We start from the raw sequence: 63,501 nt of genomic DNA on the forward strand, positions 1-63,501 counted from the left end.
CACCAAAACACCGTGTTCACCTTCCACAACATGTGGGTCACTGGCAACCACATGTGGAGAGGAGAGGACTATTAGCTGGGTCAGTGAAGTGTACATTTCCAAAATGACGCCCTCCTTATCGTCCATCTTCTGCCTTATGTGCCTTTTCTGGGTGTTTGGTTGAGTCAGTCGGTTGCCATAGACACCTCCCCTTTCTTAAATCAGCAGTGGTTGAAGTGAAGCATGGGCTGGGAGGGCCATTAGTAGGTTGAGTAAAGTGAGTTCAGAGGAAGTAAACAACTCTGCTGTGAGCTGCCTCGGGGCAAATGCTCAATAATTTTAGTTCACTTTACATTTTTCTGCTTCTGCGGTGTTGGAATGACTCAAACAAGGAACACTAATGGCTTTAGATTATTCAGTGTAATCTCCTAAACTTAAGACTATATTCACTTTAACGCACACATAACATTACCACCACCCCAAAACACACGTCCCTCACCTTGAACACCTCTGAGAAGAACCCTGCACCAATCTTCTCGCAGATGAAGTCATCTATGCGGGCCAGGCTGGACACGGCGCTGCGCAGAGCCCGGTAGGAGGACGGTCTGATCCGGTTGGGTCCGTGGATGCTGTGGATGGGCGGCTCTGCTCCCTCCTGCTCCGGCTCGACCCTCTCCATCTCCATCTCCATCTCCATCTCGGACAACCCGGGTGGAGGGGGAGGAGGAGGAGAAGGAGGCGGGGGAGGACGTGGGACTTGTGCGTAGTTTAAAATCCAGCCCGACTACTGTTTACATTTCCCATGTCCGCTACATGGCCTCAGCGCAGCTCGGGCTTTTCAGGGAGACACAATTGCAAGGAGTCGGCGATGAAAAGCGAATTTCAGAGCTGTGGTTATTTTTTAAAAAAGGCCTCTAAAACACCGACACGCTGTCAGGTCCGGATATGCTTGTGTTTTATTTCTAAGAAACTACGCAGCTACGCCGGCGCATCCTGCAGAGTCGGGTGCGCAGTTGTGTCTCACTCGCTCCTGTCACGGAGAGGAAGAGGAGGCTGTTTCCTCTGCCTCGGCTCGAACTGCGCAGGCTGCTGCTGCTACTGCTGGCTTGGCAGCGGCGTTTCTTCTCGGTTGCCTCCGCTCCGCTCCTTCCTCCTGCAGTAGGGGGAAAAAGGCCGGGGCTCCCCTCCTGGTTCTCCACCAATTGGATCCTGGGTTTCCAGTGTGCACAGAGCTGCCTCTCTGGTGCAGCAGCCTATTGCAACTGGAGTGGGAGGGAGGAGGGAGGGAAGGGGAGAGTGAACAGCAGGGGCGTCAATTCATTAAATAATAAAAAGGTAAAGTCTGTACGTCATTTGCCCCCAAAACTTCCAGCTTATCTAGTTGGTGCAACTGCAGATAATTATTATTATTGGGTCAGTTGCAAAAACTATCTTACACGCACAGCTTAAAGGGAGCACTCTGGTCTTGAATGCTCCCCCAATGCGATTTTGGACGCCAAATCAATTTCTAACAGTTTGGCTTGCTTGGTGTTTGCGCTCCATTATAATGATTAAAAGAAAGATCAGAGTCGGAGTCGCTTGCGGTGTGACGAGCGCAACTACTGACAACAAAAATGTCATTACGCAAAATAATAAAGCCGAGCACGGAGTTTACTCTGGCACACAGCGCTGTTTGTCTGGTTATCTGCTCCCCCGTGATAGCAGCCGTGGAGGCAGCGAGATATCACCGCTCATTGTGTTTTTTTTTTTTGCCTGCACTTTGCACACACGGCCGCTCTCTGACACTGATCCAATCACACGCACAGTAATCAACTGCGATCTCATGATCGCTTGCATGGGTCAATGGGAAGCAGGGCTCCCGCCTCGTACACGCGCAAACAAGCAAACAGCGCGCCCCAGTCTGCAGGACACGTTTGATGCTCCGTAGGAAGCGTGTGCCGTGACACATCTCACCACAGGCTTGACTGCGGGCTATAAATTATAAATGTAAAACTGAGCTGAGTTTATGGGCTCGTCTGTCACTTAAGTCCCTCCGGACATACAAACGCACATGCAGCCTAAATATCATTAGAGTCTTGACGGTGTAATTCAGAGAAAACGCTGACGCACAACGCAACTGCGCCGTGGACGAGTGCAGGGACGCATGCCTGCACGGCTGGGACTTACCTGGCCTCCGCTGGAAAACCAAATCCTCCTCGTGCGGTGGCCTGTGAGCCCCAAGCCAAGATCAGGTCTGGTGTCCGGTTGCCGAGGCCTTTATTTTACTAATTAATCATCTTAGCTCGCCACCTCCCGCCTTCAGACTGCCTCAGAGGTTTCGTTTTACCTCCCCGACGCTTCTCTGCGCCCTTCTGCCTCTCGCTGCCTGTCGGGTTTGGTTGCATGAAGGAAGCAGAGCAGTGACTTTTGCTGTGCTTTACTGGAGGCGGCGAGTCTGGGCGGGTCCACAAGTGATCGCCGCAAAAATGCACCTGTGGGGGCGCTTCTCACCTATGGGTGCATGCGCCACTCTGTCCAAACTGTCAAGGTTGTTACAGCCCTGCTGCATCTGCGCCTGTGCACTCTGCCGAATACAGGGCTCAGTGTTGTACCAAAATAAGACTCTCAAGGGTTTGTGTCACAGAAGAATCACTGTGATGTGATGGAGAACCATTTGGAGAGGTTCTCTTACCGCGTCATGCTCACGTGGTTCTGCCCAAAACCTTTAGGGGCTGTAAAGAATGAATAAGAAGTTAAGATCATGAGCAATATCAAAGACTAGTCTCTCATTTCCAGTATTCCTTGTTCATTGATTCATATTTCATTTTCTATGTAATTCATTTTTGTTTGTTTGTATATTTTGAAGAAATCAGAGGATAATATAAATCAGTGCTCTAATCAAAGTAACCCTTAAAGGTCCCCAATAATTCAGTTGTTAGAATATGGAATATACTATGGATTAGTATTGTGTCTTACAAATAAATATGTGGTTAAAATAATATTTATCAGATGACTTTGAAGACTGTAAGTCCTCACAGGCAGAGGAGTCACAGTATTTGATCCTGACTGTCTCTTTATAAGTTCCTCTAATTCAAATGAGGTGGCTTTACTCATTAAAGGGGCTGCAAACTTCCCTAGTATTAGTATGCAATGGCCTTTTTAAAAAGACTCACTACTGGAAATGCTATAACTTGAATCAAATCTAACCAAAATCTTCAGCAAACAAATATGTTCATATGGATGTAACAGTTGAGGAGAAAGTGGATTTTTTTCCAATATGGCCCCTTTAAAAGACCCATTTTTTCTTTGTGCGTTGGTGCATAAGCAGATACTGTACACCATTTCACCCAGTGTCTCAGACATGGCTATAAATACTCTTTACGGTTGATTGTGAACATTGCACGGGGGCGCCCGAAGGTGCTGCGAGCCAGATAACTATGATAAAGTGTTTTGTACAGTGTCGCGCCTTCTCACACCACACAGCCACATACCCTAAATGATGACACACTGTGAGCACATTTAGCCCCGGGTACATTTCTGCGTGGTCTTCTCCCGGCTCCAGGTTTATCCCTCACACAGCGAACAGACCCACAGTCTCCCACTGCATTATTTATCAGTCAGTTTATTGGCTCCGTCCTCAACACAGTCATGGAGCGAGGGGAACAATGCCGAAGTCACACCACTGTCATAGATAATAATAAGTGCCATTCATTATTTAGGGCTGTTGATCACTTATTCATCTCACTTAAAAGTTGCATTTGTTTTGAGCCCAAGTCGAGCCTGGATGGGCATGTGTGCGAGGATTATGTGTAAGCATTCATGCATGTGTGGGTGTGTATGTGTTTGTGTGTGTGACAGGGGGATTATGTTGACCCCTCCTGACCTTTCCGGGTTGATTCGGGGTTACTCTGTCACCTTGCAGGGCCATAATCTCCACCAGAGATTTTCCCTGATGACTTCCTCTTGTCTTTATAGACTAGCCACTCAGCTAACTAAACTATCAGCGGCCAAAAGCAAACAGCTGGAGTAAACCAAGCGTTAACTCACCGAGATCAGAACAGTTCAGAGACCCAAATCAATGGGTGACATTTGAAGTCATTAGACCTGCATTTGATAAGCCTTAGCTTGATTTTAACCATATAGATCCTAGCACATGATTATCCTATATCCAAAATCTAGTATCACTTTAGAGTGATTTTTGTTGATCTGACATGCTGCTTCTAAAAATATGAGTAAGGTCAATTGTGAGCCAACTTCTGGTAAAATCCCAAGCGTGTGGACAAGGAAATTGTTTTAATACAGCTGGTTTCAAGGCTCGCATTCAGATTCCCTGCTGAAAAGTTTTTAACAACACCTGATAGGAAGGGAATCAATAGCACATCTCGGCTGCATCTGACAGCTGAGCTCCATTCAGACAGAGGCAAGTCAGATCAGTCCCCACAGACACTAGATCCTTTTTCTTATTGCCATTTCATTCCCAAGCAAAACTAAATCTTTCAGTCTCGGGAATATTGTCCAACCCTTGCTCTCCTTACTGTTGTTTGCAGGTAAATGTTGGTGATCAAGGAAGTGAGGCTTATTCTACTGTTGAATCAATAACACACGGCCAGGCAGATCAATTATTATACACTTCACTGTAAAAAGTCAAATAAAGGCGTCCTCTGCATCTAAAATTCAAATTTTCACCTATAGATCTAGATCTGGACCGTGCAAAATCCATATCCTGCGCCTGCTGTGTCTCCCATCTGACCGTCCTGGACCCTCGTTAGTGTTTTTGTGTAGGTGCTAACGATCACACACTCCCCCCGCTCGGCTGCCAGGCAGGGGGGCCAGGGGCCTCTAATTGGTTTTTGGAGCGCACCAGCTGTTTCGCTGCCTGCACGTCCCCAAAGGAGATGGAGGAGGGGGACCGGGGGCCTTCCTCCGCTCCCCGTCCTGGATGAAAGAGTGCTGCCAAACGGAGCGCTGGAGGTGGAGCTGCTGCTGGTGGGGGAAGCCACATACACATATACAATAAAGAGATGCTGCATGTGGTCAAACAGATACAGCCACTGATACACAGCAGCTTATATTTAACAAAAGTCCAGTGTATCAGTTTGGCCAGTACTGTCTGTGAACTAACTTCAGTTTTCCTGCTTATGTGTGTATCTTTCAACATGTGCTTTTACACTTTTGCATGTGTCTTACTTATTTGCATCATTTAGTCTAACATTGCTTCTGGCTGTGTATTTTCAAGCCTTTCCATGAAGCTTTCTAATCAGTGTCTTATACTTTAACATCATCCTGCTATGGGACAGATGAAAGGATAGAGGAAAATTTCTCATAAGCTAAATCAGGCATATTTACATTGAGTTGAAATCTTAAAATGTTAGGTCTTTTATTAAGTACTGGATACTGGAAACTGCTGATATGGAGGTGATTCCCTAACCACTACTACATAACAACAGCCTATAATACCTGAAAAAAAAATGCTTTGTTGTACATTTATTTGTTCATTCAAATGTTTGATTATAATTTTTACGAACTGTTTCTCCTGCAAAAGTTGTCCACATATTCCACAGCTTTTTAAAAAATATCATAAAAAGTACAATTATGATTTTTTAATTGATTCTTTAATATTTCATGCATGAAAGAGTTAAATGCAGTAATACATGCCGGAATTTCCCCAAACTTTGAAACTTTGAATACCTGCCATACGGACCTGCTAAACAACCTAAAAGAATATTATCAGTTTTGGTTTCCAGCAAATGGGGATTTCACGGTCAAATGATGACGTTTTATATGAAGAAGAATCAAACTTCAGTTGGAAAGACTGAAATGCTGCAGTTTCTGGCATGAAAATGGTCAGATGAGGTCAGATTAGGAAATTAATATTGACACAAAATAACAAACACATACACTGATAGATACAGGTAGGCATGGAAACAGACAGAAACACACATGTGGGTAGAGAGAGACAAAGAGATAGACACACACACACACACACACACACACACACACACACCTGGCCTTGCCCAAGGGACAGACATATGAGCAGGTTCTGGTCTCCAGGGGAGGATGAAGGTGCAGGAAAAGTGGATCAGAGGGAAAAGCCGCTCCGTCCAAAGGGAATAGAAAAATAAATTACTGTCCACTTAGAGATCACTTGAACCAGAAGGGCTGTACGGGTGTGAGCTCATTAGAGAAATTAAATGCCGGTATAATAATTTAATCCATCTGGTTGTGACTGAATACTCGAGGCTGTTACCCAGAGGGGCTGAGGCTTCTGCCCAAATTTTGAAGGCCTGCAAAAGTGTTGCTAATATGATGGAGTCTCTGTGGCTGTGAAATGTGAGCGTCAAAATAATGAGCTATAGGTTCCTATCCCATGACAGGAGGGAAAAAAGACAGAAATCAATATATAAGTGCCCAAAGCCATCCTCTGTTGTGTGCGCATGTCCTTCTGTTCACACATGCATGAGAGAGCTGCCTTGTGTGAGTATGTGTGTGTGTGTGTGTGTGTGTGTGTGTGTGTGTGACTGACTGACTGACTGACCCCATATCATTTTACCCTGAAGGCGTACATTCACAAAGGCATTAAAGTTCCCATAAAACATGACAGAGCACACGGTGCACTGACACTAACACTGCACTGCCAACAAACAGCTTTCAAAATAATGGACCTGTGTGTGCAGTTAACAACAAGAGCCTGTCCTTTATGCACATTAGCAGACAGCAACAACTTTCCTGCAGTCTGACACGGCGATACAAACACTCCAACTGCCTGTTTTCACAGCTTCTCACTCCTGTCTCTACATGCCCAGCAGTTCTTTTAGTCTTTGTGTGTGTGAGTGTGTGTGTGTGGGGAGGTTTCACCTTACAGGTAAGGAATGATCTGTTTTTCTCCCCTTGGTTGGGATTGGGATATGTTTGCTTCATGTTTGGATGCTGATCCGTCTTTGGTGTGGGCGTAGCCATCTGGGAGTTTTTGGGTCAGCTCTTTTTTTTTTTCCCGATTCAGTGCAGTTAATTTTTAATTTAAATCTGTTAATGAGCAGTAGGTCAGCCTTCCTGTTCTAAAGATTTTCCATTATTTGACTTGTGTTGAGAGTCAACTCAGGAAGCTGACGTTTTTTTTTTTGTTTTTTTTTTTTCTAAGTGAACTTTAGTTCCCTTTATGCCAAATCTGGGCGTGAAATTATGTCCTTTAGGAAATGAATGGATCAATAAAGAGCTTAGTTGTGTGTTGCTGCCATTTTTTGCATCTCACTCATTTCCCATTTCTTGTATTCACACATTGGAGCATTAATATGTCATTTTCCACTAATGCAATAAATGTGCTCTGTAGTTTCAGTCCCTAAACTGGTTCAACTAAATAATAAATCAAAAATAAAGCAAACAAATTATAATTTCAATTTAATCAGATATAAGCCTCAAAACAAACATAGCCCTGTCCAGTATAACCTGCTCACCTCCATTACAGCTGCATTTTCTCCATTTTTTTTAATTTTATTTATTTATTTTTTTGTCACAGACATGTCCACCACGGCTGTTTAGACCAGAATCCAGAGGGCCATCTGCAACACAGAGGCAGTGCAACTCAATAGCAGCAGCAAGACGAGGCGGCACGAACAAGCAGACGTATGGATTCTCCACTAACCCACTGACCTGCATTGCAGAGGCAGTTTTTTTCTCTCTCTCTCTCTCTACGTGATCTGTATGTCCGATTAGACATTAAAGCGGCTGTGTCTCAGCTGCTGCGATGCTGCCACCTAGTGTTGACAGGGAGGTACTTCACCATGCTGAAAACGTGTGGATGTAGTCATCTGTCTTTCATGAGAAAATCACATATTTTTTTCTTAAACACACCGCTTGCAACTGTGTTATTATTTCATTCAAGTAAACATATGGACTGATTTAGTAAGCATAGCATAGCAGACATAGGTTGATTTTATTTCTGTATTTATTGTTGTGATATTTTTCAGGATTAATGCACATATTTAGACATGATGCACATCATGCACATACTTTTTTTTTTTTTTAAATAACAAATATGATTAATGCACAAGTAGTTTTGGTGCACATAGTTATACATAATGCACATGTTTGTTTGTTTGTTTGTTTGTTTGTTTATTTATTTATTTATTATTATTAGTAGTAGTAGTAAAACAAAATTCTATGGATTTTTTTATGTCTGATAATTTAATTCTTCTCTCTGTTTCCCTTCAGGGATCAATAAAGTATTTTTGATATACATTTTACAATATCACCATACATAATGTTATAGGCTATAGACGTGGATTCTTACTACTTCCTCAATATACTTTTATATCAATGTAAATTTTTTGTATCTTATTTATTTCATTTTAATATTATTCCCTATAACAGTATACGTCATTAAAATGAGGTAGACTACAGGATGTTGGCTGTCGCATTTAATAGATGATAGCATTATCATTTTTGCAGCCTGTCAGTGTAATAATCGGTATGAACAGCCGTGGTACAAATTTGTTTGACATAGTATTTCAGACAAATAGTCCTCTCTCTCTGTGGCACGGTTGCTGCGCGGAGGGATTAGTGTGCTGTAAGGTGCACAATAGAGCTATTCACCCAGGTTCATAGGTTATATTGTAAACTCTACCTTGGCTGAACCGCACTTGACGACTGTCAAGCTCACCAGAATGTAGATACAAGATCCGGTCATTTTCAAAATAAATCCCGCAATGACGAGCATAATTATGAAGATTGGACGGGAGGTGCGTGTGTGACTTTGACGTTTCAACTAAATATGATGCTTCCTTTAAGTGTTTTAATACGATTTCACTACCTTCTAAATAGGTGTGCAACAGTACACAAAAATGGTTTGGTACATACCCCGGGTTATGACCTTTTGTAAACATCACTACTTTATAAATAATAGATATTGTTTAAAAAACGGCCAACACATTCAATACTGTGACAAACTACTACTAATAGTAAATTATCAAATTAATAATAAGGTCTCAAGTAATTTAAACGAAATGTGTTTGTACATATATTGTGGTGTCATTTTATTTTTAAGTCCAGGCAGTGTGACTTCCGGTGCTGTTGCTAACGCTGGCTGGCTTGACGGGCGGTATGTAAGGAGGTCGTCCAGCCGTTGCATGCCGGGTGGTGTGTTGCGTTGACGACAGCAGGAGCTCCGACACCAGCGACAGGAGAGGAGCCGCTGACCTTCCGTGGTATCGCTGTGAGAAATGGCGCTGAGCCGGCTCGAAAAGGCACAGACATGGCTCTGGAAGGCCGTCATGGGCTTGCTCTACGGGCTTTTCCGGCTTCTGTCTCCGCGGAGCCCCGCCGTCTCCAGGAGGCTGCCGGCGGTTAGCAACCCGCTGCTGGCCGTGTCGGCGATGCAGCTCGCCCAGAAGATCCGCCGGAGAGAGGTGTGTCCCCCTCCCCGGTCTGCTCCTCTGTGTGTGTCTGCTTCCGCTAACCACAATTATTCTTCATTTTCAGTCAGTTGAATGTTTATATGTTGTGTTTTTTAGACTACCCTGTCGTCACTTTAAGCTGTCTAGCTACATAAGCCATTTTCACCTTTGGTCCAGCCTCCGGGGATTTTGGCCCTGTTTGTATTTATACGTTATCGAGCCACCTGTGGAGTGACAGCCTTCATCTCTCTCCCTCTCTCTCTCTCTCTCTCTCTCTCTCTCTCTCTCTCTCTCTCTCTCTCTCTCTCACACACACACACACACTCACTCTCTCTCTCACACACACACATTTCTATATGTTTATCTGTAACTTGGACTACATGTACCCTGGCACTGCGTCAACTTTTCATATAAAAATAGCACAGGGCAGTTGATTGTGTAGCTCAGTTGTACCTAGACTGAATGAGTGGACTGGGTCACCCTGGCTGAAGGAGCTTGCTAAGCCACCTAAATACATCCAGCATCTAGACACCTAGTTACTGTCCCATGACACACTTGCCTTACAGGCTTTTCTTCTATGGTATAGCCTAAATTATCTAAGGAATTCCCTCCTCCTAATTTGAAGCAGCAAGCGTTGCAGACTGACTTCCATTGTGAAGGAAACTGCAAAATAGCCAGTGTGCCCTGAAATCCTGAGATTCGTCTTCTTGACAACATCATGTTAGGGCTTGCAATGCGTGCGTCCTGTATTAGATATCTTATGTGTGTTTATGTAAAGCCCTTGCTGGTTTGTCACTGCCTTTCGTGCACTTTTTTGTTGGTTTTAGTGTGGCAAGAGCTGGAATAAATGTTTGATTTCGTGCAAGCTGCATCCAGTCTCTTTCATTTTTTGTGATTATATCCTGTACCCCTTGAAGCCCTTCTTGCAGTGTTTATTTATGTATTCATTCATTCATTCATTCATTCATTCATTGTTGACTTGCTGGAGCATGTGGAGCAAAATGCGTCCACTTTAGATTCATAGACAAGTAGAATTAGTCTTCTACAATTCTACAAAATGGAGCAAAGTATATTTTTGGTCCAGCACTGTGGGAGTTGACTGCCCTCACATCCCGTATCATTAAAGAAGCTCAACATTGTGATATATCTAGGAGAATGATCTGCCATTGCTTTTTGCATTTGCTTTCATGCATATTGTAAGAATGCATTCACTATAATTATAAAATAGCGATCACACCAACACACATGGACTAAGTGCTGTGTCTGTGCAGGTGTCCAGTGTGGAGGTGGTGCAGGCCTATATTGACCGGATCCAGGAGGTCAACCCTTTAATCAACGCCATGGTAAAAGACAGGCAAGTCCTCGCTGGTCGGTTCGATTTTGTTGAACTCTTTTGTGTGTATCAGTCTCTCAGAGTTTAATTCTGCCTCTTTTCTAGGTGCCAGGACAGACTGCTGTTGAATATTTTATTGTTCAGAGCAGGGGCTTTTTATTTCGCACAGCTATTACTTGTTCATTAACCTGTGGACACCCATTACAAGTGATTTTTGCCCCATATAGATACTCTGATATATTTGCTTGTGTGAAGTATCAAATTGGGTAATTTATAGTAAAATGTAGTGGAATAATAGTATTATAGCTCTTCCTCATATGCTGAGGACCCACCGGTTGCCCCCCAGGGACTCTGGGGGTCCAAGGCCCCACTGTGAAAACCACAGGTTTATAGAGATCATTTTGCAGCTTGAAGGTCACAGGTTCGATCCTCATACCAGCCCTGAGCGCTGATGAAGTGTCCTTGAGCAAGACGGTGAACCCTCCCTGCTCAAGTTACTTTGGAATAGAGTATCAACTAAATCCATAAAATATAAAGCTTAATACCTGTTCAGCTATCTGTTTTCTCTCTTAGTTTTTGTTAAACATGTTTTTTATTCTGCTATTGTTTTCCTTTTCTATTCACCTTTTCTCAAAATGTAGTTGCGCCATAAATTACTGCATTTTCTACAGTTTTTGACAACAAATGGTCACATTAAAAACTGCTCATCTGGACTTTATAAGACTTTATATGCACGTTTAGGATGCTTAACAGCTGTATTGATATTGGATGATTTCATGTAAATGCTGTAAAAGTAACCACTATTGAAGCAAAACCTGACACGAATAGACATTGCACTCAAATGCATGGCACTAGTGATAATGAGGTCTGTGTTTGGGGTTTCAGGTTGTATGAAAAGTGAATTGAAGGGCAGCGGGCTTTACAGACCAGCAGAACCACTTTGTTTTCCGCAATTATCAGGCTGTAGGCTATAATAAATGTTTGGAGCATCTCCAGACCATAAAATGCACCTATAATGTACGGCTTCTGACAAGTAGTAGTTGTTACATTGGTTGATTATAGTGATTAACAATGAATGACATTTACTGTGGCATGTTTGTTGTGCTGCAGTTCCTTTTTAGGATTTCCAGAACTGATTGACTCAATAGATTGCGCTCATATTCTCAAACATGAGGCTTTGAAACCTTTTCACTGTTGAACCCCGTATCAGTAAAAGGTGTCTGTGTCTCAGTGACAGGCAGCGACAAGCCGCGCTTATACCTGCGGTTTTCCTCTCGCAGTTCCCCAGTGTTAACCTGCTGTGTTTCAGTGTTATAATATCTTGTATGGCTTATATTTATTCTAAGGTTAGGTAATGACTAGGACTTCATGTACAATGCGTATCATGCCACATTGGTAACTGTTTATGTCTGAGCACATCACAATACTCTACAGAACTGACTGAAAAATATATAAATAGAGCATACTGCGCAACAAGACTAATCAAATACACAGTGTATATGATAAATCAGGTGACACACTGACTCAAAACAGAGTAATTTAATTCACTCTCCTAAAATGTAGATGCTGTAAAATCATATGAGAGTGAAGTGCCAGTGAATCAAAACTGTTCTAAGAAAAATAGCACAATGCTGAGCTTTATCGACTTTATTTTCACAGCTTTAATGTATTCATGGTCACTTATTTATTATGCTCCCATACTGCCCACGTGTAAAGTCTGCTAAACACTCTGTTGGCAGCATGGCGTCTGATCAGGTTTGCAAAGGCATTTTTTAGGCACTGTTGACAATATGATAACCCTGTGTCTTACTTATTAGTGAAGGTGTAATATTTCTCCTCTGTAAAGACTGACTTAAGATGGAGTAATTTCTTGCATAACAAGTGGTACAATATCCTGTTCTGTCTAAACAAAAGTTTAGAGTCTTAGTGATCTAGCAGGTTTTTCTAACTTGGTAAAACCGTATTGATTCTTCCTGATACTGGCATCTTTTGGCAGGCTGGTGAGATATTAAACCATATTGTGAGCCATCAAAACTCTGTCTGAGCTGAACATGTTTTTCTGTCTTGCCTTGTGAGCGTCGCAGCTAAAATAAGAGATCACCAACAGGCCATCATTTGTGCTGGGAGAAATGGATTACATATAATTAAATGAAGTCATATGTGATGGTTCATGCTTGTTTTCACCTCACTGTGCATCGAACCCTCGGATAATGTAGCGTAACGCTGCTGCTGTTTGAGTCTGGTAGAACAGAGAGTGACTATATTCACATTATCTCAATGATAATATGTATTTCACACAGGAAACTTTGATCAACACTGCAACACATTAAAGGTGCATTCTGCGTAATTGCTGAGGGCGGATCGATGTGAGGACCCTTCAGATTCCTGCCTGTTTACCTTAAAGAAATACTTCAGCACTGTGGGCAAAATACCCTTTTTACTACTTACCCAGACTGAGACAAAATGTTAGCTCCATCAAAGTGCAAAAATAAACCTTACAGCAACTGCAAAGCTGTCTTATGTACACTGTGTATTATTACACAATGTACATGTTGACCAACCACTTCTTTATCTTAACCACCTTTCTCCTCTCTCTGCTCCTCTCTCACCTTTATCCTGCTGACCTTTACCGTCCTCACTCTCTCTCTCCCTCTCTCTCCAGGTTTGCTGCTGCTCTCCAGGAGGCGGCCCAGGTTGATAAGCTGATTGAAGAGGAGACAGGGGGGGAGGAGGTCCTGGAAGACCGGCTGCCCTTACTGGGCGTCCCGCTCTCTGTGAAGGAGTCCTTTGCCCTGCAAGGTAACAGTCTGCACACTAAACCTGCAACAAGGATTCACTTTCCATCTTTTCATATAAGCACCGACTCTGACCACCTCACATGAAGTTCTGCATGTCTACCAAGTGTTCAATACTATTCTTTTTGTAGTTTTTGCCATTTTGCTTTATTATGATAGTGACTTTAGAGAGAGAGGGAAGGCAGGGGAGAGCGAGGGGATGACATACATCAAACGGCTCAGGCTCTTTGAACCCAGGTCGCTGTCTACCATGTGACCTACTGGGATGTCCCAAGTATTTAATACTATTCAACAGAATTCATGAGCGCGCCACAGTGCTGTTAATGGTTTTACAAAAGGTTATTATGAAAGCTGTTGTATCTTTTTATCTCTAGTGTTTATGAGTCACTGTTTAGTGGAGACGTTTGAACTTCTTCTTGGTTTCGTCACATCCCAAGATGACCTCTTCACTTATCACAGTGTATCCAACAGCACCACAGACATAAGCCCCACAGTTTCAACAGAAATACAGCGTCGGCTGCACACTCAAGATTCACAGATTACTTTCAGCAAAGATCCCAACTACTGAAACATTTGACAATCATTTGTTTGTTCATGGTAAATGGGCAAACAAACTATTAAAACATTAAGTGAAATCTTTTGGGTATATTTCAGCAAATAATCATTTTGTTCTTGTACATGTACAATCATGTACAATTGTAAGAAATAAGTAGGCTGATAGACGTATATCAAAACAAATCGTTTCTTTCTGATCTCCATTAATTTAAATAATAACAAAAAGTGCATAGGACTAATGCACAATGAAAACACATAAGTTTAATCAAATAAAAATATTACCCAGTTTTACAGGGTCGTACAATTTTCATACTGGGGCTTTAACTCACCCTTACATAAATGATAAGTAAGCAGCACTATATAATTATTTTAAAAATATATCAGGGGCACCAAACACATTGCCCTTCTGTTTCCTCGCCCTTCAAGCCTTTTAGATACACAACCTGCAAACTCAACACTAGTGCTCACAGTACTTATGTGTTTACCTCAAACTCCACTGGGAATAAACGGACACAAAAGCACAACGTGTAGACATCAGGTGACGTTAATGGACCACAGATTTCTTTGAGTATCCTTAAGGTCCTGTCCTGCAGGTTTTTGTTACTACTTGACAGTGCAGGTACACCTGATCTGTCCGAACCTGCCATGAGGTGCAGCTCTCTGCCTCTCTATTAGGGAGGAACAAAAACTCACAACACAAAAAAAACCCAAGGACTGGAATTGAATACCTTGGCTCTGTTTACTTTGCAGATGTGTCTTCAAAATGCCTGTCTTTGTATAACATTCCCATGAGAAATTACAGGTTGGGCATATACTGTTTTTTTAATCTTAAGGATGAACAATACTCCAGTTATGACTAAAAACAACAGTACTTTATATCAGTGCACCATATGCACCTACCTTAAGCAGCATCTTTATGAGAAAATATAAAGATCATGTGTAACTGCATTTTTTCCATTGCTGAGAAGTTGGCATAGATTTATTTACAGTGTGTTTTGCATTGTTCACGGCAGTGAGCAACAGCTAGAGGATTTTATTGTTTTTGTTGTTTTATTGCCTAAAAATACCACAAAACTCAAACATCACCTTTTCAAAGTTATAATAGCAGAAAAAGGGATATGTGCCTGTAATGTGACATCATTTCTCTGTTCAACCCCTCTCTCTGCCAGGTATGCCCAACTCTACGGGCGTCATCTCCAGGCGTGGAGTATTAGCCACGGTGGACGCTCCACCAGTGGCCCTGTTGAAAAGAGCAGGGGCCATCCCGCTGGGGGTCACCAACACCAGTGAGCTGTGTATGTGGAGCGAGTCCCACAACCACCTGTACGGCATCACCAACAACCCCTACGACCTGGAGCGGATACCTGGAGGCAGCTCAGGTCAGCAGCTTTTGGTTAAGCACCTAAGTGGTTGGTTGGATATTTGGTTAGATAGTTAGCCAGGGAAGTTGGGGCATGAGACTGTCATGGTATATAAGTGTGGACTCAATTCATTCAGCTCAGCTTACCTTAACACTGCAACCTGTCATTCACTGGGGAACTGGCCTGGTTTATCCTGCTTCTCAGCTTGCACCACAGTCTCCCTCTCTCTCTCTCTCTCCCTCTCTCTCTCTTTCTCTACTGTGAGGCACTTTTTAGAAAGCTGTTCCAAGGGCTTTATAAATAAATTTGACTTGTTGGTAATTACTGTACAGGCTGTTGCACACTGTCTACAGATGACCAAGAGCCAACAAGTTACCAAACTTTTCCTTTTCACCTCCAGCAGCTGAACAACAGCAAAAAAAAAAAAAAAGTTGTTTTTTTTCTTTTCTTCTTTTTTTTCTTTCTTTCTTCGTGTAAGGGTGAATTTGCCTTTGAGCCCTGTTGCCAAGTCAGTTTGTTAACATGAAAATGCGCACTTAATGTACACTAATGTACACTTATTCCTCGGTACCATAAAAAAAAAACATATTTATTTGGCTATGTACAAAAAAAGGTGAATGAAAGCTGGTTGTAAAAGAAGAAGAGATGGTCAGATGGTCAGAATAGGGTTTTTAACCAAGCCTCTTCAGTTCAGCTGCACCTCATGTAACCTTTGCCCTCTCATGTGAGCACAAATGGGGCATTAAACACAGCATTAGGCACATATATAAATCATAATCATTAATGACAGTCATTCAAGAAACAAATCATAATATCGTAATATAAAAAAATGCAAGATATATCTTAATTTACTATGTTGAATTAAAATTGCAAAAATTAAAATTAAAACATTCCAGACCCTATTTTTTGTATAACAAATAATTACAAGATTATACATCAATAGCCATTAAGTTAATCATTCATACGTCATTATACACACAAAGCACAAAACATACAGGTTTCTCATATCTTCGAACCATCATCAATTAATATAAAACCAATTATAATGTAGTTTTAGAGGCTTAGAATTCAGGCTAAAGTCCATTTACTTTTAAGGCATCAAAAAAAGAGGACACATGATGTATTAAAGTCCATGATAGCAAAAACTTTGAGGTCAAAATTTCAAACATTTAACACTACAACAGTTTGTTTGAGATCCGAGTTCTTCATCCAGGAGCTCTTGTGGAATGAACAAACCTGCAGCAGGGGTTCAGGCAGCATTTTGTTCAAACTAAACCGTAAGTCAGTTTCCTGTTTCAATGAGGCGGTCAGGATGTTTCCCACAGCTCTCCAATAAAGCCCAACCTGCCAAGCTTCAAGTGAAGCTTTCTGTATTGTTTCAGTAGTAGACATTATTCAGAGTTTAGAGTTTGTTCTCACAGATGTCACCAAGAGCCAGGGAAACCTAGCCACAAATCCCATTTGTTTTTCTGCTGCTTTTCTCTCTGCCTGCCTCTCTGTGGCCCAGGTGGAGAGGGCAGTATTCTGGCAGCAGCAGGCTCAGTGATCGGCATCGGCTCAGACATCGGTGGCAGCATCCGGATGCCCTGTTTCTTCAATGGAATATTTGGCCATAAAACCACCCCAGGTAAGAGAAACCACCTGATGTATGTATTTAGTTTAAATGTATGCAAACCTGTACCTTCAGTGTGTGAGTCTTGACGTGTGCAGGCCTGTGCTGCTGTACTGTATATGTGGAGTGAACACATGCATTTAAGCCTCAGTGTACAACTTGTTCAAACCTGTTGCTCCACATATTAATGGACTGCATTATTATTAAAAACAGCCGTTATGCTCAGCAGTGCCTGTCGTGTTTAAAGAACATACTGTATATGTGCTGTATTGTTACTAGGGTGTGTTTGTTTGTGTAGGTGTGGTGTCAAATGAGAACCAGTACCCTCCATCCTCTGGGAGGCATGAGGACTACCTCAGCGCTGGTCCCATGTGCCGCTATGCTGAGGACCTGCTGCCCATGCTCAGTATCATGGCTGGACCCAACGCTCACATGTAAGACACATCTGTCAGAAACCTTTATTTATTTTGGGAAGGTTTATAGAGCCTGTACACTGTTTTTTTCATCACTGCCCAGCTGCCCTCCTGTCCTGAACTATTTTTTTTTCTGCAGTAGTAGGTAGCTAGGTTGTGTGGAGCAAGTGGTCTTTTGTGGAATATTTAAATACAGAGTAAATATAATGATCCAAATGAGGCACTTAAAAATAAATGCTGGCATTGTCCCAAAACTTTAAAACATTAACCACTGAGCATGGTGAATATTTGATTCCTGAGCAAATATAACTTGGCAAATAACCTGTACCACGTAGTGAACACTTTTATTGAACCTGTTGGACAGTTAATTATGATAAAATGTACAGACACGTGTGTGTGTGTGTATATGTGCATACGCAGGTTGTCTTTAAGCACGAAAGTGGACCTTAAGAAGTTGCGGTTCTTCAGCATCCCCCATGATGGTGGCTCTCGTTTTACATCCCCTGTCAACAAACAGCTCCTTCAGATTCAGAGGAAGGTTGGTGGGCCAGATTTCATTCAAACAGTTTCTAAGTGTGACCAATCAGATGAGCTGTGTAAGGCAGCTTTGTGTTGGTTCATGTTCTAAAACCATAGCAAACATCGTCTGTGTCGTCTGATATGCTGTGTGTCACCAGACTCCATTCAAAAAGTCTGGCAATTTAGTTTCCTTATTGGTAAATGATACACATTGTAAAACATCAACATGACTTTCATTCAGATTTCAGTAAATATCTTATTGTAAGTTTTCAGTTTATATTCCATTCATTCAAAAAATGAGAAATGTTTTTGTGACTTTAAAGTTATAGTAGTGTGGGACATCCTGGAAGCTCACCTGTTAGAGAGTCCTTAGCACAGTGACCTGGGTTTGAATCTGACCTCAGGCCCTTTGCCGCATGTCATCCCCTCTGTCTCCCCTGCCTTCCCTGTCACTCTCTCCACTCTCACTATCAAGTAAAGCAGACGTGCCACCAAAAGTAATCCTCAAAAAAATGATGGAAGTGCACTAATATTTTCTGAGTGTAAATTCAGATAAGTCCTCAATATTTGCTTGGGGGGCGAGTAAAGTGGAACTTCAATAGTATGAAAACATTATTTCAGCCAAATACATAAGACTCTTTTTCAGCTGTTGTTTTATTCAAGTGTGTTTGGAGAACACATATTGACACACACACACACACACACACACACACACACACACACACACACACACACACACACACAGAAACCTTGGTGAAGGGGATGCTCATATTTTCCAGGTAGTGGAGCGGCTGGAAGCTGACCTAGGGGTGAAGGTCCAAGAGGTTCATCTCCCTGGGCTGCGGTACAGCTTCCAGATCTGGGACACCTACATGACTCTCCCTGACAAGGAAGGCAAGGTGGGTCTACTGAGCTCACTGTTAGATTCATATTTGAGGCGTTTGGGTAACAGAGTGATTTATGATGAGCAAGCAGGCAGTGTCTCAGTCTTGTTCCTCAAAGATACTGCAACAGAATCTGTGGATGTTGACTCAGATTTCTCACCGCCAAAGGAGAGATTCTGTTTTCGCTTATTCATCACCACAGGGAGGTTGGAGATAAGGGTGAGCTACAGAGCCACACCCATTCAGTGGTTTGCTCAGGGCGGATACTTGCCGAAATAGATGCATGGATGATTTTTCTTACCACTGGACCCTCTTGCTTCTTTTTCTCATATAAGGAACAGGCCAGCCTCCATCATTAAATTATATTTTTCCAGGTATCAGGATGAGGTTTAAACAGGGAAGAGTCCAGTATCTAATCTGATACTGCTAAGACTCTGACAAATGAAGGAACACTGGCAGGAGCCGAGTCTTAGTTACAGCACACGCTGTAGTTTGTTGCCCAGGAAATTCTGTGCTAATCCCTTCAGCTGCCAAGGCACAGCCTTCCACATCTGAGGTGTGTGTGGACCCTTTGCCATGCCTCCATGTTTGAGGCCCTATACTGCCAAACACACAGGCTGTCAGGGTGCTTGAAAATCCTCATGTTTCTGGGCTTGGGATAAATGACATGAGCCTTTGAAAGTTATTCAAAAGAATGGACTGCCTTGAAAGTGCTTGTATTGAAATACAGCTTTAAGCGTCATTAACCTCCTCGACCCTGCCAGTCTCATGTCGCTGCTGTGTGGCCGAGTTTTGTTCGAACCCAAAGAGCTTTGACTCAAATTCTAGTGGAGATCCCAAGGTTTCCAAAGATACCAAATATATCCTGCTGAATTTTAGGGAAATGTTTATAAAAGTGTAAAATAAGACATCTAGACATCCATTTTTTTATTGCATGTAATGGTGTAGCCATAAAACAGTAGGATTTTGAGTTTGAATATTTCATTCAATATAGCATGATGTGGCCTCAGTGAAGCCACGGGTACACAGTATGTACACTCAGTGGCCACTTTATTAGGTCCACCTGTACAGTCTAATACAACCCAATGCAACTGTTCTGCCATATAGTTTTTCCTTTTCTGCTGCCTATAATGCTCAGGTTTTCTTTTTGTCACAGTAATAGAGGTGTTCATTCACTTCTATGTTTGGCACTGAGCTCATAGTCAGTGGTGCTGTTGGACTGGACTGCATTTTATTGAGGTGTTTCTACTATTCTGTCCCCCCTCATGTATAGAAATAGGGAGGACAAAAAATTAGAAACACTTCAACATAATGTAATCCAGTACAAGACCTCTGCAAACTACAACCTCAGTAATAAACACAGAATTAACTTTACACATTCTCCACAATGTCAACGCAAACTGAACATTATAAACTTTGTTAAAAGGTAGAATTTATGGCAGGGCTGCTGCATTGAACTGCATTAGATTGCGTGTGGACCTTTGCCACTGAGTGTATGTGTCATTGTTGTACAGTATGGAAAAAAAACTCTAGCTTTGAAGTCACTTGAGTAGAAGTTTAAGGGAAAAATTTTTTAAGTTTAATATGCCTCAGCTAAGGCTTCTCTCAGTCTGGGACTTGACATCCTGAGGAAAACCCTGTGATGCAGATTGTTTTTTAAATGAACAATTTAGTGGTTGTTGACTTCACAAGATCAAGTAAGAAAAAAAATCAGGTCCTTGTGATGTAATTTTGACCAGTGTCACATCTTACTCTTACCCTTCAAAAATGCCATTTAGAAACCTTAAATTTGACCAAACCATTAGTTTACCTTGAAAGTCATTTTAAGAAAGTGTTTGAATTTGGTGTCGAAGTGAGTGTGTGTGAGCTGGGTGGACAAACTGGACCTGCTCAGTTTTTCAGTCACCACAGGGTGATAGTGTATCATCCCCATAACAGGGTCAAGGCAGGTAAAGAACAGCAAGACAGCAATGGGGGGAAAAAAAGGTACAGCTGGCACTCTGAGGCCACAGATTAGGACTTAGTGATGTGGACAGCTGCTCACACAGCAGGCTCTCACTCCACTGGGTGGATTTTACACATCAAAACCTCTTCCATCATAGCGAGAGCACGTGTTCCTAAATTTGTGTAGTCTTTTGGTATTTCCACAACTTTCAACAAAAGATCAGAAGGAATTGCTTCATTGTTGTTCTGCAATACTTAACTACAACTAGAGAGCCGCCTCCACCTAAAAGAAAGCCTTGTGTTGAAACAGGCTGCTCACATTACAGCGGGCATGCAAACGCAGCCTTATGTTACAAGCATGATAATAAGTTTACTACAGTGCAAAGGAACTGTAAAACACTCAGGTGGCAGCAGAAAACTGTTGTCACACATTGAACTGTGTGTCCCGTCCAACTGAACAGAGGGAGCCAGGCACTGTGGCTGCTGATAAAATATAAAATATGCACTCATGACACTGTAAGGCACTTGAGATAAAAATAAAAGTGTTCCGTGTGTGTCTTTGCCAGCCTCCTCAGGCGTTCGTCGAGCTGATGGGAGAACCGGGCCGGCCGGTGTGGCCTCTGTGGGAGCTGCTGAAATGGATGATGGGAAGATCAGAGCACACTATGGCTGCTATCGGTAAGAGACACGTTGAACCTGCTCAGAAAACATTTTGTAAAATCCTTTTTGACTGGTATTTTTTATTGTTGCATTATCCGTATTTGTTGTTTTATTTATAAAATTAGACTTTATATGTTCTATAAAATGCTAATTATTATTGTTATCAATAATGGCACTTAGTGGATTGTACACTACATTCTGTCAAAAAGGCATAAATGAGAAGCTATCAGACTAAATGAAGCCTTGTAAAACTATAATTTGATGGTTGTATCTGCAGTGATGTAGATGAGTATGTCTCATCTACATAACTGCATGTTTAGAGGAATGAAATGTATATAAATGCCAGTTTTATATGAAAACAGAAAGCACCATCTTTGGCCATACAAGTCATACTCATATTGATAGATATTTGGACACTGATACTATGTGTCATGCCTCTCCAAACAAGGTGCTTTGTGAACTTTAGGAAATGACCTGACGTTCTTGTTGTATAACTGGATGCTGGTAATCAGATTTTTATTTTATTTGACATTGCCAAGGCAACAACTTCTCTTCCTGGAGGCCTTAATTAGTAACATAAAACAATTACAGCAGGAAGAACACAGTGTCCCTCTCTTCCATAAACCTGGCAAATGTAAACCTCAGTGTACATCAGAACAACACAGAAAAATAGACAAATAGAAAATAGAATGTCTTTTGTGACTTTAAAGGTTAAATAATACATATACATTTGCTGAACTGTTAGTGTTATTATTCTTGTGTGTGTGTGTGTACATGATGTATCTGTCAGGCCTGGCCTTGGTGGAGATGAGCCATGCCTCCAAGCCCGTGCCCTTCTTCATCCAGCAGAACGAGAAGCTGCGGAAGGAGGTGGAGGAGCTGCTGGGGACAGACGGAGTTCTGCTCTACCCAACGCACCCCAACATGGCACCCAAACACCACCACCCACTCTTCAGACCGTTCGACTTCGCCTACACTGGTCAGTGGTGCTCTCTTGTCTCTACAGTCTCACCTTGAGCATTGTCTCACCGCCAGCAAATCATCATAGCTAATATCAAGTCTCATTTCTTACCCATAGTTCAAAGTTGTTGCAGTTAATAACAATTGTCAATAAACAGTTGAATGGTGCTACAGAGATGCCCTGGCCCACAAATTCTATTTTCCAGATGCGAGAAAACATGTTTGTTTGGTACAGACCCCTGCAAAAATCGCATTGTTGTCTTTTTAATAGTTTTTTCTGTGAACATTTAAAATATTTAACTCATCACAAGACAATCGCAGTATCCATATCCATTTTTAAACATAATTCAACCCTTATGTGGGAAGAAACTGAGACTGAAAGTTTACTTAGTTTAAACAAGGTGAGTGGTTATATATTGGTAAGGGGAAAGAGATCTGGATAAAGGATGAGTCAATACCACAGTTAATATTTTGTTTATCAGTTGACTTCTATCAGTGCACTTATCTGTCTCCACACAGGTATACTGAACATCCTGGGCCTGCCGGTCACACAGTGTCCACTGGGCCTGAGCGAGGAGGGACTCCCGATGGGTGTGCAGGTGGTGGCAGGGAAGCTGCAGGACCGGCTGCCCCTGGCTGTGGCTGTTTATCTGGAGAAGGCCTTCGGAGGCTGGAGGGACCCTGGAGCCAAGTGACACACACAGACTGCCGCCACCGAGGCTCCAGACTGGAGCTGGTGGAAGATTATGATCTGCCTCGTTGTTGTAAACAGGCACTGAGAGGTACAATCAGCACTTTGAATGTTGATTTTTTTTTTTTTTTTAATTCTGTGACAAATCAATCCTTCCAGTCAATGCCAATCATCATTTTATCATTTACGCTGTTCTATGTAACAGGGACTTTTACACAGCAGCACAAGCTTTAAAAATTGACTTGACACTGGTGGTAGTATCTTTACATTAACTAATGAAGCTAAGTGGCTATGGTGCCCAACTTATGAAGGTACTCATCTGTTTCTGTTAATAAATGATTTTTTTTCTCTATGAATTCTCTTCTGTTATTCATATAACTTCTTTTCCCTTTGAACAGCAAAATAGAATTTGATTATTTTTTCTGCAGGTTGGTCACAGAAGTTGAAAAGTAGTCAAACAGTTGCTGGTTCATTTCCTTGTGCCTAGAGCGCTCAAAACTGCCGTATGTCTGAGCTAAGACAGATATTGGACACAACCGGCTAGAAAATACAAATATTTTGATAAAACTGGGACAGCAAGTAACTGTCCATTATATTCAGTCTGTCCAAGTAAAAGTTAATCACCATAAAACATTAAGTCGATCTTGATACTGAAAAACCATTTGCCTTAAGTTGATTATTTCACAACAGTGTGAACGCATCAGGAGAGAGGGAAAGATCAGAGGCATGGTCAAAACAAGACAACAAAAAGCAGGAAAATATAGAAGAGAACCACAAAACATGAATTCTAATAGCGATGTGCCCAGAAAACCTCCACAAAGGCTGAATATTCACACAGCTGAAACATAGTGAGGAGGCAAAGAGAAACAGCACTGTGGAATCTGTTTTTGCTTTATTTTCTTCCCTTCTTTTGCAACAGGATGAAAAATTATTCAACATCTTCCAGAAGGCTCCAAAAACAGAACTTGACAGCATCAAGAATTATGCACTAATCATCCTTTTCGGTGATCTCCATGAGTACATCACATTTTTCTCTCTCCCAAACCATCATTCTATTCTGAAAGAAGAACAAGCTGCAAATGTCACATTCAGACAAAAAAATTTGGACAGCTTGCCTTTCTTTTCTCAACACGGGACATGCTTGTACCTTGGAGTACAAATCTTGAAAGCACGCCTGCTGGGAGAGCGATCACCTCTCTGCTCATTATTCTTACACCTCTCGCCCCTTATGACCACAACGACATTCAGGAATCTGAGGGGACTTACGAAAAACAATAATAAAAAGAGGAGGGGTGGAAAAATAATACAGAAATAGTCTTGAAGAGTCCTGCATTTCAGCGGTGCAGGAACTTTAAGAGGGGGAGTTCTCAACCCCTCCAGTAACCCCCCTTCCCACCCCTCCCCCAGTGCTTGATTTGGCCCAAGTGTGTATGCAAATGCCTGTATGCATGTAAACATGTGTTTGGTGTGTGTGACAATACGAAAAAGTGTGTGGGTGTGTATCAGAGGGAGCGAGCGTCCCCTGGGCTGCCTCAGGAGGTGTTGGTGATGGGTTTGTATTTCTTGAGACGGGTCCACTGTCCCGTAGCGTAGTTCATTTCGAAGACTGTGTCCACCAGCATGGTGGTGCTGCCGGTGCCGTCGGCCTTAGGCAGGACCTCCGTGTGCTCGCTCAGCTTGATCTGGATGATGTCACCCTGCTCCGGGCACGGGTTCTCTGCAAGAGACGGCCCGGGACAGAGAGTGGTTAGCATGGGAGAACAAGAGTGTCTCAAGACTCAACCTTCTTTCCTCTTTCCTTCCTTCCTCCTTCTGACACTCCGGTGCTTTTCATACTCCACTCAAGACACTCTAACAGGTAATAACTTTATTTTGTTAAGTGTGATTAAGGACTATGGAAATAAATTCATATTTTTGAATTTGAACTCAAAGCTATAGAGCTCAAATATCAATATATAACGTATTGTAAGAGTAACTGCAAGCTGTCTTATTTCTACTTGGTTGTTAATACAATAACATTTTTTTTCTGAGTTCCATGTACAATATCTTCAGCAAGTTCATACAAATCGAAGAGGTCATTGTTTCCATAGCAACGGCACAAGATCTAAGGTTGTTTGTGGTCGGTAGCTGCGCCAGACCAAAGTAACTTTAGTCAGCTGCTGAACTGTCAGTGGCTGCCAGACCTCATGCCATTTTTTATTGGTTGGGACAGAAGTGTGCACAGGGGTGAAAATTTAATCTTGAATTACAAATCAATATCTTTTATTGTCACTGTTGAAAACAAGGAAAAGACAATCAATGACATCACTTGAAAGCTGTATAAGTAATTGGAGAATATTAACTGAATCTGCTAATTTTAACTTGTTCTTAATTTTTCGAAAGTCCTCTAATGAAATTCAATAAGAAATTTACTAAGATGTGGTTGTGATGGTGATGACTGATTGGAAAAAATGATTAGGTAAATAAAGAATTCTCAGCTTTTAAAAAAATCTTTTTTTTTTTTTTTTTAAAAAGGATTATTACTTAGGACTGTTTTGCCTTTTGTTAAGTAGAAGTAAGTGCAGAGAGAGGGGAGGAGGATTTAATGCAACAAACATCTAAAGCAGGTTTTGATCCTTGGTTACAGTTTGTGCCTAAAACAGCTGAGCCACCAGGATGCCTAACAAATTAAATAACGTTTCTATTATTTGTCAAATTACAATATTTCTATTTACAACAAATAAAAATTGGTGTTTGTACGACTGTGTACACAAACACTGTACTACACTAAACAGTGAAGTTTCCCATAATTGAAAAAATACAGTGAATGTCTAAAAACAGGTGTTGTGATCAAGCATAAAGAGACAGACAAGGAATATGACTTCAGTTGGAAATAAATAGGAGGTGTATTTCAATAGAAGCAGAACTATTTTATCCCTGATGGCAGCACTCAAGTACCAGAATGCGTCATACAGGCTCATTCACATGTTTTTGATCAGGCAGCTGGTGAGACGACTGCAGTACCTCTGGATCCAGCCATGAAGCCCAGGATGAGGGCCTTCTCCGGTCTGGTGACCTTGTTGGCTGTCTTGAACATTTCCTGGGCAGCGTACATCTGGTCTCTCTGGGGGGGCAGACACAGCATATGGCAGGGAATTTAACTTGCTCAAGAGACGTGTCAATATAAGAAAAAGTTGTTTCAAAAACTACGCTTTCAGGATCTGAAATTAGGAAGGGAAACTAAATTAGGAAGGGAAATATTTACTGTTTGGAAATGATGTCTGACTTTACCGTGAGCGAGAGGTTCTTTTTGGGTTGGGGTTGTGGCGGCGTGGGGGTCGGTGTCGGGGTGGGGGTCTGAGGCGTGCTGGGCGGCTGGGTGGGGGTCTCTGGCTGGCTGGCGGTGGCAGCGGCAGGGGGCCCGTTGCTGGCGGGGGTGGAGGCCGGCGTGCTGGGAGACGTGGGCGTGGCGGGGCTGGCCGTGGTGCTGGCGTTGTACATGGGCGTCCTCTGTTTGTACTGGCCTGGTAACGTGGCAGCTGTGCCGCCGCCTGCCGTGGCTGACTCCTCCGGCTGCCGGGCTGACTGCAGGGCATCCCGTCCTGAACCGCCTGCGTTCGCTGAAGAGGAGGATGATTAGGGGGAGACTTGGTGAGATTGATATTCAACTGATCCCCATGAGGAAATGTGTTGTTTTTGCTTGCTTGATTCCACAGGGAGTAAGCTCATTAAATTAAAATATTCTATCAATATCAGTTTCTTTACTATTTTGGTCCTGGATCCTTTCTAATTTATTTTCCCTTTACAAACTTTTTAAAGATCCTGAAGTCTGATACTGAGTAACTGAACTGACTTAAATTCTACTAACAACTTCACACTACAGTGAATAAAAAAATCTAATTAATGTGTATTTATTTTGTTACTAAGTACCACTGCATTGTATATTATAATATGTCCTTGAAAAAAAATCCTGGAAATTATTTATTTAAAAGAGTGAGAACCTTGTTAGCTGCTCCTGCTTTTACTCCATACTCTGGTTTTTGTCCCTGTTGTTTTGGACACTGGATGTGAGGGAAACGTCTGTGTGAATGGAAAATACAATGCCATCTTATCTGATCTAACCTGGCTGTGCCTCTGAGCTGGGAATGTAGGAGGAGGAGGGCACCATGCTGGGTGTGGCTGGTAGGTAGCTGGTTGACGGGAGGGCGCTCTCGTTGTTCAACGCACCGAGTTTCTGAAACACAAGTTGCACAAGTGCATGTTTGCGAGATAGTCAGTGAGGGGAAAGTAAAGAAGGAAACAGACTAAACAGTTCATAAGAAACTGTGTATGGGTGTGACACAGACATAGAGAAAACAAAAGACAGACAAATATAGTGGTGTACCTGTGCAGAGACCAGACCAGCAGCGTAGTCCGGTGTGGCGTTCTCCACCACGGCTTCCTCTTTGGCTGCTTTCTCTCCAGCCTCCGTTTCTAAAGTGGAGACATAACATTAGCCTCAATATAACCACACATTTTATTTACATGTAACTCAACTTTAAGAAAAGTGAGAAAAGCAAAAATATGAAGCTATTGGGCAGAGTGGAAAGAGTGAGAAAGAGATAGAGAAAGAAAGAAAGAGAGAGAAATTTACTTGTAAAAGTCAGAAAATGAGCTGAAAAAAAAATTTACCCAACGTCTTTCTTCTCCTCTTAGCCTCTCTGCCAGCTCCGACCATGTCCAGCTCTGAAATGTCCAACAACTGAAAAACAAACAACAAATTACTCTTTAGAGATGTATTTGATTGACCGCAATGCCAAAAAACAAGTAAATCATTTACACCTCTGAGCAATTTCAGTGGCACAGTTTAGTGACAAAATGCAAAGCGATAAAAAAAGCAGTTATCCAAAACAAACACATAAATACACAAGTAAATACAAGACTATTGGGGTGAGATAAAAGGGTGACTGTGAGAAAATCTCTGATCTCACAAATGGTGCAAAAATGACATACACAACAAGACATATCCATTTAAAAAACAGAAATGGAATAAAATAAGCTTGGCGTGGAATATTAAAATGCAAAGAAAATAAATACTGTGTTGTTTTTTGTTGGCTGCCGACAGCTCTATAAATCCAAGATTACCTTGACCCCCCTCTCTTTGCGCAGGGGCGTCCGTGCGGGGGGAATGGGTGTGCGGTTACTGGGAGGGCTGAACATACTGGGTGTGGTGGGGCTGCGGAACGGGGCCTTGGGAATCCCCTTGAGCGGCGCTGCGACAAAAACATTAACACACATCTTAGCAACAGAGATGGAGGTCAGTGGCTAAAATAATTTCTTCTTGAACTACCATTTGAGCAAAAATACACAATACAATAAAAACCAAATTATTGAGCTTTGTAAAGGACAAGGACTTTGGTTGGCAAAATGAAAACTTTGACAAAGAATCATGAATTTGTCATACTGGTTTTTCATTAAGAATGGACATAGAAAAATGCAATCTTTTTGTGTGTGTGTGTGTGTGTGTAGTTTAGCAGTGTTTGTGTGTTTGACTGTTGAACTCACTAGTGGTGTCAATCTTTTTGACCAGGCCTCTCCCTTTGGCATGAAAAGGCACTCCGGCTGTCTTTTTCAGCTGTTGGGCTGTCTCTGTGGCTAGAATAAGAACAGCAACAGCATCATAAGGAAATCAAGAACAACAACTTAACATTCTCTTACATTATTAATTAGACATTACAAGTCATTAGATAACCCATCTGCCTCTCTGGAAAAATGAAAAATTTAACAAACATACAAAAACTTACTTACAAAAATATAAAATAGTAAACATAGTAATTTATGCCAACTTCCCTTGTACAGCAGATACTGTCTGTCATTTATGTACTAAATGGAGGGAAATAATGACTTACATTTCTGTAGCAGCTCTGCTCTGAGGGTGGCGCTCTTGGGTTTCCTCTTGAGCTGGAAGTGTTTGACGGGGGGTGTCAGGGGTCCCACCAGTGTGGTCAGAGCGCTCTTGTTTAGGTACTGACACTCCAGTGGCAGCATGGCGGACGCCTCACACTCGCTCACTGTGGGTGAAGGAGGGAACAGATGGGATGCAAGATGGGAAGTCACCTCAAGTCAAAAAAAAAAAAAAAGTGATTCTTTGAGTGTGGCTGCGGGATGTGCTTACTCTGACAGGCATTTTGGTATGTGCCCAGCCGTCATTATGAGGTTTGTAGTTATAAAACCAAAACTGTCTGCTAAAATAAATGATAGCGTCTTGTAAACTTTTTGGAGTCCACAACCATTGTGGCAAGGTGACAAAAATACTGTTTCCTGCTCTAGAAATGAATCAGCAACAGGTGTCAGTGGATGTTATGCAAAACAAATACCAACATCAACGTTTTTGTGCCATCACTTACAATTTATCAACAAATTATAGTGTAAATATCTGTCCAGTTGCAACACATTGCTCTATTGTGTGTTTTACATTTGCTTCTCAGTATTTAAACAAATTAAATGTTGTGCCAACATTATAGGCATGTTACAATTTAATACCGAAACTGAAAACTGTGATTCTGCATTCTTCAGTTCACTGCACTGTAAGTGTAGTGAACTGTAAGTTTTTTTTCTCATCATTTCTTGCACCTCAAAGTGTTTTTTAGCACTTTGAAATTACAGTGAGCAGCACATCCATAATCTAGAACTTTCAATACTGTTTTGATTAACAATGACAAGGCGTAAGAACTGGCTTTTCTACAAGCTCATACAAAAGATTTCCACAGCTACACTGCACAAACTTTACTTGTCTCTGGGTGGGCCACTTTCCAGTGTGGACTGTAATCTAATAACACACACCTAGAACGGTCTCATACATGATTCACATGAACACTTCTTTTGAAACAAATCAATTAAACCCTTAAAACAACTGGCTTTCATGTCAACTGTGTAAGACCACAGCATTTTCACTGATAAAATGTTATGTTCTTGATTATTTCTAGCATCTCAGGATTATGCATGACAAGTAACTGCATAATGCAGAACAAATTACAGCGAGTGCACAAAAGACAGTCAACATAAGTGTCTCTGAATGCATCTAGATAATAAGTTATTATTATTATTATTATTATTATTATCTAAAACATCTTTGAAAACAAGTGTGAATTTGCAATAGCTGCCACCATGTACGCACATGCATCCATGGGTTCATGCATTCACACACACTCACTCGACTTGCTCAAGTCCACCAATGAAAAAGGAGCTTTGCTAAGTCCGATGATGCTGGTTCATGAGTTATAAAAGGGGATGTGGCAAAATGGCGTGTGTTGGTCTGTCTATCTGTGTGTCTTTCTCCTAAAGTTAGCCATGTTATGTGAATCCATTTAGAACTTATGCACCTTTTTGTTATAAGCCACTCCCACTGCGACACCCCTTTTTAGCCAATTGGCATGAATACACACACACATACACACACAAACTTGACCGTCATGCCAAATTTCAGCCTCCTAGGGCAAAAACTGTGGCTGCCAAATGGTGGGTTTTTTTTGTGGACCAACCAACAGACTGAGCGAGCTGAAGAGCTGCTGGTCACTGCTAGAGAGAGTAAAGGTCACTGGAACATGCATCTTAGTGTTTTCTTCAGTCAACTTGACTTTTATGCTCTCCATTAACTCCCCAAATATGTCACATATATTTGGGTGATGACCAGTGATAATAACAAGGAGGAGAAATTCCCACCCTACACCATCAAAATGTTGCCGAGTTCATCTACTCCTTGAGTCACTTTGGCAGGAGACCAACATCATTTGGAGGTCCTCTTCTATCTGGAAGCCGTTTGTGTCCTAGCCAGCCCGTTCTGGCAATAATTACCAAAACACTATTCAATTTATAGATTGCTGATAGTTTATTTACACTAAAAACAACTGCATATGTGCATAATGAGATACCACTGAAACCCTTGAAATACTCACCCTCAGTCTAGCTATTCCCACCTACAACTCACTAGACAAAATTTCTACCTGTATCAATGATTACAATATTCAACTCTAGCTCTAGCTGTTCAAACTTCCACAGAACCACAGCAAACAGGCGGAAATGTTGAAAATTCATGTGGTTTCCTAGTTTCCTCAAAGGACCAGCATATTTTTGGCTACTATAAGCTTCACTAGCTGCACTGCTCTTTTCCAGGATGCAGAGTTTACTATGCACAAACATTACACACCAAATAATCTGACATTATTGATTGCTGATAAGCTGCTGTGTGCAGATGTGAGACAATTCCAGTTCTAAGATCCATGTTTGTCTCTGGGTGGGACAATTCGACAGTCATTCATAGTACGTGTCAAGCACAAGAAATTCCTACCCTCATACTCAAGATTGTCTGCTCAGTGAGTTGCTTTGACCAACATCATATGAAGGTCAGTTTCTATCTAAATGTTGGTTTAGTCCCTAAATCAGCCAGTGTAGCCAATCATGGAAATAACTACCAACACAATATAATTTATGGACTGTTTTACTGTACTCACTGTACTATAAATCAACCAGAACTTTAGACTGTATCCATAAGAACAATAATCACACCCTGGTATGTTGTTACAACCTCCACTGAAACACAGCAAACAGCATGATCTGGTGAAGTGCTGAAAGCTCATGTGGGTCCCTTGTTTGCTCACGAGAACCAGCACATTTTTAACCACTGTAAGGCCGACTACCCACACTGCTCTTTCCCAAGATGCCAAGGTCACTGCATGTACGGTAAATATTAGATTACTTCTAACCTGGTGCTATGCTGTGTTTCTTGCAAAACAACACTGCATATATGTGGTAATTTTGGTTCTAAGATTCAAGTTTCCTTGTGGGCCAGCTTGATGTGATTTAGCCAGTTGCAGTAGGTGTTGCAGTTTAAAATGGCTCCTTTTTTGTATATTTTAATCCTGGTGTATGGACAATAGGTAAAATTGCAAATTAAAATTGCTGGGTTCTATGGCCTAATGGTGAATTATCATTTAGATTTTTCATGGTGCAGGGGAAATTTCTTGAGTGGCTGCTGTGGAAGTGTTACAAAAACTAAATGTACACCAAGGAAACGCCAACACATCCCCTACCTTTCTCCCGGAGCTCCCCTAGGATGTCCTGTACATTTGGATTTTGCTCCTCCAAGTCCAGATTAAGGGAGCCCGTCTCTGGAAAGGATTTAAGGATGTCAGCAACCATCAGCACCCAGGGCTCAGAATCCACCGTAGCCAGCTGGATGATCTCCGACAGGGCCTCCTTCATCTGACGACAAAGGCAGGTGGTGTTAGAGTTAGTCCAATAATTTGCACTAAGAAAGAATGAAAGCCTGGCACTCTGAGAATTCACTGGATTGATGGATCATACTTTACTGAAATTTTTAATGCATCATTTGCAACAGCACATAAAAAAAAAAGAAATCAGGATACAAAACAAAAAATGCATACATTTACCTAACATTACAATCACTAAGGACAATACTTAGTGCAGATGTCAAGGCGCTTTGGTAAACATTCAATGTGGGATTGTGCTCCTCATTAAACCCTAGAATTGACTCATACACAAGAGTGTTTCAGTCTGACCCCGCATCTCCGGTTTGATGGTAGCTGTGCTAGAGACAATGATATTGTAGCTTCAAATTTAGCTTCAAGAAAAAGTTGAAACAACACTTGATGCAAATAAGCCTGTACTAATCCCCAGAGGTGATTTTGGTGTATTTCAAACTGATTCTGTCTTATTTACTGTAGCATCTTTTTCTTTAATTATTTAGAAGACGGGTGATTGCTGAATCGTTAAATGATGGTTTATGTAATGTTTTTATTCTTGTGATGGACCCCAGGAAGACTAGCTTTTGTCTTGACAAAAGCTAATGGGGATCCTAATAAACAATAAACAATATTGCCCAGCCTGAGTATGATGTTATGATAGGCTGATTCATAAACTTGCAACTTCTTCCAAATCTTATTACATCAACAAAATACTAGATGATAAACACTACTGAACTAGTAGCTCCAGATTAATGAGAGGATAAGCTACTACAACCACTACTATACACTACTCTGCTGTTTAGACTGGACAGTCACCTGGGCGACCACGACTGAAACTGAGGGAGATCTTAATCATGCAGTCAGGAAACGGGACAGGAGGCAGCAGTAGTCTTGTCACCTCTCTCAGCATATTTGCATGCAGTTTTAGTAAGACACACTAATGCCCTGCACAGCGGGGATGGTGAGGCGGCTCAGGCGGCTGGGCTTTGCTGCAGGTTAGCGGTGAGAGCCGTGGTAACGCCCTCTGAGGCGGCACTGACAACCTCAGTGAGCTACACTCCGACCGTGTCTACACTATAAACACACACTGTTTAGCCGACTGTGGAGCTCGCAAACCAGCACGGAAAGGCTGTAGTTGTATTTTAGCGGTAGTTGTAAGAGCTAACGTCGACTTTTGTAGTGTTATCAGACCGGACGACAGCAAAAAAAGACCGAAGACTCACATGAAACATAACGTTAACCCCCGTTTCTAACATTAACCGCCGTCTTAGCCTAGCCGACTTCATTTTAGCTACATAATTAACCGATGCGGTGCTTAATTGTCAACGTAGTGAACATTAGCTGGTTATAATTGAGTAAACAGTGAAAAAAGCCCGGGGTCGACTTTTTTTTTTTCTTCCTCCGGCTACCTAGCGCTACCTGCCAGGCTAAGCTAGTCGGCTAGCAGCGATAACGACCCACCTCGTCAACGGTCCGCCGAGGGAGATGCAGCATCCCGAGCAGCAGCTTGAGCTTCACGGGCGGCGACAGGCTGGAAAAACACAGCCGTATGTTGTCAATGACTGACACGGTGAGGAGAGAGGCGATACTGGAGGGCGCCCAAAGTTCGTCTGTGGAGCCGAGTTTATTATGAAGCCACAGGCCGGTGTCGCTATCCTTCATCGACGCCATCTTGGAAAAAGAAGTAGTTTGAGTTCGGGCATTTTAACGGGCTACCTAAGAAAACATCAGTCAGGACCCCGCGCACACAGAAGGGGGCGGGGCCGACTCGGCTTCACGCTTATATTCTTCAACATTTATTTATAAACATAGACATTTACATTAGAAATTAGTAGTAGCAGCAATAAATATGTGCATTATGTGTGTGTGTATGTGGATTAATCCTACTTGTGCATCAGTCCTATTTGTAAAAAAGTATGCATTATGTATACAAATGTGCATTAATCCTACAAAAAAGGAAAAATAGACTAGTAAAAATAGATACGAACTTTAAGCGGGGCTCCATTTCCTTTTTCCATATGCAAAACAGGGCTTTCTTTTTTTAAAGTTTCACATTTGCATGTGAAATTGTGATTAAAGTATTCATTTTGTAGCTCTTTCTTGCAAGACGTCCAACCAAACACATTTGTCAAAAACACAGGAAGAGTCAGTACAGAAACACATGATACTGAAGTTAACAAGGCACTACATATTTTTACATATTTTCTCGTGTCAGCTGCATCAAGTGAGATAACCAAGTCTGATGTGGTGCACAGAGCATAACACCACATGGAATAACATCAAAAACAACAATATACTCTGTAAGACTACCAAAAAATCACCTGACAGAGATGGAGAAATTATGGAAAGCCAAATAGTTTTCCATATCCCCCTCCAACTGTATGGTATAGGCTTATATGGCATTCTGCAGTCTTTGCAACAAATATAGCAAAGTCCTTTACAAAACACAATACACACATAAGGCTAAATAAAAAAAAAAAAAAATAAAGTGTGCATTTATTATTTTGTAATACTGTGGTAAAAACACTGAAACACACTTTGTGCTCATCATTAGTCTGAGTTTGAAGTCTCCACACAGCTCCTTGGCGTCAGCGCACACCAGCCCAACGCGCATGCGCGATCCCCTCATCCACATAATACAATTCTAGGTGGGCATCCTCCGCTGGGCTGATCGTCTGCAAAAAAAGATAATTCTGTTGTGAGTATTAAATGTACTGATCATTTAATGTCAGGATCATGTGTGTTTAAAGGTAAATAAACGCGCACCGAGGAGAATTAGACGCATTTCACATCAGAGCCTTTTGTGATTTCACCCACTGACGGTCGCGTAGCACATTATCCGCTTTTGTATTGTGTCCAGGCCCGTGTAAATATCGCCTCTCGGTTTTATTCTGCCTGTCAAAGGGATCTGATCGCACCGGGTTCCTGCTTCGTGATGGCATCGGCTGGATATCTGCAGGCGGCGGTGCTTCTCCTGGCGCTGCAGCTCCTGGTCCTCGGTGCGGCTGATGCTGAGCAGGAGACCGGCACCGTCATCCCCGCAGAAAGTAGGTGGATTACAACTACATTTGCATTTTTTAAATTATTATTATTGTTATTATTTTACCCCAAGACTCTTGTTTTTCCATTTTAGATCAAATTGAGCCTGTTGTATTTATGTCATCTCAGTGAGGCAGGAGCAGACCCCCACTTTGTTGAGGTGTTAGAAATTGTAGGTCATGCTGTGTGCTGGGCCATATCTGATATCCATGCAAATGAAATTCCTCCGGGGTTCGTCAGGCTGATCCGGTGATGGACGGTGGTGCAGTCTCTGGGATGTATTACTGCTTAAATGAATGATTAATTAAAGAACAACCACATATAGTTAAATGAATAAATGAAGAGGTGTGCAAAGATATAAAATGTAGTTTTTACAGACTTAAAAATGGACTGCAGGTGGATTAGTAGTATCTAAATAAGTAATAAGCATCTAAAAGTCTATTATTAAGCTTATTAAAGTAGTATTGCTGTCTATGGGGGGAAGAGTTTTGGAGGCCTGGGTTGATCTCTACATGCTGCTGCTGTGGCTTTTTGCCTCAGTTTGGTTTGAAGTCTTCATTGCATCTTCTTGCTTGTTCTGTTTTATAATTGCATTGTGGATTACTGCACTTTCTATTTTGCAAAATAAAACAGAAAGGCTCCTTTGTGTGGATGGTGACCGAGTGACTAAGAGCAAATGTGGGCCCTGAAGGCAGGAGAAGCACCACGGAGCTACAGCTGTTTTGTGAACGCTCCACTTGTCTCCTATTTTTTCAGGCCGCCCGTGTGTGGACTGCCACGCGTTCGAGTTCATGCAGAGGGCACTTCAAGACTTAAAGAAGACCGCTTTCAACCTGGATGCCAGGGTGGGTGGAAATCCTCCTCTCATGGTCGGATTTGATCTTTCATTGAGTCACTTTTGTTCTGTGATGTTTGTGTGTTATTCTAAAGATCCTGTTTTACTCAGTGACACTGGAAAGTTTAAATTCAAGCAGCAGATGAATGTGCAGACGCTGCAGCTCCACACTCCCATAATAATACTTTGCAGATAGATGTAGATTAGCTGAGAGGGTGTTAAGTTGAAGGGTGCAGTAAGGGGGTATTCACCAGGTGAACTGTAAGATGAAACCCTCATAGGCAGAGGAGTTTTAATACTGGATGCTGATTGGCTAACAGCACCAGCTCCATTAATTTAAATGAGGCAAATCTGCTGAATGGAGGGTCTAGGATTTTAATAATGGTGCAGTGATGAGGTGCTGGGATGCTTTGACTGCATTTAGCTTGAAAAAGTTGTGAAAATTAAGTAACCTTTTATTTAACCCCTTAAACACATTCATAATGTCACAATGACCTTATTAAACATCATGACAATCATGATTATATATGTAAATAAATTGAAGAATGTTTGAAATCCAACAATAGTGCAGAATTATTGCTATTATTTCATTATTTCTGTAGTTTGTAGGCCACTGTGTGTTGTTCCTAATCGTCAGTATGTAGTGTAATATGTTAGTCTTCCAGTACTTGGTTAAAGAGAATGATTATAATGATCGTTTAATCATCTCTAGACAATATTTCTGTTGCAGAGATGATGTGCTGTGTCATGTTTATGTGTCTTTTCATCCAGTAAGATGTTGTTTTCTCTTTCTCTCCCTCTCCAGACGGAGACGCTGGTGCTGCGGGCGGAGAGGAGGGCTCTGTGTGACTGTATGCCCACCAACTCGCTGCGCTGAGCTCATAGGGGTGTGTGTGTGCGTGCGTGCGTGTGTGTGTGTGTGTGTACACTGTGTTTCACAGCCACGACCACATCTGAGGACGCTTCCATTAATCATCACGCACCAACAGCCCCTCTCCAAACCTCCCTCCATGTCCCGTCTGATATGAATTTAAGATTTCTTTCACGCAACAGGCACTTTAATTTTCTTTTCTCTCGATTTGAGCGTTTGATGTGAAATCATGCGTTATTAGGCATGTTTTGTTTCGCCTCATTTGGGATGACTTTAATTCCACCATTGGGTTTTTGCTCTATTACGTTGTGAAACACATGCCTGTGAGTTTGCTTGATTTTCTTGTCATGGGATTCGGGTCCATTTGTCTCATAGCGCACCCACAACTATTTGTACTCCTGTAGTGTTCGACTGTATAATGTAGATAGAATGTATTGGCAAATTTATTTCTCGAATGTGTTGAAAGAGATTGTTTACGACGATTACACACATCAAACTGTAGCATTTCATGTGGAATACCCGTAATTTGTTAAACTGATTAATAATTTTAAGTTAGTTATTAGCAATCAGCAAAATTACTTTAAGTTCTTTTTTTGAGAGGCAACCTCACATTGTTTCATTACAGCTTCATAAAACCTTGGGCTCATTTGCAAAAGTGTTGAGTAACTTCTTTTAAATACAGCGTCTTTCCTTTGTAATAACCATGAACTGCTAAAATAAAAAATAAATAATAATAAAAAAAAAACAACTTTATTATGTAAAGACAGAAGAAATCATACTATAGTTAGTATAGAGTAGTATAGTTTGACCAGAAACTAATATTTTCTGCCAGCAGAGAGAAAAGGGTGTTTTCTGAGGGGGAAAAAAAGTTTATTTGTAGGTCTTGATCGAGCACAGCACTGTAGCATGAATTTACAGCACTTTTTGTGAACCTAAATTTCATCGAGACTCTATGTATACATGTGTACACTGGTCTGTGTAACGTAGATGTGTAAAGGCTTGTTGTCTTTCCTGTCTGGCAGAGCTGTATGAAAGAATAAAGTGAAACAGTAGAGCGGTAGATGAAGTGTGATGCCCTGATATGGGATGGGGGGATGGGTAGAGGAATATGCAGCGGGGGAAAGAGGGATAGGAGTGATAGCTGCTTTATCGTTGTTGCTTGTTCATGATCAGCATCCTCTGTTCGCATCATGTCAAAAGAACTGCCTTTGTTACGTTCATGTTGTATCTGCCATTAAAAACACTGAGAAATCCTCACTGCTGTAGAGTCTGTTCATTGTCCCAGAGCTCAACTGAGCGCATCGCAGAGAAATAATAGAAAAATAACAATTAAAATACAAAAACAAAAATAGCAATACAGGACAGAATTGTTGTAATATATTAAAAGGACATTTGAATGAAAACAGTACCAGATATAATACCAATAAAATCAATCAAGTCTTGATTTCTTGCCCTAGACGTGACTTGCTTTAGGTAATCTGAAATCAAAAGGGGAAAGCCATTCTGAAGTTTAGGATTAGCAAAAGTGAGATTATTTTAATATGAATATTCTTTAATATTGGCTTTATATTGAAAATAGACCTTGCCAGATGCACTTAGTGTTTTTCTCTAAAATGAGTGTAAGAAGTGCATTGCTCTTCTTATGTGAAAAAGGCTCCGATCACTCATTCACATCCATGGATCTAATTTTCTGAATTGCAATCAGGAAAAAAACATAGAACGATGTTTATGCAGGCTGCATGTATAGCTAAACCATCTGCCACTGTTAATTTAGGTCTTTTTATTCATAGCACTGCAGCTTAAAATAAACTACGTATAGCGCTATTTTGACTACTGGTCGTCCAAGACTTCAGTCATTTCAGCTTTTTTTTTTTTTCTAGTGGCATTTTATCTAAGGAGCTGGTCTGCAGTTTAAACCCTGTCCAAAGTGTGTGTGTGTGTGTGTGTGTGTGTGTGTGCGTGCTCCCAGTCTCAGAAGTGCTGTTGTCAGGCCCTGCTGTTCTTAGCTGACCTCATCCCCACCCACACACCTCTTTATTTATTTACAAAAGGGATGACAGCATGCAAGGAGCCAGCAGTGCACCTCCTATCCGCACCAACAGGGGGAGCTCAGAGTTAAGGCGGGACGGCGGCCGTGTCGCAACAATGCAGCACTCGCCCTTCCCTGCTTCCCCTTATGGCTGTAAATGCAGCTTCTCTGCGGAGCCAGCGGGCCGGGGGGAAATAAATAGACCCAATCCCAGTGAAGATAAAACTGGATGTGCGCTGGCTGTCCACCCACCTGCAGTGATCTGGCAGGAAGCGCAGCCCGGAGCCACCACCAGCAGCCCCTGCCAGCTCTGCTCTGCTCAGCCAGCCACGAGCAAATCCCCTTACACTGCAACACAAGCAGCCACTTCCAATAACACTGCTCTCGTTGAGGCAGTTTCACCCTGCTTTTATTACCTTTTTTTCTCGACTGTAAGGAGGGAGTGAGAGGATAAAGGAGGGTTGGGGATCGTTGAAGAGGCTGTGGCGATGCACAAGTGCACCAAGAATGAGCTGCATCACTTGGACAGATCCCTGCATTGTTGTCAAGCAGGCTCCACTTCCTCTCTCTCTCTCTCTCCCTCTCTTGTTCTCTCCAAGAGGCCTTTCAACTTCTCTTTCATCTGCTCCTGAGGAAGCTGGCTGAATCGCTGCCGCTGTTTGAAATTTCCTTGGCAAGCTCATGCAAAATCTACACGACTGTTTCTCCCCTCACCTTCTCTTTTTACACACCGGTTTGACCTTGCCACAATGGTCTGTCCAACTCATTTAACCCCTCACCCCCAACAAGATGGTGGAGGCCTTACTTGTTAATTAATTTTTCCCCCTGCTCCCAATTTCAAGGCTTGTATCATTTAGGGAGTACTAATGTGACAGTGTGCATGATTCTTAATTATGCACAATCCTTCATGTATTTTTCTATGTATGATTTTTAAATTAGTACTAGAGCTGCCCTCCTGTGTGTAAAAATGCATGAAATTTGGTACATATCCTGACTGACATGCCACTTTCTCCTTCAATCCCATTAAAGTTTGCCACTAAAGAGTCCTGATAGTGGCACCATAGCAGTGGTCTAAAATTTAAAACATCCAAGCAATCCTGAAAATTCAACGATACATGATGCAGCACCGACATTTTTTAAAACTGTTGGCCTAAACAAGGAAATTTTCATACACTGTTACCTATACTTAATTCTGCAGTGCACCACTAGGATTTTATTATGCACGAAAATATCTTCAAATGACTGTAGATGGAAAACTACATTTTTGACATTAATTCGAAATCTGAAATTTGAAAGCTTCATTACCTTATACTTTATAAACTTAGGCTACTAACTTCAACTCGCCCATTTTTCTTATTTACGTAACATACACACCCACAGACCAACCTCTTACACCTCTACCACTTACAAAAGACACTATAACCCCACATTCTCTAATATTTAAGACAGTCAGAACTGATTGTGGCTTTTAATATTTCACACACCCTCTTGTATTTACTCCAAACCAATTCCTGTTGTTGCTTCCATAAATATAAAAGCCATCACTTCCTGTGCGGCAGATGAATGAGGGGAATCCTAGGTCAATTGCAAATGTGAAAACTTTCATGAAGACTCTATAGGTCGAATGATTATTGTGTGAAATCAGGTAAATGTAAAAGCGGTATTAATTGACATGGAAAAGTTGCAGATGATTACTAATATGCAAGCAACAAGAGAGGGACTCATTTTTCAACACCCTGACAGACCTTTTTGTCTCATAATGACAGCAGGTGCAGAGGGGAGATGGCTCTGAAATGCCAAAACGTCCCGCTGATTCCTCTGGAGGTGCCCTGGGCTCCATCCAACCAAGCATCTGTGATGGGAAGTGCCCACTTGACATTCCCACTCTCACCCACACTACTTTTTGTCTGACATCAAAGCCAGGTTGCCATGTAGGCGCTTGCCTTAAATAGCACCAGGGAGAGTTGCCGCGGATCTTGTGTACTGGTAAGTGTTCTTGTTGCGAACATTTTGATCTTGCTGCATGCAGAATGTGCAGCTGCTGATGCAGGTCTTTCCCAGCCTTTCTGTGGGATATACCACCTCGCCGGTGAGGTGTAATTAGATTTCTAGTTCAAAGCAGCACGGTGCATCTGTTTTGAAAAGAAAAAAAAAAAAAAACCTGTCTGACCTGAATAGAGACAACATCGTTTGTAAAGCAAGAACTTAGGAAATAGTCTTACACATGCAAGAAAACAAAAATGTGGCTGTATCCTAATGTCTTTTATAAAGTAAAAATGTGTTTCAGTTGAGTTCTGTCAATCATTTTGTGAGAGTAGGTGTCTTTTTTTTTTTTTCTTCCAAACAGATGTCTTCCTAACCACAAAACTACCTTCACTTCACCCACAGATTTCCACTTGCCCTCTGGAGTGAATATACATGCATGTCAGTGTACACACACACACACACACACAAATCCCTTTAACAAAATGAAAGGAGTTAAGGGCACGCTCCACTGTCAAGCTCAGAAAAGCAGCTGCCTCTCAGTCGAACCAAGGACAGATTTCAAAAGTGAACCTGAGCTGATGCCAAGATTGGTGTTAAAGTAAGAAAATCAAATTAGCTGCTGAAAACAAAGACTAGAAGAGGCAACTGCGAAATGATACCATGAAAAAAAATATATATATATCACTGTTCAACAGCTGCTGAAGCCTCTTCCCAATTTAACCCGACAAAGTGCCTGCTGAAGGAAAAACATTACCAGAATAAAACTGTAAAACTCACAGCATTTAGGCGTCTCTAAAGGACTGATGCTTTTTCAGGTGAGGGTTATGAGGAAAACAACACGACTTATGTCTTCAGCCTCCAGACACACACTCCTGTTCGCCATTTAAGATGACTAGTTGTCTGTTTAGTGATAGATATCTGGCATTCAGTTTTGCCTGAAAAGGAAACATTAGTATCTGGTACTGGAACAACTCAAGGGCGTAGCTGACAAATGATCCAAAATATACTCGACATATATACCATTTCAAAACATCACCAACATGCTATAATATGTATTGTTCTTATCACAGATCAGTGGATGTTTCTCTCTGCTTAACACACACACTGCATTTGTGTGACTGAACAAATGACTGAAAAACACCTACAATAATGTTACATCAAGGGAATACGTGCTTTAGAGATAGCGTGTCTAATAGCTTAAAATATGACTTATTGTAATGTTTAAGTTTTTATAGGCTACTTTTAATCCTAATAATCTTGATGGGAAAGTATAACTGCACAACTGACGAAGTTCAGTAAATTAATCTCAGAGGAATATCTGTTATTTTTTTAGCTTAAATATTCAAATTAAGTTGAGCCAATATGGACTGTTAAGTTACACTTTGGTGAAAGGCTGATTAACTCACTTTGTGGCCTTTTCTTGTTTGTCGATGGACAGCACATGGAGACGTTGGCTGCAGCCCGTCAAGGTGGACGCTGTCTGGAGTCAATTCTCCAAAGTCCCCATTGTCTCAGATACAGGAAAAACTGCAAAAGAGAAACAGAAGTGGACCAACAGGATTTCTGGGAAATGTGTTGAATCATTTCCCTAGTGTTTTAAAAACATTGAAAAAAAATCAAAAATAGATAAAAAATTTAAAAAATATCAGTCATGCAAAATTCCTAAAATAATTAGCTAATGCTGCATTAAGTTCAATAGCGCTGTAAATATAAGTTTGATAACCCACATTTTATATTCAGTTCTTCCTTTGGGTCTCCTGAAGGTGTCAAATGTGAAACGCTGAAACGTAGCAGCGATACAGCTGAAAACCAGGAGACAGAAGTGAAAAAGAAGCAAAAACAGAGCAGAAAAAAATATCGTCATTATCAGGTTGTTATTTCACACACTGATGGAGTACAGGCTTTTTCTCAACCAAAATATTTTTTTTGCATTGATCAGAAAATACTTGGCTGAGAAAAAAGATTTCAAAGGGGGTGCGTTACTGAAAAAAAGTTTGAGAACCACTGGTCTCGATTGATTCTGAAGATATTATAAATTATTTGATATCTGTACAAGGCAGGCTGGATGAATGGCATGTAAGTCTATTCTGTTCACAGTATGTAGGGTATAACACAGAACAAGACTGACGCAAGTTCTACAAAAACGGGTTTAATGGCTGCTTTGATCACTGCACTCTTTTTTGTTGGCTGTTCATCATGTTTGTGCTCAAGGAACTGGAGCTTATTACTACTGCCTCACTCACTGTGCATCCCTCTGGACAAAACCTCAGCGATTATGCCTGAAATATAAAAATGTAAATGTAAATTAAATGCAACTAGACGGGCTGCTGGCCATCTTTACCCCGTGGCTCAGCCCTGGCCCTCTGTTTGGTGGGACATGACAGAGAAGAAACACGGCACCATGAATAAGTGATATGTATATGATAATGCATTAAATATGCATATATATTTTTGCAGGGCCTCTATGAATTACTCATCCAATGATGCTCTTGGAGTGTGGCCGGCTGGTGCTGATGAAATTTTTACCCAAAAGACAGAGACAGGGAGAAAATGAAAGAAAGGAGGCTGTGAGGGGGCAAATGCCAAATGCTGGGGTGGGCCTTCTGCTGGGTGGGCCGTTTTTCAACTCCCACCACCTGTTTACTGATCGCTGTGCTGTATATAACCATTATAATGAAAATAACAGCAATGATTGGATTAATATTTGGCCAGCTGGTTGCTCAAAATATAGACATTTCAGCTTATAGATCTCCATTTTCCAAAGTCAGTTCATTTCTTTCATAATGTCACAATCCTTGTTTCCTTTTTCCATTTTTTGGTCAAATTCTGCAGCCAAAGGATGACCCTGACAAGGTCAAATGAGTATCAGAGGTGATTGCAGGGTATGATTGTGTCAGAATGCAGCGTCTGGCAAAAATGACTTGTCAGATGATGGCTCGACCGGGTCGTCCCACCACCAGCTTCTCTGTTGTCGTGACATTTGAGCCTGAGCCTCCTGTTGGCAGGATGGGGTGAACTCACTTCAACACAACACACACAGGCAGAGAAACTTTCTGCAGGTCTGCATCATGACACATTTGTTGTTGTTTTCGGACACAGTTGCATTTACACTCTGAATCTCATTTAAAAACAACTCCATGTTTGCTTTTAGGAGACTCTCATCTCTCACCATTTCCATTCTTGGCTTTCTGCTTGGCTCCACCTCTTTCCTTCTGAAGCTCGGTTTGGCTTTTTTGGTTATTTATTTCATTATCTGTCCCTCTGCCTTCCTGCTTTTCCCCCAGAGGACTCACTTTGAGGGGAAACAAAGCTTGTTTTCTTTTTTATTTTCGTACATTCAAACATCTGAATTTTGATTGATCAAACGGTGATTTGACGGGAGTCTTCACATCCACGCACGGACGTTTTGCACATTCAAAAATGTCTTCAGAAGTCCAACATAATAGAAAACCAATGTGCATTTTGTATCCAAATTATATTTCTATATTTTCTCCTTCAATATATTAGCAATTTCATCTCAATAATAATAACAGACTCACATTTTTGTTGTTTACTTTGCAGAAATTTATTGACCATTTGACTACTTGATCATATACCCTATTTACAGAAGAAAATTCTAAAATGCTAAAAGAGGCTACATATATTTGTATATTTGTATTGGTAACATACGATCAGGAAGTTTTATTTTTTGAGTTCAGGAAACTCCTCTGCAGCAAAATCAGCCTGAGGAACCTTGTTGGCTTCAGGCTCCATATCTGACTGACAGAAGAAACTCTGGAGGTCTTCTCAGGCTGAGTCCTTCTCTGGCATGTTGTCTTGAATCCAGCGCATCACATCTTCCTTTGAGAGCTTTGGTAGCGGATTCTCCTGGACCCACTGGTTCCACGCTGCCTCAAGCTGGGCTTTGTCAACTGGAGAAACACACACCATCACATGTAGGGAAAGAGTCAGGATATGGCTTAAGGAATCGAACACATTTATGGAACTGGAAACACATAACATTACTTCACAACACGTCACATGACACTTCATCATCTACTTACCAGTGTCAGGCAGGTCTGACCATGCTGCCTTCACTGAGTCCGGCACTGACGCTGCATTGATCACAGCCACAAAAGCAAAGAGCAGGAACACAATTTGGAGCTTCATTTTCTGCAAGACAACAGAAAACTTTACATCAAAAACTGTCAGATTCTCTCTGAGCATGAGAACTTCATCCATCTTGTTGCTGCTGTGTAAAATGTCAAAGAAACGTGAGGCACTTACCTTCAGAAGGTTGTTGCAGTGTCTTCAGGTGCAAAAGGCAGCAAAGGTTATGCTTTCCAGTCCAACCTGGAGCACTCTGACTATTCCCAGCTCCTCCAGCTGATATATATACTGGGAGTTCCTCTTTTGCATGTTTGTTGAGTAGTGGTGACGGGGCATGTGTTGTTGTCCACATGTCAGTTGACAAACAAACACAGTCAGTGGATAAACAATGCTCCAAGCTGTATGACTCTTCCAGGACACAGCAACTGCTCATTTCAGCAAAATGCTCCTCCTTTCCACCTCTGTCATTCAGCACCAACACTGTATCACTGTATGAATACTGTCAAATGTTATTCAGATTTAATCGATGTTTTAAAGTGTCTTAATGGAAGAAATGTAACTACTTGTTTCAGTATTTACATGTTATTTGTCTGCCTTTGTTTTATGTTTGTTGTTTGCTTGTTTTTTGCAGAGAAAATCAACATCCTTGTGTACAGATGCCTAGAGCTGTACGCTGAAAGGTGCCAAGATCCTGAAAGCAAACTGCAGCCAAGCAGTGACCATGACAAGGTCAAACGTGTGTCTGAGATGCCTTCACTGTGGACAGGACCTGTGGCGTCTCCACAGAGGGTCATGCTGCTCTCTTGGTCTTTTGGGAGACTCTCATTTTTCCCACAACAGTTGTGTTGTCAGCGTTATTCTACTGTGGTGGCCCACCATGGTAAGATCAATTTTTTAATTCATTTTAGTTTCCAGTTTCAACATAGTAGATACATAGTTGAATCATCATGTACCCAAAGTGTCAAAAACACATATTCCCTACAGTATCCTGTGCAGTTTGGAGAAAGACGTTTGTTTTCATCTGAGGTTGGTGCTTGAGGGAAGATGCTGGTGACGCCAAAACTGACCAGGTTTATGCTCTGATCATGAATTTGCTCTCTAAATTTTATGCCAATCTGCTGCATACATTTCAAGATACGTTGCCTTGGAGTGAAGTGTTGGACTGACGGACAGACCGGAGCGGCCATCTTTAGGCCCGTCCTGCCCATGAGGCAGAAACTCACAGTTGGCTCTAAGGAGACTCCCATCCCTCACTCCTCTGCTTCTTAGCTTTCTGATTGGCTCCTCAGCTGTCCCTCTGCCACTTGATTGATGTGTCTTGGTTTTCCTTCTGCCATCCTTCTGTCCCTCAGAGGACTCACTCTGTCAGCGTCTAGAGTCATATATATATAAAAATCATTTGGGATGTTTGTGCCTGTGTGGCTCAGGAGCACTGGAAGACTTCAGTCAAACTTCTAGAGCAAAGAATAAAACCATTGAGGAAACACTGAGGCTGAATGCTGGAATTTAAATGTGGTTCCCCGACTCAAAGTTTTCCTGATCCACCAAAATGTGACACGACTTGATATGGATTTAATAATTCTTCGGGGCAGAAGGATTAGTGTCTCACTTGAACTTCACAAAAGCCCTCGGCAGTAGAGACTCGCCTGGATGCTCCATGTCTGCCTTCAACACTCTGACTGAAGGCAGCTTTCCAACAAAATATCACCAAACTGCTCCTTGATTGGACAGTCCAATAAGATGCTAATCTGTGCATTTCCATTGTTTAAACAATGATCATATCAAAAACTAGTCCAAACTTGTTCTTGCAAAGTTGGAGCTGAATTTGTGTGTGTGCTTGTGTGACTGTTTCAAATGAGCAGCTGATCGGCCACAAACGAGGAAGGCTGCAGTCCAACACTCAGGAATTCTCTCAGAATCACTTTCTGCACTCAGGTTGAACTTTTCTGTGTTCATGTCAGTCATTTTTTCCACCCATTAAGGAATTGATTTTTTAAAATCAAATCTTTCATAAGAATGTATCTAACAAATTCAAAATAACTACAACACCCATGATGTGTGAAGATTTTTCAATGAGCTTAAAATGCCGTGTAGTTTGTCCTCATACAAAAACCCTGTGCATTTTTATCCAAGTCATATTAAGACCTTTATCTCTCACTCTATCAGCTTAATAATAACCACATGCACCTGTTTGTGTTGTTTTCTTAGAAGTACTTTATTGACTTTTTTTGTCTTGCCATCTTTGCTTGATATTATGACACAAACAAATAAACAAGCAAACTCTAAATCTCTGACAGAAGTTGTGTATGTTTGTAACATACAAGCACACAAATCTCCTCTGTAACAAAATCAGCTTGAGGAACCTTGTTGGCTTCAGGCTCCATATCTGACTGACAGAAGAATCTCTGGAGGTCTTCTCAGGCTGATTCCTTCTCTGGCATGTTGTCTTGAATCCAGCGCATCACATCTTCCTTTGAGAGCTTTGGTAGCGGATTCTCCTGGACCCACTGGTTCCACGCCGCCTCAAGCTGGGCTTTGTCAACTGGAGAAACACACACCATCACATGTAGGGAAAGAGTCAGGATATGGCTTAAGGAATTGAACACATTTATGGAACTGGAAACACATAACATTACTTCACAACACGTCACATGACACTTCATCACCTACTTACCAGTGTCAGGCAGGTCTGACCATGCTGCCTTCACTGAGTCCGGCACTGACGCTGCATTGATCACAGCCACAAAAGCAAAGAGCAGGAACACAATTTGGAGCTTCATTTTCTGCAAGAAAACTTTACATCAAAAACTGTCAGATTCTCTCTGAGCATGACAACTTCATCCATCTTGTTGCTGCTGTGTAAAATGTCAAAGAAACGTGAGGCACTTACCTTCAGAAGGTTGTTGCAGTATCTTCAGGTGCAAAAAGCAGCAAAGGTGATGCTTTCCAGTCCAACCTGGAGTACTCTGACTATTCCCAGCTCCTCCAGCTGATATATATACTGGGAGTTCCTCTTCTGCATGTTTGTTGAGTAGTGGTAGCGGGGCATGTGTTGTTGTCCACATGTCAGTTGACAAACAAACAAAGTCAGTGGATAAACAATGCTCCAAGCTGTATGACTCTTCCAGGACACAGCAACTGCTCATTTCAGCAAAATGCTCCTCCTTTCCACCTCTGTCATTCAGCACCAACACTGTATCACTGTATGAATACTGTCAAATGTTATTCAGATTTAATTGATGTTTTGACATTTCTTAAAGGAAAAAATGTAATTAATTAATTGTTTCAAAATTGTTTCAGTATTTACATGTTCTTTACCTGTTGTTTGATTGTTTGTTTTTGGCAGAGAAAATCAACATCCTTGTCTACAGATGCCTAGAGCTCTATGCTGAAAGGTGCCAAGATCCTGAAAGCAAACTGCAGCCAAGCAGTGACCATGACAAGGTCAAACGTGTATCTGAGATGCCTACACTGTGGACAGGAAGGGGGTGTGATGGTGTCAAAGCCCAGTGGTAAAAATGACATCTGCCAGTCTACAGCTCCACCAGGCCGTCCCACTGGCAGCTTCTCTGTTCCCTCAACATTTTTTTTGACAAGTTGGAGTGGACCCAAGTTAGACAGACCTTGCATTTACACTCTCTTCACAACTTTGCAACTCATTTGAAAAAAAAACAACAACAAAAAAAACTGTGTTCTCTCTGAGGAGACTCATCCCTGAACCTTTGTAGCTTTCTACTCGTCTGTTGTTTTCTCTGAAATCTTTGTTGATGGAAGAAGAGTGTAAGGAATCTTTTTAAAAATGTGTGTCTGCTCATGTTTCTTGTTTTGACAGAATGTAGACATTTTTGTCCTACATTGAAAACTATATTGTTATTATTAGGAATTGATTGGAGGGAAGTGGGAAACAGAACTGAGTCTGGTATAATGCAGCTTAAAGCCAGACTCAGCCTAACCATCAAATCATGTTCACCTGATTGTGGCAACGTTGGCTCGGTTCCAGGCAGTTCTAGTATATTGCTGCCTTAGATCCAGCTAGTCAGTGTCGGACCGACTTCCTGTGACCATCAAATCCCATTTTGGCACAATTCTGACCTGATTACAGCAATACTGGGTCAGTTCTGGTGACTGAAATCTGGCCAATCTAGCTGAATGCTCGTGGGCTGCGATTCAAAGTGTGATCTGAGTCCAGCAGCTAAAGTTGGCCTGATTCGTGTTGCACACTGATGTGGGATTGGGCCTTTCCTGGGCCTGCACAACTTTACTATCTGGGGAATCTCTTAAGAGTGTTTTTTTTTCTTTCAAATGAGATTCAGAGTTGTGAGGAGTCAAAATGCAAGGTGTCAGCAAAAAACAAAAAACAAAACAAAGCAAAAAAGTGATACATCATGGTGCAGACTTGTTGGGAGTGTACATGGGTCATCAAGCTCTGGGTATCTGTAAATATGGTGTATTCTTCTCTGCAAAAAAAAAAAAAAGGGGGGGTGATTAAGGCATCTCAAAATGTATTTAATGCCTATATTTGACAATATTGGTACAATATAAATTTTTATTTTAGCGTCATGCCATTAAAATCTCTTGTTATATCTTGTCATATCTTTACAGTGCACCTCCTGGTATTCATTTTCATTTTCTCCAAGACCACACATTAGGCAAAATCAAGATCAGCCAAGAGCGAAATTGAACAATACAATATTAGTGCTGAATGACAGAGGTGGAAAGGAGGAGCATTTTGCTGAAAGTTGCTGCAGTTGCTGTGTCCTGGAAGAGTCATACAGCTTGGAGCATTGTTTATCCACTGACTGTGTTTGTTTGTCAACTGACATGTGGACAACAACACATGCCCCGCTACCACTACTCAACAAACATGCAGAAGAGGAACTCCCAGTATATATATCAGCTGGAGGAGCTGGGAATAGTCAGAGTGCTCCAGGTTGGACTGGAAAGCATCACCTTTGCTGCTTTTTGCACCTGAAGACACTGCAACAACCTTCTGAAGGTAAGTGCCTCACGTTTCTTTGACATTTTACACAGCAGCAACAAGATGGACGAAGTTCTCAAGCTCAGAGAGAATCTGACAGTTTTTGATGTAAAGTTTTCTGTTGTCTTGCAGAAAATGAAGCTCCAAATTGTGTTCCTGCTCTTTGCTTTTGTGGCTGTGATCAATGCAGCGTCAGTGCCGGACTCAGTGAAGGCAGCATGGTCAGACCTGCCTGACACTGGTAAGTAGATGATGAAGTGTCATGTGACGTGTTGTGAAGTAATGTTATGTGTTTCCAGTTTCATAAATGTGTTCAATTCCTTAAGCCATATCCTGACTCTTTCCCTACATGTGATGGTGTGTGTTTCTCCAGTTGACAAAGCCCAGCTTGAGGCAGCGTGGAACCAGTGGGTCCAGGAGAATCCGCTACCAAAGGTCTCAAAGGAAGATGTGATGCGCTGGATTCAAGACAACATGCCAGAGAAGGAATCAGCCTGAGAAGACCTCCAGAGATTCTTCTGTCAGTCAGATATGGAGCCTGAAGCCAACAAGGTTCCTCAGGCTGATTTTGCTGCAGAGGAGATTTGTGTGCTTGTATGTTACAAACATACACAACTTCTGTCAGAGCTTTAGAGTTTGCTTGTTCATTTGTTTGTGTCATAATATCAAGCAGAGATGGCAAGACAAAAATCCAAAAAAAAAAAAAAAGTCAATAAAGTACTTCTAAGAAAACATTACAAACAGGTGCATGTGGTTATTAAGCTGATAGAGTGACAGACAAAAGGTCTTAATATGACTTGGATAAAAATGCAGAGGGTTTTTGTATGAGGACAAACTACACGGCATTTTAAGCTCATTGAAAAATCTTCACACATCATGGGTGTTGTAGTTATTTTGAATTTGTTAGATACATTCTCATGAATAAATGTCTGTGGTTGTGTATGAAAGTTTTGATTTAAAAAAAATTCAATTCCTTAAATGGGTGGAAAAAATGACCGACATGAACACAGAAAAGTTCAACCTGAGTGCAGAAAGCGATTCTGAGAGAATTCCTGAGTGTTGGACTGCAGCCTTCCTCGTTTGTGGCCGATCAGCTGCTCATTTGAAACAGTCACACAAGCACACACACAAATTCAGCTCCAACTTTGCAAGAACAAGTTTGGACTAGTTTTTGATATGATCATTGTTTAAACAATGGAAATGCACAGATTAGCATCTTATTGGACTGTCCAATCAAGGAGCAGTTTGGTGATATTTTGTTGGAAAGCTGCCTTCAGTCAGAGTGTTGAAGGCAGACATGGAGCATCCAGGCGAGTCTCTACTGCCGAGGGCTTTTGTGAAGTTCAAGTGAGACACTAATCCATCTGCCCCGAAGAATTATTAAATCCATATCAAGTCATGTCACATTTTGGTGGATCAGGAAAACTTTGAGTCGGGGAACCACATTTAAATTCCAGCATTCAACCTCAGTCTTTTCTGAATGGTTTTATTCTTTGCTCTAGAAGTTTGACTGAAGTCTTCCAGTGCTCCTGAGCCACACAGGCACAAACATCCCACATAATTTATATAACTATATGACTCTAGACGCTGACAGAGTGAGTCCTCTGAGGGACAGAAGGATGGCAGAAGGAAAGCCAAGACACATCAATCAAGCGGCAGAGGGACAGCTGAGGAGCCAATCAGAAAGCTAAGAAGCAGAGGAGTGAGGGATGGGAGTCTCCTTAGAGCCAACTGTCAGTTTCTGCCTCGTGGGCAGGGCGGGCCTAAAGATGGCCGCTCCGGTCTGTCCGTCAGTCCAACACTTCACTCCAAGGCAACGTATCTTGAAATGTATGCAGCAGATTGGCATAAAATTTAGAGAGCAAATTCATGATCAGAGCATAAACCTGGTCAGTTTTGGCATCACCAGCATCTTCCCTCAAGCACCATCCTCAGATGAAAACAAACGTCTTTCTCCAAACTGCACAGGATACTGTAGGGAATATGTGTTTTTGGCACTTTGGGTACATGATGATTCAACTGTTTATCTACTATGTTGAAACTGGAAACTAAAATGAATTAAAAAATTGATCTTACCATGGTGGGCCACCACAGTAGAATAACGCTGACAACACGACTGTTGTGAGAAAAATGAGAGTCTCCCAAAAGACCAAGAGAGCAGCATGACCCTCTGTGGAGACGCCACAGGTCCTGTCCACAGTGAAGGCATCTCAGATACACGTTTGACCTTGTCATGGTCACTGCTTGGCTGCAGTTTGCTTTCAGGATCTTGGCACCTTTCAGCGTACAGCTCTAGGCATCTGTACACAAGGATGTTCATTTTCTCTGCAAAAAACAAACAAACAATCAAACATAAAACAAAGGCAGACAAATATCATGTAAATACTGAAACAATACTCAAACAAGTAGTTGCATTTGTTCCATTAAGACTCTTTAAAACATTGATTAAATCTGAATAACATTTGACAGTATTCATACAGTGATACAGTGTTGGTGCTGAATGACAGAGGTGGAAAGGAGGAGCATTTTGTTGAAATGAGCAGTTGCTGTGTCCTGGAAGAGTCATACAGCTTGGAGCATTGTTTATCCACTGACTGTGTTTGTTTGTCAACTGACATGTGGACAACAACACATGCCCCGCTACCACTACTCAACAAACATACAGAAGAGGAACTCCCAGTATATATATCAGCTGGAGGAGCTGGGAATAGTCAGAGTACTCCAGGTTGGACTGGAAAGCATCACCTTTGCTGCCTTTTGCACCTGAAGACACTGCAACAACCTTCTGAAGGTAAGTGCCTCACGTTTCTTTGGCATTTTACACAGCAGCAACAAGATGGATGAAGTTCTCATGCTCAGAGAGAATCTGACAGTTTTTGATGTAAAGTTTTCTGTTGTCTTGCAGAAAATGAAGCTCCAAATTGTGTTCCTGCTCTTTGCTTTTGTGGCTGTGATCAATGCAGCGTCAGTGCCGGACTCAGTGAAGGCAGCATGGTCAGACCTGCCTGACACTGGTAAGTAGATGATGAAGTGTCATGTGACGTGTTGTGAAGTAATGTTATGTGTTTCCAGTTCCATAAATGTGTTCGATTCCTTAAGTCATATCCTGACTCTTTCCCTACATGTGATGGTGTGTGTTTCTCTAGTTGACAAAGCCCAGCTTGAGGCGGCGTGGAACCAGTGGGTCCAGGAGAATCCGCTACCAAAGCTCTCAAAGGAAGATGTGATGCGCTGGATTCAAGACAACATGCCAGAGAAGGAATCAGCCTGAGAAGACCTCCAGAGTTTCTTCTGTCAGTCAGATATGGAGCCTGAAGCCAACAAGGTTCTTCAAGTTGATTTTGCTGCAGAGGAGATTTGTGTGCTTGTATGTTACAAACATACACAACTTCTGTCAGAGCTTTAGAGTTTGCTTGTTCATTTGTTTGTGTCATAATATCAAGCAGAGATGGCAAGACAAAAAAAGTCAATAAAGTACTTCTAAGAAAACAACACAAACAGGTGCATGTAGTTATTATTAAGCTGATAGAGTGACAGACAAAAGGTCTTAATATGACTTGGATAAAAATGCAGAGGGTTTTTGTATGAGGACAAACTACACGGCATTTTAAGCTCATTGAAAAATCTTCACACATCATGGGTGTTGTAGTTATTTTGAATTTGTTAGATACATTCTCATGAATAAATGTCTGTGGTTGTGTATGAAAGTTTTGATTTAAAAAAAATTCAATTCCTTAAATGGGTGGAAAAAATGACCGACATGAACACAGAAAAGTTCAACCTGAGTGCAGAAAGCGATTCTGAGAGAATTCCTGAGTGTTGGACTGCAGCCTTCCTCGTTTGTGGCCGATCAGCTGCTCATTTGAAACAGTCACACAAGCACACACACAAATTCAGCTCCAACTTTGCAAGAACAAGTTTGGACTAGTTTTTGATATGATCATTGTTTAAACAATGGAAATGCACAGATTAGCATCTTATTGGACTGTCCAATCAAGGAGCAGTTTGGTGATATTTTGTTGGAAAGCTGCCTTCAGTCAGAGTGTTGAAGGCAGACATGGAGCATCCAGGCGAGTCTCTACTGCCGAGGGCTTTTGTGAAGTTCAAGTGAGACACTAATCCATCTGCCCCGAAGAATTATTAAATCCATATCAAGTCATGTCACATTTTGGTGGATCAGGAGAACTTTGAGTCGGGGAACCACATTTAAATTCCAGCATTCAACCTCAGTATTTCCTGAATGGTTTTATTCTTTGCTCTAGAAGTTTGACTGAAGTCTTCCAGTGCTCCTGACCCACACAGGCACAAACATCCCACATAATTTATATAACTATATGACTCTAGACGCTGACAGAGTGAGTCCTCTGAGGGACAGAAGGATGGCAGAAGGAAAACCAAGACACATCAATCAAGTGGCAGAGGGACAGCTGAGGAGCCAATCAGAAAGCTAAGAAGCAGAGGAGTGAGGGATGGGAGTCTCCTTAGAGCCAACTGTCAGTTTCTGCCTCGTGGGCAGGGCGGGCCTAAAGATGGCCGCTCCGGTCTGTCCGTCAGTCCAACACTTCACTCCAAGGCAACGTATCTTGAAATGTATGCAGCAGATTGGCATAAAATTTAGAGAGCAAATTCATGATCAGAGCATAAACCTGGTCAGTTTTGGCGTCACCAGCATCTTCCCTCAAGCACCATCCTCAGATGAAAACAAACGTCTTTCTCCAAACTGCACAGGATACTGTAGGGAATATGTGTTTTTGACACTTTGGGTACATGATGATTCAACTATGTATCTACTATGTTGAAACTGGAAACTAAAATGAATTAAAAAATTGATCTTACCATGGTGGGCCACCACAGTAGAATAACGCTGACAACACGACTGTTGTGGGAAAAATGAGAGTCTCCCAAAAGACCAAGAGAGCAGCATGACCCTCTGTGGAGACGCCACAGGTCCTGTCCACAGTGAAGGCATCTCAGATACACGTTTGACCTTGTCATGGTCACTGCTTGGCTGCAGTTTGCTTTCAGGATCTTGGCACCTTTCAGCGTACAGCTCTAGGCATCTGTACACAAGGATGTTGATTTTCTCTGCAAAAAACAAGCAAACAACAAACATAAAACAAAGGCAGACAAATAACATGTAAATACTGAAACAAGTACTTACATTTCTTCCATTAAGACTCTTTAAAACATCGATTAAATCTGAATAACATTTGACAGTATTCATACAGTGACACAGTGTTGGTGCTGAATGACAGAGGTGGAAAGGAGGAGCATTTTGCTGAAATGAGCAGTTGCTGTGTCCTGGAAGAGTCATACAGCTTGGAGCATTGTTTATCCACTGACTTTGTTTGTTTGTCAACTGACATGTGGACAACAACACATGCCCCGTCACCACTACTCAACAAACATGCAAAAGAGGAACTCCCAGTATATATATCAGCTGGAGGAGCTGGGAATAGTGAGAGTACTCCAGGTTGGACTGGAAAGCATCACCTTTGCTGCTTTTTGCACCTGAAGACACTGCAACAACCTTCTGAAGGTAAGTGCCTCACGTTTCTTTGACATTTTACACAGCAGCAACAAGATGGATGAAGTTCTCATGCTCAGAGAGAATCTGACAGTTTTTGATGTAAAGTTTTCTGTTGTCTTGCAGAAAATGAAGCTCCAAATTGTGTTCCTGCTCTTTGCTTTTGTGGCTGTGATCAATGCAGCGTCAGTGCCGGACTCAGTGAAGGCAGCATGGTCAGACCTGCCTGACACTGGTAAGTAGATGATGAAGTGTCATGTGACGTGTTGTGAAGTAATGTTATGTGTTTCCAGTTCCATAAATGTGTTCAATTCCTTAAGCCATATCCTGACTCTTTCCCTACATGTGATGGTGTGTGTTTCTCCAGTTGACAAAGCCCAGCTTGAGGCGGCGTGGAACCAGTGGGTCCAGGAGAATCCGCTACCAAAGGTCTCAAAGGAAGATGTGATGCGCTGGATTCAAGACAACATGCCAGAGAAGGAATCAGCCTGAGAAGACCTCCAGAGTTTCTTCTGTCAGTCAGATATGGAGCCTGAAGCCAACACGGTTCCTCAAGCTGATTTTGCTACAGAGGGGTTTTGTGTGCTTGTATGTTACAAACATACACAACTGATGTCAGTATTTTAGAGTTTGCTTGCCTATTTGTTTGTGTCGTAATGTTAAGCACAAAAGATGCTAAAAAAAAGTCAATAAATTGCTGCAAAGAAAACAACAAAAACAGGAGTATGTGGTTATTATCAAGCTAATCAATTGAGAGAATACAAGTCTCCAGAGTATTTTAAGCTCATTGAAAATCGTTCACAATTGTCACAAGGGTTAAAACAAATCAAAAACAAAAACTCAAATCTGTGAATGTGTGAAAAAAATACTACTGGACAGTATCTTGTGCAACGTTATGCCAAAAAAATTCATCCCTTTAAAGAACCAAGGACTGAAAACAGCTTTCCTAGAAAATGTCATCTAACTGCATTTTGAATGAATTGTCTAAGATGCTAATACGTTCTTTTCCAATGGTCAGTCAATTATTATATACAAAAGGGTCAAAAGTCATTCCTGCTTTCTTTGTACTAAAGTAAAAGAACATCTCACTCTTACTGTTATTTATTCATTGCTTAATCGATGTGGTTTTACTGGATGCTGACAATATCATTTGTTATAACTCTGTCAGTGTTCTATTTTGCTTACTTCGTTTTATTATTTTATTGCGTGCGCTTAAATGTGACTGACTCAAAGGAGCAGTTGATCAGCCCCAAATGAGAAAGGCTACAGACAAACATTCAGAAAAATCTTTCTGAATTGCTTTTTTATGCTCACATCAAACTTTTCACACACACATGAGCAAATTCTAAAACTCTGACCGAGGTTGTGCATATTTGTAACATACAAGTACAGAAACTCGGCTTCAGGAACCTTGTTGGCTTGTTGGCTTCAGGAAACGTTTATTGACATTCAGGTGCCTTTTCTGGTGCATTTTTTCTGGAATCCAGTGCATCACATCTAATCTTCCTTTGAGAGGTTTGCTGGCTGACGCTCCTGGACCCACTATATGAACTACAGGTTAAGAAGGCTTTACATACAAACAGGTGTAGGGGTGCAAATTGCTGTGTCAACTCCTTTAATATTTTGCAAAAACTTGAACAAATGAAGTGCACAGCAACACATTATCAGCTACTGGTAAATGGATTTCCCCACTAATTAGTAATGGCCACTAAAACAGAATTTTCTAATTTGACTGCAATGCCAGCACACGCCACAGTGGTGCTATATCATAATCAGACCAATGGGAGGCACTGCCGAAGAAGAAGAAAACTGTATTCACTAGCTACAGCCAGGATAACAGACTGTTGTGGAGGCAGTAGTGGTGGATCAACTAGAGAAATATTATGAGAAACACTACAGAGAGCAGTGTGTGTGTGTGTGTGTGTGTGTGTGTGTGTGTGTGTGTATCGGTACTGTCAGTCCAATGAATATGATTACTGTTTTATCTATTTATCTTCTTATTATATGTGTTTTTATCTGTTTTTAAGAGCTGCACTGAGGCAAATTCCTATATACTTGAACGCACAGAATGGGTTTCCTTTATTTTTACCGTTTGCCACATTTTAGAAAAATTTTAGATATAAAAAATGGAATTATGCAGTGATGAAATAAAGTTTAAAATGAATCAAACACAAACAGGGCTATTTAGACCCAAACCACATTGTCTCAAGACAATGGATTCCCCAAAATCCATTAACAAGGAAAAATATTAAACAAATTAACTTTTGAAGACGCAAACATAGTGTTTTAGGATGATTTTATGGTTCCTTTTTATGGACCTTTAAATCTCACTGAAGTTCTAAAAACATCTTATTGGGGAGAGGATGTCAAGAATCTTTTTTTTTTTTTTTTGACGATGAAAATACTTGATTTAGAAACAAAATAAAGTAGTGAGCCTAAAACGTAAAAAGAGGGAGCAGGTTTTGTTTGAAGTGTGTTTAGTTTGTGGTGGCCGGTGTGCACCATTAATTTACAGCATAACACTGCAGTGGTGGTTGAAACCAGTCATGTTGATGATTACTGACTTACAGACCGATGACCACAAGAGGGAGACAGGCCTCTGACAGTGGCACGTCTGAACATGGAGAAAACACACACACACACACACACACACACACACACACACACACACACACACACACACACACACACACACACACACAGCTTGCTTATGCTGAGCAGCTCATTTAAAAGTCACATTATCTGGAGCTGTGTTGCTCCTTGAAAAGCATGGAAAATAAATAATCTGAACACCTTATTGAAATGTCTTGAATAAAGTTATCAGGGGTCTTTTTCTCAGCATATAATTGCAGGATTCTTTGTGTTATAGTATGCTAAATTATCCGCCCAGTATATGAAATTTACTGAATCGGACTTCATGTTACTTAACAATTAATTTCCTCTCATCCCTTTTCTTATTCTGCCCATTTATAGTGTCAGTTACTCATATTGAAACAAAAACAATCCCGTTTTGGACAGCTTTGCTTCTTTATTTTGGGTTTTATGGGACCACACCACTGACTGTCAATCCTGTCTCTGTGCACATGTCATAGTATGGCATATTTACATACACCATTACACTTTAAATGCTTATATCTTGTGTGCACGCTCTCCTCACCGCATCAAATCCTTCACCTGATGATGCAGTCGCAGCCAAGAAAGTAGTAAAAAACACTACAGCTTAAATTCTGATATTAACATCCCACAGTTTTACCTGGTAAAGACTTGAGGTTGTTACCAAGCAAATGAAGACTGATTAGAGGTCTTGGAGTTAAAATGAGCCTTTCTTGCCTCTGCTCAGCCTGTGCTTTCATCATCAGGTGTAGGATAGGAAGGAAATAAATGGTGCCATGAATCATCTAGAATTTGGCTTTTCTGAAACCTGCAGACACGCTTTGCCGCAAAGAAAAATGTGTAAATTACTGCGATGTTTCACAAAGTGGTTGAAGCGAAGCACAGAGATTAGAAGAGCCATATTACTGAAACTATCAGAGCAAAATACTGAACCTCTGCAAACGGAGTCGCAGTGAGCTTCCCTGGATAAGGACACTGTCTAAACGTCTGTCAGACAGCCTGCCACGGCACGCTGGCCTCGAAGTTTAAGTGAGAGCACAGATGAAGACAGAAGAATAGAGGGATGAAGGGCAGGGGGAAGCAGATAGGATGACAGGACGACGTCAGAGGGTGGTGCCAAGGCGGCTTAATATTTAGAGATATTATTCCACAGGCTGGTTCACTGCAACAGCCAGTAAGTAATATCAAAGTTCCCCTAAGCAAGACGATGACCCAGTGCCAGCGGACTGACTGTAAGTTTCTTAGGATAGGAGAATTAACATTATACCTAAAATGTACAGTTAGTTGGATACAATCTCTACAGAATTCCCATTAGACCCTATTCAGTTTCTGCTGAGTAAGAACAACTACCCATGGTTGAGAGTTTGTAGCCCTAAGCTAGAGGGAGACAAAAACTTCTCGACTTGTCCTCATATACAGTGAATGCACCATAAAGACAGCACAGTAAAAAGCTGCACTGGCTTATGTGTGACGATCACTTAGTACGCGTGAAATGTTCTCAAAGGTGAAAAGGGAACGGGGAATAGTGCTGCGCTATAAGGACAAAAAAAAGTAAGAGTAGAATAATTCCTGTTTTGGTTATATATTCTACACAATACATTGTTTAAAATTGCAATAAGTATAATTTTTACTGCCCCATCGGCACAAAATGACAATAATACATCTGCAGGGGGTTTGATAGGGTTGCTGATCATTACCAGTGACTCAGTGATCGCTTCAACATATGCTGAGACTGAGACTCTTCAAAAGTGACTTTACAGCCCAGACTCTGCTCAGGGACAACCCCCATCCTGGCTACTGCAGGGAATGCACTTATCGCTTATGGCAAAAGTGGAACGACATGACACCATGAACACATCAAATGGATTTCTCAATCTGATGGTAAATGTCACAGAGACACTTTGAAATTCTCTAAGATTCGCAGGCGCTGCTGGAGGCAGGCCGTCGGCTGTTTTCAAATAAACTTCACAATGCCAGCATCAGATATGCACCAGATGAAACATGGAGGAGTTGTTCTTGAGTGAAACAAAACAGAAATCTCTTTGCTCTGTACAAACAGGATGTTCTATTTCTGTTGTTTTTGGATTTTTTATTTATCTTCACTCCTAAAAATTAAGGGTTGATTCTTCGAGACACTGTCGAGTTTGGTAATAATTGTATTACTTCTTAACTAAACAACATATTGCATATTGATAACATCAAAAACTTGACACAATGTTGTTATTAGCATGAAGTGTGTTAAAATTAAGTAAGAATGTGTTGCCCCAAAGTCTGCATACCAATATGTTGACAATAGCATGTCCTGTTTGAAAATGTACATAAATATGTATAAAATGAAAGAAAACTGAATAAGATAATAAGATGAAACTTTAATGACCCCTGTGGGAAAACTGAATCATTGCAGCAGCAAATGGTATTAAGACGCAACACTGAAAAATAGTATATAAACACAAAAATATGAAATGTGAATGGATGGATGAAAAAAATAATAATGTAAACTTAGGGAAAGTATTGATTACAGCATTATGGGCGTGCAAAATAACAACAGTACAGCAAACCTATACATAAAAAAGATGGATATAGAAATGTACCGAAGCTACGAAATCTGCTCGTGAGAAACGCGCAGAAGCCTGCTTCTTAAATTTCTGGCCTCAATTCAGTTCTCATCACCCGACTGCCCAGTCTCTAAAAAGGGTCAGAGGTCACAGCCGGAGCAGTGAGAGGAGAAACAGCAGTGACATGAAGTGACCTTTGGGTTTTTTCTTCAGCCACTGAGTGATACAAAGTGTCAGAGGTCACATTCAAGATTATGAGAACAATATGTGGGGCTCCACGTGGGGTTCAGTCAGCACGGTGAGGCACTGAGAGACAGGCATTACAAACCTTAGGGAGATTTTTCTTTTATGGTGCATCCCGTCTCTCCAGTTTAGATCTCTGGAGCTCGGTGACCATTAAATGCCACAGTGTCATGGTCCAGTATTGCTGTGTTTGGGATACAATAGCACTGTATGTTAACCATACCATTGGAAATCAATTCCCCGTCTCCTCTGATACAATAAATGTGACAGAGTTCATGGGGCAGTGAGCTCAGAGTAAAAGAAAAAAAAGAAAAAAAACATGACATGAGGCGAGGTCAAATGACTCGTGATAACTGTGCAGCCCTTTGTTGTTAACATGAGACTTTTAGAATGTTCTTCTTTGTTTATTCATTCATTCATTCATTCATTTTGAATCTTTACGTTCCCCTTGATCAAAACGTTTTGTAATCTTCAGTCATAGTATACACACTAAAGTAGAAAAAGAAAAGCATCAATATAGGCTATTCACAGACACAGCCCACGTCTGTTACCACACAAATCAAAAAGCCAAAACAGTTCAAGTTTTGGCTCTTAGGCATTAAAAAACAGCACAGTCTACTTTCATGATGCCTTCATAAATTCCTAGTAAATTAGCATATCGGAGTTAGAATGTTGCAAACACAACTTACAGGGCATTCAAGTGGTCATAAATGATGGTTGGAAATTATAATGGAAGTAGTTTTGTTTCGTGGCTATTACATTATTTTGAAACATGACCTGGACTTTAAAATATGAAGCCAGGATTTAAACAAAACCTTGTTTCTCAGCTGCTCTGGGCCTTCATTTCAACATTTCCCACACCCCCTGAAAGCAGCATTACAAACTGCTTGGAGTCAGTCGTAGGGACGCACTGCGCATGCTCGGAGCATCCTCCGTCCGCTCGGCAGGGCGAGACCCGCTGCATAGCAGGTGCTGATGCTGTGAAAAACACACTCTTTTTTTACCGCATTTTTTTTTTTTTTTTCTTTTTTTGGGAAAAATGTCAGGGCTGCGCGGTATGAGGACCTTTTAATTCAGCCTATCAAAGCTGATCGATCCTCCAGGTCTGTCCGGGAGGGTGGAGGTGGGTGTGTGGGGAGGGAGGGTTACCTTGAAAAGGGGAGGGCAGCTTTATCGATAGGAGGGAGCCTCCGATGATCCAGTTCAAACTAGTTCTGCTTCACATATGCGACTGTGGCGCTGCAAGGTTTTTCACTAATGCAGTTTTCATGCTGTTCTTAGTCTGGCAGCCAAAACACACTTTGTTGCCTTATAGGTTCATCCAAAAACATCAGCATCAGCTTTCCAAATAATACTGCCAATTTCAACACAAGTAAAAGGGACTTATATTGTGTCAGTGTTGACTTGGCACCAACCTCATCGCAGAGTATGGGATTTTTTTTTTTCAAAACAGGGACATATTTCTGCTGATATTTGCAAAGCATTCGTGTAAAGTAAATCACAGGATTATTCTCGTGCGTCTTCGAGAAGGATAATGCTTTTTCCCCTAAAACTCAAAATGTTTAAACCTTCCTCATTTAATTATTGGAGCCAGTGTCTAAACGCCACAATACTGTGTCGTATTAAGATAATAACACACTCACACTTGCATAGTGACCGCAGTATTGTGCCTATTTCGTTTAAGAGCGGCTCGGAGTAATAAGAGAGACGCTTTATTACAGGGCGTCGACGCACAACAAAAGACCGGGGGCGCATCATCATTACCATCACCACCACCGCGTGTGAAGCCTTTATTGTCCTGGCTGTTGCTTGAGGTTGCCATGCAGGCTACAAAGTGCAACCGGACAGCAGATAAGGGAAGGCTTCAGATGTGCAGTGAGGGACGTTATCACCACATGAAGGGCGCCATATGATGGAAGACGGGTGACAAAGCCGAAGGAAGCCGAGGAGGAGTCACTGCAGTGCAGCAGAGCTGTCAGTCAGCAGTCTGGGCAGACGGAAAATATGTTGCTGTAAAGTTTGCAGGCTTTACCCAGACAGTCTAATGAAACTACATGACAAAATTATTTAGTGCCTTAAAATGTCGATTTAAATCAAATTCTGGAGCATTTTCACCCCCGGTTGCAGCATGCATCTGCGCAACGTCGGAGACTTCTCAGGAGAAAAGTAGGCTGGTGTACGGACAAAAGAATTAAATGCAATGTTACTGTATCCAAATTATAAATTTTAGATTATTGCACATTAAAACATTGTCTTTACTCTATAAGGACCAGCACACAGTCTGTACTCAAACGCCTTTCCGCAGTTTACATCCGAAAATCCTCCGTCGTCACCAGGCTTTCCTCCTGTTTGACGCATAGCCCACGCTTTACCTTGCGCCCCTGTGCTGCGTATCGCATCCGTACAGCCACGCCGTCTCAACAAGATCGGGGTCCTCCTTA

The 63,501-nt window shown here is 41.5% G+C and overlaps 4 protein-coding genes across 6 annotated transcripts in view; 2 read left to right on the plus strand and 2 right to left on the minus strand.

Moving 5' to 3' along the window:
- Positions 1-2,423, minus strand: part of tesk1b (testis associated actin remodelling kinase 1b) — a 32,220-nt gene extending 29,797 nt beyond the window's left edge. For 2 of the 3 annotated variants that reach the window (XM_030075629.1, XM_030075628.1), the window contains exons 1-2: positions 2,146-2,423; positions 479-1,241 (exon numbers count right to left, since the gene is read on the minus strand). In XM_030075629.1, the coding sequence (XP_029931489.1) occupies positions 479-676 (198 nt within the window). In that variant the 5' untranslated portion in view covers positions 677-1,241; positions 2,146-2,423. The remainder of the gene's footprint in view (positions 1-478; positions 1,242-2,145) is intronic. The other variant, XM_030075627.1, reaches the window with a different exon arrangement.
- Positions 2,424-9,055: 6,632 nt separating this feature from the next.
- Positions 9,056-23,426, plus strand: faah2b (fatty acid amide hydrolase 2b). Its single transcript, XM_030075630.1, has 11 exons — positions 9,056-9,359; positions 10,619-10,701; positions 13,343-13,479; positions 15,200-15,409; positions 16,899-17,018; positions 17,302-17,437; positions 17,837-17,954; positions 18,715-18,834; positions 21,330-21,441; positions 22,214-22,402; positions 22,903-23,426. Exons 1-11 carry the CDS (start codon positions 9,174-9,176, stop codon positions 23,076-23,078), a joined length of 1,587 nt encoding a protein of 528 aa, XP_029931490.1. The 5' UTR covers positions 9,056-9,173; the 3' UTR covers positions 23,079-23,426.
- A 521-nt stretch (positions 23,427-23,947) lies between these two features.
- On the minus strand, positions 23,948-33,994 carry nelfa (negative elongation factor complex member A). Its single transcript, XM_030076223.1, has 11 exons — positions 33,757-33,994; positions 32,122-32,293; positions 28,942-29,103; positions 28,598-28,687; positions 28,178-28,305; positions 27,725-27,794; positions 27,438-27,526; positions 27,176-27,287; positions 26,345-26,673; positions 26,078-26,177; positions 23,948-24,791 (listed from the first exon to the last, which is right to left on the minus strand). The coding sequence occupies exons 1-11, from the start codon at positions 33,964-33,966 to the stop codon at positions 24,607-24,609; spliced, it is 1,647 nt and encodes a 548-aa protein (XP_029932083.1). The 5' UTR covers positions 33,967-33,994; the 3' UTR covers positions 23,948-24,606.
- Positions 33,995-34,065: 71 nt separating this feature from the next.
- nicol1 (NELL2 interacting cell ontogeny regulator 1) lies at positions 34,066-38,295 on the plus strand. Its single transcript, XM_030076224.1, has 4 exons — positions 34,066-34,993; positions 35,200-35,342; positions 36,091-36,179; positions 36,975-38,295. Exons 2-4 carry the CDS (start codon positions 35,231-35,233, stop codon positions 37,044-37,046), a joined length of 273 nt encoding a protein of 90 aa, XP_029932084.1. The 5' UTR covers positions 34,066-34,993; positions 35,200-35,230; the 3' UTR covers positions 37,047-38,295.
- The last annotated feature ends 25,206 nt before the right edge of the window (positions 38,296-63,501 follow it).

Source organism: Myripristis murdjan, chromosome 18 (genome assembly GCF_902150065.1).
Source record: "Myripristis murdjan chromosome 18, fMyrMur1.1, whole genome shotgun sequence".
Taxonomy (NCBI): Eukaryota; Metazoa; Chordata; class Actinopteri; order Holocentriformes; family Holocentridae; genus Myripristis; species Myripristis murdjan.

Bases quoted from the DNA above. Each gene is read 5' to 3' on its own strand.
- faah2b (XM_030075630.1), top strand. From the start codon at position 9,174: ATGGCGCTGAGCCGGCTCGAAAAGGCACAGACATGGCTCTGGAAGGCC. The intron at 15,410-16,898 runs GTCAGCAGCTTT...TCTGTGGCCCAG, and splicing joins GATACCTGGAGGCAGCTCAG to GTGGAGAGGGCAGTATTCTG. The intron at 17,438-17,836 runs GTAAGACACATC...GTGCATACGCAG, and splicing joins GCTGGACCCAACGCTCACAT to GTTGTCTTTAAGCACGAAAG.
- nelfa (XM_030076223.1), bottom strand. From the start codon at position 33,966: ATGGCGTCGATGAAGGATAGCGACACCGGCCTGTGGCTTCATAATAAA. The intron at 27,795-28,177 runs GTAATCTTGGAT...TTTGTTTTTCAG, and splicing joins GCAAAGAGAGGGGGGTCAAG to TTGTTGGACATTTCAGAGCT. The intron at 26,674-27,175 runs GTTAGATCAGAT...CCTCCTCTTCAG, and splicing joins CAGCTCAGAGGCACAGCCAG to CGAACGCAGGCGGTTCAGGA.
- nicol1 (XM_030076224.1), top strand. From the start codon at position 35,231: ATGGCATCGGCTGGATATCTGCAGGCGGCGGTGCTTCTCCTGGCGCTG. The intron at 35,343-36,090 runs GTAGGTGGATTA...CTATTTTTTCAG, and splicing joins CACCGTCATCCCCGCAGAAA to GCCGCCCGTGTGTGGACTGC. The intron at 36,180-36,974 runs GTGGGTGGAAAT...CTCCCTCTCCAG, and splicing joins CTTTCAACCTGGATGCCAGG to ACGGAGACGCTGGTGCTGCG.